Below are 69,892 nucleotides of genomic sequence, written 5' to 3' on the forward strand. Positions count from 1 at the left end.
TGTTGGAACCGCTATCTCCGATGAATCGACCAGTGAGTTTCTTCGATCACAGCCACGGATCTCTCCCCCTTATTCGAATTTCCCCTATATGATCTCAGAATTCGAATGACTCGTTGTATCTCTAGCATCACCTCTGTCAGCATGATCTCGACCCTCATCTTGGAGACTGAAGCTGAGGTACAACCTTAAGCCCATGGTAGGGCTATCTTCCCTTCGCCCGGTCTAGGGTCTTGGCGATCGTCCAAATTCAGCGATGTGAAGGGGAACGTCGTCATTATTCTCGGGCATGATGATCATCCGCTCAATCTTGTTTCGGAACATGGTTTTCGTTGATTTCCGGAACTGAACCCCACCCGGAGCAGCGCGCCACATCCATTACTCCCTGCATCTACTTCTGAAGTAACTTCCCCGGTTAGTGACACCCGGAGACTAAAACGAGCACCTCGTTCAATTCTCTTTACAATTTTGAGAAGGAGAGGTGGTCTTGATGACAATAGATTGGCCCGTAGACGTAAAGCTCACGATGCACGCGCTCGCGAGTTTATGTTATTTCGATCAACGAAGCGGAAAGTTCTAGGGCAGGGATGTTAGACCTGAATTTTTGGCGGGCCACATTCGAGCGCTGCAGGTTGCCCGCGGGCCACATTAAACTTTTACTTTCGTATTAAAGGAGAATATATGCCTATCGTCCATGGAAGAATGCTTTTCCAGCCTCCGGGGATCGAGGGGAAACTTGTCCGGTTGTACGGAGGGATTCATTCCACCAACCACATTCAATTTCCAAGCACTCATTCGAAATGGTCGTCTCCGAGTGTGTGGGGAAAGAGTGGCGGGCAACAGAAAAAGACCTCACAGGCCACATGTGGCCCGAGGGCCACGGATTCGACACGCCTGTCCTAGGGGAAAACTTCCGCAATCCGCTCGAACCGAATCTCCCTCAACCTAGCAGCGACGAGGAGCACACGAGAGTGGCGATGCAGAGCGATGAACCCGCGTGGAAGCTGATTCCTCGATGAGCGGCCGAGGATGCAATGCAAAACTATTCAGATCGACGATCGCCTCGCTATATTTCGGCATGAAGACTACATGAATAGTAGAATACGTAATACACGTGGCATGTAAACATAGGCATCTACATTCGCGATGCGCATAGAAAAGTTCCTTCAGAGGGGAGAAGTCAGGAAAAGCTTGATACTTACGGATTCAAGGCCTCAGCAGACGATCGGCAATTTCCCTGCACCAGGAAGGGGTGATGCGGATCGCCACAATTTTGATGACCATGATTTCAAATTCGGTCGAAATTGGAGCAGACTTCGACGAGGGAAAAGAATCGTCCTCTTCCGCAATCATTCCGGTATCATCGCTCGAAGATAATAAGCTACGGGAGCATAAGATAGTTGGCTGAGAACCTATGAAGGAACAGCTTGATCGATCGCGTCAAGCGGTACCATCCGATCCGTGCGTCATATTATAATGACCCCATCTGTCGTTGGGACTCGAGCTCCAATGATTCCCATTTCACATGAGCAAAATAAGTCGCAGAGAAGAAAAATGATGTCCCGCCCCGGTCGTTGGTGGAAACCCTCCGTGGGAACACAAATGCGCCGCACGAAATGCGAGGCTGTCGCGATGGAGCATGGAACGAGAAAAATATTGGGAGAGTCGCGGATCGTCTCTGATCGAATATTTAGTCCTCGAGTTGGAGCCCAATGGCCAACGTGATTTCTCCAATTTTATCGAGAGCTTGATTTCTTCGCCGCCGTAGTCCTCCGGCTTGAGACGACCTTCACGGTCGGTCTGAATCATACGCAGAAAAACAGGAGCCATGTTTCGTCGAGCCCGAGCTCCGGAGCCAGGAAGCGGCGATCCCCATCCGAGTCTGTCGGAAGCGTCCTGAGCCAAACCCTGAGTGAAGCTTTCGTTGGAGAGTGAGCTCGATTGGGATGTCTGGGAGTATAGATTTGCCTGGGACTCTATGAGTGACTCCCTTTTTAAATCCATTGCCTCCTCGGATGAAGTTGATTTCTCCTTCCCTGAGCGAGCCACGTCCACGTATTTACATCCTCCCCCTCCTTGAGAAGACCCCTTCGGGGTCGAAGCGCGCGATCACTGGAGCCGGCTTCTGGGACTGCTCAGTTGGGCTGGAAATTGAGGAGAGAATTTCCTTCTAAGCGCTGAATCCGAGCGAATCGTCTGTGAGTTGTGGATTCACAACTCGCAGATTTATAGCCCGGACATTTGTCTCTATCCGAGAGGGACGCTCTCATAGTTCGCTGATCCACCACCAGACGGGGCACGTCGACGTTATCTGCCGGGGAGATATTTCAGAGATCTTCTGCAAAAGACGTTGTTTTGCTTGATTCCATTCAAGTGATGTCTGCTCTGCTCCCATCGCCTTGGTGAGTATAAGAAAGCGCTAGCGCGGGCTAGCATTTCTTCGATCAGAGATTCACAGGCTCGGAGCTTCTCTAAGTAGCGACATATCTCGACGTACGCTTAGATCATCCATCAGACTGTTTCCTTTTCAAATTATGCGGGAAGAGAGGAATTTTGGTCAGCGATCAGCAATTTCTTCGGGGACTCCCCAATTGGTTCCCATATCAAGGATTCATCGGGACTGTCTCATCTGGGAGGTGTGGAGAGCTTCCAATGGTCGAGAAAACGGGGGCTTACGGACGATGAAGACGTAAGCGAGGCCGGGTAAGATCGAGGCTGGGTGATCTGATGCTCCAGGACCTGGAGGAGCCGAAGTCGATTTAGAATTCGCCCTGCAAGAATGTCCCGACAAACTTCAGGGTCATGGTCCGAGTGGGCAGTAATCTTCGAACGAATATTCTCTGGAAATTCGAGCTCTCTCTCATTCTGCACAGAACCGCCTGTCGGGAGGGCAAAAGCTCAAACCTGTTCTGGGCATGAGATATTTTTGCTCTCGTATCCTCTCCGATCGATGGCACACGCTTTCCCCAGGGTCGACCTCACTGTCCCGCTCTCCCCTCAAATTGATATGATGTGATGCTGGGTTTCTCATATGGGAATTGATGGAGTGTTGCTATCATTGCAGCGCTTGAGGATCAGGGTGCGATGGCGGCGAGCATGGGGATTCCCCCTGGGAGAGAGGTGCGATGCGATCGAATCGTCAGTGAGTATGCTTGCAGGAGAAAAAATATTCCCCCGATCCCGAGGCAGGTAGCTCCTGAAGTCTTAGGTATCGCCGGAGTAGGCTTAGGGTTTGTTTCCAGGTAAGCTCGAGGAGGCTCTGTCAAAGACCGCGGCTCGAGCTCAACGTGGAACGACGATGTGGTTTCGACAAAATCCGCATGGATCCACCGTCGAGCACCGCGCTTCTGCTGCCAATTCACAGTTTTTCACAAAGCCAAACCCGCGGTGTCCCTGGAGCGCCCCGCACCTAACTACGACCTCACCTTGACGGTGCTCTCCCGGCTCCCCGAAAGATCTCCAAGAGTAGTCTCGATGCTGTCATGCCTGAGCCGGTGGAAACTTCGAAGCAGGGCCGATCTCACCGAGGTCATCAGAATCCGGACGCAGCGCCTGGTCTTCGACTCGTTTTGGGACAAGACCGCGGGCCGTGCCGACACTTCCATGCACGACCGGGTCTCCGTTAGGACGAGCTGCACTTGAAGGACGATACAAAATTTTCGACGGTGCGCCGATCGATGACAGTCAATCGAGTGCTACGCTTACACTTGTTACTCAAATTCGATTTTGTCACAACACGGGTTCTTCTCGAGGGCTAACATCGTGTGCGACAGCTCCTGACAGGTCGTTTGACATGTCGGAAAACTTGCGAGCTCAAAAGCTCTCGGGACGGGAATGACTGCCTCACAAATCGACGGGATGACGTTTATTAGGACATTGCGACATTGCTCGCCACAGGACTCATTTGAACCTACTGTGTGATGAACTCCCCGACGCGAATGTACCTGTAGGTTTTCCTCGATGGACGTGAGCTCCATATTTCGGGCTCTTCCGCATCTCAGCGATAACGTGACCCAATCGCTGGCGAGCTGATATTTAGGTACGCAATTATGCAATGCGTCGGTTCGGGAATCGGTTCCGAGTCCAGAGCTTTCCAGTTGAGCTCTGGGGACATTCATGCATTTCTGCCTGGAAAGATTACCGTCCGCCGAATTTATGTTAAAGTAAGACTATAGATCTGCAGAAACCGTGATTCCCCACATCGTGATCCCGAGTTTCAAGTTTCAGCATATAAAAGTCGTCTGGAAGCGCGTTCGCTCATCAGTGAGTTCAAGACCAGACCGAAATCAGCGCTTTCAAGATGAGAATTTTCTATATTTGCATCCTGATCGCGTTCATGGTAGCTGGTAAGAGGGCTTCAGATTCTTTTGACGTAATGAATGTTTCCCACAAAGAAAAAGATGTTGTTTATTTATCACGAAGAGCATCAAGGAGCTCGACTGTTCCCTCTGCTGCGTGTACTGTCGTGGATACATCAATGGAGTGACGAGCAACTACCTCCAGGGTTTTCCGGAGCAGTTGCTCGGAGCGGGAAATTTTCGAGCTCTTGCACGAACTCATCCACTTTCCAAATGCTTCCAGTGTCTGAGGCTGCCCCCAGAAAACACGATGTTGCCAGCGCGGAGTCTGATGAGAGTGCCTTGGATGAATCTGATTCATCCGCGAGCGAGTCCGACGAGAGTAGGAGTGTAGCCTCTGACGAAAGTGACGAATCGGATGAAAGTCATAGCGAAGAGTCCGATGAGAGCGGCAGCTCCGAATCCGACGAAAGTTTCAGCTCCGAATCCGACGAAAGCGACAGCGACGAGTCCGATGAAAGCCACAGCGAAGAGAGTAGAGAAGATCACAGTGATTCGGATGAGTCAGACGAAAGTGAAAGCGACGAATCCGAAGAAAGTCACAGCAGCGAATCCGAGAGCGATGAAAGTGACAGTGACGAATCTGAGGCTGAGAGTGATGAAGAATCCAATAGTGGCTCAGATGAAAGTGAGTCCGAGAGTGCACCCGAAAGTGACAGTGAATCAGACGAATCTCTTGAAGATAGCACGGAACATCGATCCAGCAGACGTGAAGCTAGAAGCCGAAGCGCACACCATCGTTAAGGAAAGAGATTTTATTAATTAAGAACGTCGATAAAAAGTCACATTTATAAATGGGATTTTTCTTTTGAAGATCCTCCCCTGCGAGACGAGATCAAAACGCGCTATCGAAACCTGTATCGATGCACAAATCAGAAGACTGTCTTTTTTTCAGCAGTTCTCTTACTCACTACTCGTCTCTCCTAACAGTTGGGACTAAGATACGCAGGGACACCTATTGATGATGTTTCACGATCCACATTCGTTGTGGGAGCAAAGTGTTCCGCAAACTTTCCGGCGCTCGTCGATGCTTGCTGTATGTGGGAAGCGTTCTGCTCCTTCTCGAATGTTTGACCGCAGGTCTCTCCTCAAAATTAGTGCGACCGTGAGCGGCCTCACGCGAATACATGACTGAAAAAGTAGCAGGAGAGAAAAAATCGTCCGGAATCACAATGATTGCTCGGATTAGGGGTGCCCGCAGTAATTTCCCACGGCAAAGGGGGGTCTGCCGGGTCATATGGATTCGGTCTTCGTTCACGCATATACCACGCCTAGCCCCCGAAAAATGCACTGACGTACCCCATAAATCATATCTGACCTCAATCGATTCAGGAAGATGCGTGTTCACTTTCTGAGAATAAGGTCGAGCCTATATCATTCCGCTGGACATAACTGAAAATATCATGTATCTACTGGAAATAGAGTATGGAAGATTCGTCTGCCATTTGTATGCAATATCACTATTCGTCGACCACTGGGAAGTTTCTTTCTTTTTATTTTGCGATACCTCCCTCATCATGCGCCGGCATCAGAAGGAGTGCGCAAATAGGCGTAGATATAGATCATACGTCTCCGATGACGTCGGCGTCGAAGGCTTATCTTACGCAAGAAACTATTCACCTCCTACTGCGACTTCGTTTAAAGAATGGGGCCACGGTGGGACTTTCGATACAGGAATTTATTATTGATTAAGAGCGTTCCTACAGATCTATCTCACAGGCGATCAAGACCGTAGTCCTGAATCCGAAACTATGCCGTTCCCCACAAGGCGAAGTTGGTGTGAAACACAGCGTCCTTTCAGTTGAAGGAATGTGCGCCTCGCGTCGGGAGACTTCACTTTGAGGAGGGGCTGGGACTATATCATCGAAGGATTCTTTAGAGATAGCCAACAGCTGGGCCAGACACAGCGGGTCTAAGACGAAGGGCTCCCGGAGATCCGACAGCCGAAAGAAACAATTGTGGATATGTAGAGATATCGAATCGATGAGTATATCCACCGAAATCGGAAAATTCCAGGCACGCGGCGGAGTAATTTGTGGTCACGGTGTGAGTGCGAGCGTCGCGAACACCGCTTCCCTTCGGCATGAAGGGTTGGAATGAGAAAGCTTCATGTCGCGTACGCCCATGATGGAGAATCTTCTGAACGATCTTCGCTAGGAATCGAAGCAGGGCTCTAAAGCGAGTATCTCATTCCTATTCGGCACGGATGCGCTCCCTCGAGGGAGGCTTCGGGCAGAAGCGAGCTAGAATGAGTCAGAACCGCCTTTGCGTCCACGGAAGAAATCCTCGCGCGAAAGAGGAGACGGGGGTATTCCCCTTCTCAAGACCAATCGACTCTCTCTCAATGCATCGCTGCTCCGCTCTAAGCCGAAAGACGTAGAAGACTCTTCGCGGGAGCCGCCTCGTTCCCTCGAATCGAAGAGGTCCATCCGCCTTCTCATTTGCCTTGTTTCCTCAATCAATAGCTTGAGCATTCGGATGAATCCAAACGTGGAGGTCACGGGGGCCACGGAATATTGCCACAGGGATCGAATTGTCCGGAGCCTAGTGCATCTGTCAAGGACAGGCTATCGCGTGGAAGGGGCGTTTGCTCTTTCTCCAGGGAGCGGCGGGAGGTAATCGATTCCGCTGAATTCAATGTCAGGCCATACTTCTTCCGCAGTGAATTTTTTGCCTAGCCAACCAAGATGATGTTGATGATGATGGTTTTCGGATATCAAGAGGGATTTCAGGCTTGGCAGACCCCGAGAACCTTCTCTGAAGATTAACGTCAATTTTGGCCCGGCCGAGGGTCTTACATGATTGATTATCTTGCGGAGGATTGGGGAAGAAATTCCCGAAGGCGGGAATCCTCTACCACCGGCGATCCTCTGGCGGCATCCGCCACTTCCCGTGGCTTGTAGCGTCAGAGAGAAATTTTTCCGTTCAGAACGACCTTTCCGGGCTTATCTCGTGGCGCTTCATTCGCAGTGTGAATTCATCCCAATAAACCTTCCGGATGCTACGTGCCTTACCATATTTTGTTTAGCAGAGAGATCAGCACTCTCCGTGAGAAGTGCTAGATGAACTACTAGCCTCAGTCGGTCGGTACCTGTTTTTCTTTATTGTGGGATCCTGATGAGTTTGGAGATTCGTCAAGCCAGAAACATTCGATTTCCTCAACCATATATCTGCTTCCATTCATAGCCGGACGATTCCCTGTCATTCTTCTGGTTGACCGTCAAACTCGGCGTCTCGTTGTAGAATATGGCTTTGCCCTTCCGCTTGCATTGTTTGCTCGAAATACCACAAGCATTTCGCAGGTTATTATTGGTGCAGAGAATTTCTCGGTTTATGTCTTTGCACCTGATTTTGGTGTCAGGTCGAGCGACGGACGCTGTAAGGGCAGAAAACGATTCCGTAAGATCCTTGATATGTCAGAGCCTCCGTTAGTGTATTGTTGTTTTGGGGTGTGGAAGAGACGAGGAATTGAGGAGCACGAGGGGGCTCAGATTTCCTGATGTTTCCAGGGTAGCCGAGCGGGAAACGTGAAACACCGAGGAAACCGCGGGTTCTAGGAACAGCGTAATCTTCGCGCTCGCTCACCTACGACCAATATTGCGACTAGGACACATAGAAAAATGGTTTTCATGTTGACACTCAAGCACATCGAACTAACCGACTGTGGACTGGGCTTGCCGATTTAGCTTTATATAGTCACATGATTTTATTCTTTAAATCACGAAAAATTCCGGAATCACGATTCGCTGCGAGCTTCGGATATCGTAGCATTGTGCACAAGCCGGCTGACTTCTTCCCAACTGATTCTCGAGTTCTCACAGGTCATGCCCATGCTCCTCCTTGAAGGTAGACAAGGAGCTGATCTTGTCAAAACGTTTTTCTGGCTCCCGCGTTTATCCGATCCACGAGTCAGCCTCGACTATGGGGTCTTGCTCCGAGTTGAGCTAGGTAGGTGGAGTGTCCTCATGAAGATGCTGACTGAGCGCGGAAGACATAAGGATTCGCGCCTCGATGATCGGGGTTCGAGTACATGAGTCCGTGGAGGCCAAAGACGGCTAACCAGCACTGGTCGAGAGTTCGTACTGAGCTTGGACCTGAAATAAGAACCGAGTGGCGGGAATCGATCGCGTGAGGGATCTCCGATCGGAGTCTCCCAACGCCACCCGGCGCAGTGGAAATTCGAAAAGTTTGTCTTAGCAGCACCGCGGGGCGCTCTTCAGCCTTACGCGGGCACGAACTACGCTCACGCGTGACGTCTTAGTTAGACATTCCAATCTTTGAGCTGCCCGCGGAAGCCTGAGCCACTAAGAATGTAGCTGTATTGAAGTAACACTGATGTCGCATCCTCCGAGTTAGGGTATTTCCTAGGCTTTCGCCCGCGGGGAACTCTATCTAATGTTCACCGGAGAACTCGGTGTTCCGCTTGCTGGGTTGACACACGCAAATCTCTAATCGCATGTTGATGATGAAACAGAGCGCTTGAAGGTTCTCACGGGAGCTCGAAGCCACAAAAACGGCAAACTCGCGGAATACTATCACCGGAGTATGTATTGAGTTCCTTTATGAACGGACATTCTTTCCATTCTTCTAGTTCATTGAGTTCCCTTACTCGACTGTTAGAACGCTCAAGCATGCGCGCGGGAAGCCTGCATTCGTGTTTTCCGTTGGGATCGGAATCGTCTCGGACTTCCCTATCGATTGGACATGTCGTTTCGGGGTGCGCTTCATCTATTTCGGCTCTACATAGTGACGAGACGACCAGGACTGACTTTTGCGGCGATCAACGATATTTATTAATATCTCGCGGACTCCATAGCAGCGGAATTACACGAACGCGTGAGTTGATGAATTGATGCGTCGCTCTGTGAGTTGAACATGAACGCTAGAAGCCCGTGTCACTTGAGTTTCAAGAATGTTTCATTAAGGAGATGATTGACCTCTCGATCGACAATCCGTAGCGGGTCGCTCATTGGGAGACCGCTGGACTGAAGGATATCTCGCCCGCTCCGCTCAGAACGCTCCATCGACTTGCGCCTTCATTCCTCAGGAATCGTCCATCGGTGACCAGATAGGCTGAAGAATCGGCTTGGACCATCAACCGTAGATCTGCTCATACTTGTATCCAGAATTTTCTCTATTGGTGTTCTGGTTCACGGTCAGACTGGGCGTTTCACTGTAATACTGAACCTTTGCGCGTTTGCATGCTTTTTTAGGGACTTCACAGTGCTGCCGCAGGTCTTCGTGTGTGCAGATGATTTCCATCTCTATATCCCGGCATTGGATCGTCCTTTCCTTTCCCCGAGATCCCCTGGCCGACTCAGCTGTCAAGAATTGAAGTCAGATATGATTTGATTTTTTAACGAGCTCTCCTTCTGACCAAGATCTCCCAATCCGGGTTCACCAAGCGAGAAGGGGAACGTGATCATGCCGAGCTCCGGTGAGCGGAAAAGAGATCACGTCACGGCCGGAGAAGGTGAGAAAAGACGAGATGCAATATCGAGTCGTTTTGAGCGAACATTACCAGAGACGAACAGCGCGACAAGAACACAAATGAGGGCAGCCTTCATCTTGAGTCCACCGAACTTGCTCCGAGATGAGCTTGAACCCAGAGGATCCTTTTTATATATGATGATTATCGCATCCGTCGTCACGACTAGCAGGAGCACGATTTGAGAAAAGCTCAGCGCTCCACAGATATATGTTCCTCGATAGATATGCGGCAAAGTCATATATTGCGGAGCTTAGGAGGTATCTCTCGGGCTCCCTCGCCTGCAGTCTCCACACCGCGAACGATTCCCCGTCAATGAGTATAGGCTGCTGTGTCCCGCACTGGGGCGTCGCACCGTATCCGGAGCTGTCACTGATAGTTCTCTCCGCCTGCTGAAAATAACTTTCGACCTCATCCCGCCAGGAGTCCTCGGAGGTCATGCGGCAGCTCTACAGATCAGGCTGGGCATTAGTGTGATTCGGGAAGATATAGAGGGCAGTACGCCATTTTTCGCGACGTCCACCGCGAAGGACGCAATATTTCAGATAAGAGTTCCTTGATGAGTAGTATAAACCGAGGAGCGGAGAGAGAGTCGCATTGACCTGACTGCGACAATGGACAGACCTGAATGAATACAAGGAGAATCAATTGCGACTCGTGATTCTTCTCGAGCAGTGTTCGCTCGCTCCAATTCTTTGGGGTTGGGACTCTGAGAGGTCCGTACCGATCCTAATCGGGTCTCGGCTCCCTGCCTCGTTCGAGCTCCCGTTCGGCCTTCACTCCCGTTCTAGGATTGTGACGGAAACTGAGGATATTTGAATGGAGCATTGATATGCTTCGGGTTCATGGGATCATCAGTCCCTTGTCGGAGTTAGAACATGTAGAGCTCGCTGACGGTGACAGGAAAACGGGCCTCTCGGAACGGACTCAGATATGTCAGATTTCCCTTCAAAACGAACCACCGGCACTGGCTCAGCTCATCATACATCACAGGTCTCCAATATCTGTGGTGGTACAGCTGACCGTTTCCTACCTTGTCTCGGAGTTCTTCCGAGAAGGCTCCACGGTTTTGGAGCTGCATCATCAGCCTCATGGGGAGGTATGAGATTAAATGAATGGTTCCGGTTCACTATACACTATGCCTCCCAACTCCCAGAAGACGAGCGAAAGAGTTCATGAGAGAATGGTACCGCGACTTGGGGGGAAGAGGGGAGTGGGCTCCCTCAGCAAAGTACTTCACAAAACATCATCTTGCCTCGGACTATAACGATATAGCTTGGGTCGGAAATTCGGCATCACACGGAGTCCGCCTCGAAATTCTACGGTCAGGGGATATAGAGCTGAAATGCGACAGAAGTGTATGTTCTAACTTCCGTGACGCGAAGGACGAACTATCCTCGGTCTGTAGCTGCGTCAGAAGAGCAGTTGCGCCCTCGGCTCGTTTCTCGTAAGATTCTCCGGGGGAACGATTCGTCCCGTTCTCTCAATTCGTCTCCGTGTGAAGAAGAATAGAAGATTCCACAAGAATACTGGGCACGGAATGTTTCCAAACGAATATCTCTCGATCTCGTAGATTACGGGTCTTCGTGGAACATAGTTATCCTTGACGACGCTCGCCTCGTTCAGATAAAGAAGCTCAGCTCAGAGAGTCGTGATACCGACATTCGTGCCTCCATACTATAGATCCCATAGATTTTACCGAAGCAGACCGGAGTCGTCAGCGACACTGACTTCTCGAGCTGACTTCGACTGGCTCATCGGCGACGTTCATTGAGATTTTCAGGATGAGGATCTTGCTCCTTTGTCTTTCCTTCGCAATCTTGTGCTTTGTCGGTAAGGAGTTGTTCCGCTTGTTCTCACCCGAGTTCTGAATTTGACATCGATGTTACATCCCTCTGACTGAGATATGATCCACTGACGTTCGTCATGTAATGAGTTTTCCTTCCCAAGCTTCTGGAGAGCGTCGACTGCGCAGACGTAAGATACAAATGTGGGGACAAAACGGTCAGTGACATCGATCGAGTGCTAAGGACCATCGTCTCTCCGAAGAATTTCATCCAGCATCTAGCTTGAGGCGCACTCCGAGCCATCAGCGTCGGAATGTACCATGGGTATATTCATGTAGTAAGGCACGGAGTATCTCTTCCGTTATTTGGAGCTGAAGAAAATCCATAAAAGTGGATAAGGTGAATTTTCCCTCCACGAGAAATCGATTTGATAGCATCTTGGTAATCATTCATCTCTTCGGAGAACGGTCCTAGGTGTTCTCTCGCATTCTTTTATACGAAGCGACCCGCGAGACGAAATCGAATCTGCTTTTCAGTCGAGCGATGTTTTTGTACCCGTGAACTCTCGACCTGCGCCGTGGTCTGGATTTTGAGAGATTTTTGTCATCGAGATTCAAATCCCCGAGTTAGACGCTGAGGAGCCTGGAATAGGTGACATCGCTAGAAATTCCACCCATTAAGCCCGGCGGTCTGCATCCCTGTGGATTCCCTGGGGATCATCCATGGTTCCTTCGATTCTCTCTGGAGCTACCGAGGGTCGATCAGATGGCCAACCGCGGTCCTCTCTGTGGCGAATCCCCAACGAGTGCTCTCTCCGGGACCTTTCATGACGCCATGCATAATTGTCCCTCGAGGTAGACTCGGCGACGAGGTCGATTGGCCTTACCTTTTATTTTTGAAGCCGACGGAGGCTTCCTTCACTTAAGTAGTCGGACGGTGAATACATTCCATGTCCGAATACCATGTCTGCGAGGTGAAGAAACAGAGACTCAAGCCAGCTCTCCGCTAGTAACCTAATAATAGCTTCTTAGGTCCTATCGTAAATCTTATATAAGTTTTCCGAAAGGTGTCTTGATCGTGACCGCCGGACATCATTACCCGGAACTCGAATAAATCATCCGTTTCAAAACGATTGAATGTTGCCATTCTTCCGGATCGTTATCGAAGCTTCGGACGAGTGAGGTTGGGGACTGTTCTCAGGTGTCCTATTTGTAAGGCGAATTCGGAGATCGCGGCTCCCAGACTTTGCCTCATGAATTCGTTCACCCTTCAAGTTGTGGCCCTCTTGCTGATATGCGCCTTCAATGGTATGTTCGTCCACTCCGTGAGAATTGACGTCCCGAGGAAGTAGATGGAATTGGTAGATACACCAGAGAATTTCAGGTCTCCCTTTTTCATCTAACCTCCATTGCGCGAAAGGAGTGAATAGTACATGATCGAGGTCATAATGGACGATTATGGTCTTTCTCTCCTGGGGAAGTTCTTCAGTGATTCGTCGCGAAGAGTCGAGAGAAAAATCCGAGATCTGACTTATGTGCATGACAGTCGGAAGTTCCCGTCGCGGGAGTTCGCGCGCCCAGGGCGCTCCGAGATTGCTATGAGTTCTCGTGGGCGCTCAGAGCTTTAGAGAACAATTGGTCACATGAATTTCCATATCAACGAAGAAATGAAGGGTCGCTCGATCGTTATGAATGAAAAGAAATCCGACAGAGAGGGACGTTCGGAGGCGCCGCGAATTTCTTAACCAAGAGCATGAATTCTAATTGCCATCATGATTCAAGCCGTTGCAGGGATCAACGCGAACAAAGTCGTTCGATGTTCGGACTTCGGTCTGCACACTTTGTGCTCTACGGACGAGATGCGGGAGCGCTGCGAAGTTCCTCAAGCGACGTGTGACTATTTACCGTTGAGTAATTGCCCTTGCGACAGCGGTAAAAAATCTGCTGGAACTGAGGGAGCGGAAGGCTCTGAAGCTGGTGAAGAAGCAGCGGAAGGGGAAGACGGTGAAGCCCCGACCGAGGGCGGCGATGAAGAGGGCGCCGAAACCACCGAGGGATAGTCCCAGGAGAAGCTCCCGGGAGGTAAAGTTCTCAATTCTCGAGCTTCATGTTCTATCTGATTGTATCCGGAGCCGGATTTGATAGGTTGAACAGGGCGCTGAACACAGAGATGATTCGAATGATCTCAGCATCGAATACGTGGATCCTGCTTGTCGGATCGTGATTCCCCCGGTCGTGACAATTTTCTGAAAGCCCGTCATATAAAGAGCGAAATGAGACCCAAGGAGCGAAATTCCGGTTGAAGAATGAGATCGAGAATGAAATCAGGCATAATCATTCTGATGGCCTTGTCTGTCGTCGGTGAGCGATGTCAGATGTCCCCGCTCCTAATCTCGGCACACGACTTGTTTCGATGTTTTGTCCAATCATCATTCGCAGCATCGTCCGCACGGCCCTCGTTTTCTTGCAGCCAACCAGGATGCTTTGCGCCTTCAGACGCAGCGCTAATTGTAAGAGAATTCTCCTTTCCACAGCGGCTGATCCAGTTCGGAGGGTGCCCCCGTCGTTCCATAGCAGGAGCGATCTGCTCATAGATGAAGACTACGATCAGGACTACGGCAGACGACGATCGAGGTTCGACTTCTTTGGTCGACCACAGTACGAAATGACGAAACAATTCTACCCGGTTGTAGTCGGCCGATGAGAATGAAACTTTCCCCGAATAAAATATCCGGCAGATCGACTCATTGATCACTTTTCTCAAAATCTAGGCTCCCCAATCTCAATCGGCGAGGCCTTCCCACGGAGGCTGCGGATCGCAGGATTCCGATGAACGAATTGGGCAAGATCGAGCTCTCAGTAGGATGGATTCCCTTTCTACAGCAAACGGTTCCTATTCTCCCACGGGAAAACCGATTCGACCATAGTCATATAGCGCCGTTAGTCATATAGCGAGGGAAGTCGGAGCTGTATCATCAAGTTATCAAGGTAGTTGATCGATGAGTCGACTTGCGGACGAGGGCTCGGTCGTGGTCGGCGGGCTCGGTCGTGGTCGGCGGGCTCGCTGCTCGTGTCCATGCCCTAAAGATCCCCGAGCGGGGAATCTGGAACAGGGTTTGTGGTTAAGAAAACCCCCCTCAACCTTGCGATAGTTTCCCGTCTCCTCCTCTCGGAATCGACGTTCTCTGCGTTCCATCTACCCATCGAAAGGTTGCCTCATACCTGCCGAGCCAGGCGTCAAAGGAAGGGTGGATACCCGCCCGTCGTCGACTTCTTGTCTAGGCATATGGTAACCGTCACACATCCCGCCAACAATATATAACGACGTATCATAGACGCGCTCGTCATATTCCGAGGCGACAACGGATCATCATTCACTTCCTCCGTGGACTAGCGGCTCCATATCAAAGCTGATCAACGATGTTCCACAATACGAGACGACCGACAGAGCTTCAATCCTGTCTCGGCTCAAGAGAAATTCAAATGAGAATACATATCTATGGTCCGAATTTTCTGATCCAGAACAGTGCGTCGAAAACGCGGCCCGAGAGTCGGAGAGAAGAAAGTCATCCGAGCTTCCCAACGAGAAGTGATTGTGGGAAGCCACGGGCCAAGCATCGCGGAAATATAAAGCTCGAGCAACGGTGCCTTGTGGCAGGCTGCATACCGTGTCGCCCCGAACACTCTCAGGATTTCGGCAGCTCCGGGACTTTTATTGTACCCCGGCAAGGGATCGAGGATTCCAATAAGGACGAACCTTCTGTCCTGTGGCTTTTATTTCTGAGCTCTTGGTAGATTAAAGTAAAACTTTGTCAAGTGGTATCACAAATTGAGTATCATCGAGAGTGTCGGTTGACCTCCCATTGTACTCCGGGTTCGATAGAGATCACTTGCGACGGGAAAATCAACAATGTAGGTCACTTCTCGGATCACGATGCTGACACTTCCGACTCCAGCTATCAGAAGGAGCGGAACATTATCACGGAGAGATCAGGATTGAATAGACAATCGGAAATCCGTGCTCAAGGTCCCGGATTCCGACGACCCACAGCTCACAGCGAAAACAAGCATGGAGAATACTTGAGGAAGCCAAGCGTAGGACTCGCCAGGTGGGGTTCAGAGACACCATCAATGATCACATGGAAGGTTCCAGATCCTGGAGCGTCGATGGCTTCCACGATGGAATTGAGCAGCATATCGTAGCTACCCATCTGACAGGGAGAATTTTCACGCAGCTCACATCTGCCTCCATGTTCTGATGCTTCTTATTCCAGTTTCATCGGTGTGATGAACTTCCGATCGTATGGAGCGATTGGCGATGGATCTCTCCGAGCGGATAGCGGAGTCCCCTTCGGAGTCAGCAGCCATGATCATCACCAATCCCTCCTCAACAGTCTCATTTTCGTGATGAATAAATTAAAGCAATGAACAACAAATAATGTACATGCTATCGGAAGAAGGCCGGGGTAAGTCCGCCTATCACGGAGGTCCAATTTGAGCGGTCCTTGGTCTCGTGACATCGAAGATCTGGAATAGGGCGGGATTCGGAATAAGGCTGTCACAGAGCTCTTGTTGCCCAGAACTTGCACATCGGGGAGACACGAAAAAAAGGAATAATCTGAGCCGACCACATAGAACTCACCAATAGCGGGAAGAATGACCCGTTGGTTCCAACATCGACTACGAGCCTCGTTTGATCCGTAAGAATGTTGTGCACTGTATACCCGTCAGGAATTCCAAGTTCGACTTGTTGTCTCGTGATGATAGTTCCAGATATCTTGTATAAACTCAAGGCACCTCTTGCCGTATACGCGATCAACTGATTCGACTGAATCATTATTCCTACATTGAGCGTGTCGAGAGCGAGGATGTGATAGCATCTCATGCTTCTCCTATTCCAGATCTTCACCAGATTCCCTGGGGCAACCCCCACGAGGAACTGATCGCTTAGATGAAGAACTGCATCTTTCTCGAACTTCACCAGCTCGGTCTCATGCTCTTCCCCGACTGACCACAATCGGATGTAATCGCAATTCTTGAAGGAAATGTACAGTTTCACCTGCAAGAGGGACTCTGTGATTAGCATCAACTGGGTCGACCCGATGCAACCCGGGGCTCACACGGCAAACGAGGGAATGGCTTCCTTTCGAACAGCTCTGACGCGATAAACGGCGTCTTCTGTTCCACAGAAAGTTCGCGAATCCTTCGCCCAAGCCGCGAAGATGTGTATGTACATCCTTCAAGCACCGATGGTCACTGGGAAAGCAAAGTCCTCAAAGCCCCGGCACGATCGGTGCTTTGGCTCCTTCGGTGAAGATCATACCTCGTCGAAAACTAGCGACTTGAGCGTTGCCCAATCCTTGCTTGGGAAATATTCTTTCTGGATGCATGCCGAGAAACTCCACAGCTCAATGTTGCCCGTGCTGGAAACGATGATCACGGTCTCGCCATCGAATAAGAGAGCATCGAGCCTGTGATCTTGAACACGGACCGAGGCTGTGCAGCTCTCGCTACTCGCGTTCCAGAAGCACAAACGACCGAACTCTCCCTCGTCGCTCACCGAAACGACTCTGAAAAGGCAAGGTGATTCAGTCGAAGTGCCACCTCGGAGAGCGTCATACGGATCATGAATGAGCCTCGTCCTCACCTTGTTCCATAGACCGCGACCCTCGTGATGACTCCCATGTCCCATTGCTGTAAAGTTCTGCCATTTTCCGGAGCTATGACTGAGCCTCTGCCTTGAGGGGAATCCACATTGAAAATTACCTGGCCCAGCATGACGTCATCGGAATCTATACACCGCTCCCAACAAAAGTCTCCTGCGAACACAGAGCACAGGCTGTGAGGCTCGGAAGCATCGGAGGTCCGCCAGACATCTCGCTCTGGGGCACCAAAATGAATGTGTTCTTGCTAGGTGTCCAGCTACCTGTTACGGCGCTCCAAGCTTTCAGAGTCCTCCGGGCACCGAGGGTAAAAACTTTGTCGCATCCCACCGCTACAACTCGACCCCTGTTTCTGCTTTCCTCTTGACCGGTTGTGACGACGAGCTTTTCCGCAACACTATCCCAATTTCGGTGAATCCGGACTAGTTCCAAAAACGTCTCTCTCCAAGGAGAATCGCTGTCCCTGAGCTGCACAGAAAATACGGAATGATTGATTTGGGAGGGAAGCTTCAACACTAGTAGCTCTGAATACATATATGTATATGGTAGAAACTTCTGAAGACACTTGCGGTTTCGGGGGACGGCTGCCATCTTCTCTGACGGCATTTCCGCTGCCACACGTAGTCATCGACCAGGAAACTCCTCCACGAAGGATATACTTGCGCAATGGCCAACAGGTCAATATCATCGAGTAGAAGCGCAATCTTCATCAGGATTTCTCTCGGAGAAGATGCGAATGGATCATCTCCTACTTCTTAGAGGAATTGCGATTAGAATTGCGTCGTCAGACTCAATATAATGATCAGGGTGAACCGACGATTCCTGATTGCATCCTTCCTCGAAATTGCAATTGGCGGCTCCAGAGAGATATGTACATCTCGCGCAATCGGTAAGACCCCCGGAAACTCTCTCCCTCTCATGAGGAATTCGAGTGTCTCTACGGCAGGGACCTGCCCTGGAGTGAATAACGTACGAGCGCAGCTCTACAGCGAACGCTCCTCCCAATCGAATTCAGGATGAGATAGTATTCCGCTTTTAGAATTATTGAACTCACTATGCTTTGAGCTATGAGCAGTAACTTACGTGCTTGGTTGCCGGCGGCCCCCAGAGCGACTTGCGGATGACTCGTTGCCATTGTGTAATCGTCGAGTTCTTCTCTGAGGAGGCAGTGAAGCTATACGCCGTGCCTCGCGCCTGGGTGTATATGATCGTATATTGCTGGGTGGTTAGAAGTTCTAGAGATGGATTTGAAGATCTCTCCCGTAGCCGTAGTAGAAGAGACACGAACAGGGGGTGAGGAGGAAAGCGTCTGCTATGATTCAAACATGGCGATCAGTAACACTTTCGAAGCAATCGGCATCTTCGGTATCGGCCCCGAACCGAGAAACCAGATAAATGCCCGCGGTCGATGACGGTCATGGCTCATCACAATGGACTTGCTGGCGTGGGGAGTCCTCCAGGGAATCTGCGGCATAATGGAGACCCCATTGGAGCTCTTGAGGGTGGGGTGTTTCTCTCCGGTTCCTCAGAACCTGGCGTTTTTCACTGGACTTTTTGGGCGGCGGAATGGTCGTCCTCTCCAGCAACTGATGCGAACTCCGATTTTTCGGAGTATGCGAAGGCTCTCAGTGCCGGGGTGGCTTCCGCTCCCCATCGACGAGAATCGCCGCCCTCACTAAGATCGGAAGATTGAAAGCTTGGAGGCTGTGTCGACGGGAGTTCTCTCGTGGAACTCTCATCCGAGCGCGACTTAATTTCATTGCGAGACTCACGAAAATTGGATAGTCGAGAGCGAGTCAGCTCATGAGTTCGACTCGGCCTGCGATTCTCCGGCAATCAACGAGGGAGAGATAAATCTCCGGGGATCAGATTTCGATATTACTCGGACTTTTGCAATCTTTGGTCAGCGTTGAACCAGGTTAAGATCGCCTGAATATGGTATGAAAAGCAATGAATTCTCTCCGCGAATACACATCGTGATACTCGGCAAGTGATCACGGCGAAATTCCGTTCGCAGGAGCTGCGAAGAACTTAAAGAGAAAGATGTCCAGAGAGATTAATAGAGCAACTAGATCCTTCGAGGAAGGCGATTCCTCATTTTCCATGCATGTATGAACGGTAATCCTTAATCGCCGTCACGATGGGTACGATATACCACATCTCCCGCCCTCATCAAACCGCCCTCTCTCATCGACCCTTTCCATAACGTCTGTCTCGCTTCCGGACCAAGGACCCCGCGAGCGAACGAGATAGACCCCTGCTTTAAGTTGTGCTCGACCATTCCCATCAGACGGACTTCTCCGAATCGATAATAATAATTGGCGTATCGGATCTCTTAGGTTCATTCATTTCGCGCGAAACCCAACCTCGGAATATATTCAATCATCACAACAGTCATAGCTTCCGTTCAAGAAGCGGACATGTCTCTCGAATAGCGGAAGTATCTCCCACGGGACCGTGAGCAGGAGGGCTGATTTCCGTACTGGTTCACCGAGCTTTCCGAAACTTATTCAACTGGTCTGCAGAGTCTCTCACTGGTCCGCATTGTTTCTCACTGGTCCGCATCGTTTCTCGCTAGCCCGCGATGTTTCTCACTTGCCCGCAGTGTTCCTCGCTGGTCCGGGGTGTCTCCCACTTGTCCGCAGGGTTCTTCGCTGGTCCGCAGGGTTCTTCGCTGGTCCGCAGGGTTCTTCGCTGGTCCGCAGGGTTCTTCGCTGGTCCGCAGTGTTCTTCGCTGGTCCGCGGTGTTCTCACTGGTCCGCAGTGTTTCTCACTGGTCCTCAGTGTTTCTCACTGGTCTGCTCGGTTTCTCACTGGTCTGCAGTGTTTCTCGCTGGTCCGCAGTGTTTCTCACTGGTCCGCAGCGTTCCTCAGTGGTTCGCAGTGTTTCTCACCGAACCGCAGTGCTCCTCACTGGTTCGCAGTGTTTCTCTCTAACTCATCGAGATTCTTGCTGGTTCCCGAAGTTCCTGCCAGATTAGCTGAGCTTCTCGTTGATTTTCTTCTCCCCCCAGTTTCCCGCTACATATCCGGCTTCTTGATCTGTACAGTTCTCCAAGGCGAACTGAGGATCCTCAGATTTTCGCGTTGACTCGCCGGAATTCCCGCTCACCCCTTCCACTGTGTCCCCCTCTTCTACTCAGCCGCTTCCCTCGGATAGCCATCGAGCCCGGCACTGCGCACTATCCCACGCCCACATTTTCGATGTCGGGTGTTTAATCGCTAGGCTCAATTCGGAGTCTTCGTAGCGGCACGGCGCCGGCGCTTAGAACCCGATGTGCCAACAATTCCCAAGAATGGTCTCAATCCTCGAGAACGGAAGATGGAAATCAGGACCCGGCTTAGCTACCAGGGAGACTCAAGCTGAGATTACGCCTCTCTGAGGAAGTGCAACCATCGGGGTGGGATGCCTGCACAGTTGTACCTTCGTGCGCTGAAAATTCTGGGGGATGGAACTTCCGACAGATATTTCCCGACGGGCACCGGAGAGATTGCGAGGATAGCACGGCTCCGCGCTCAGCAGCGGATTTGTCTACGGATCCTCCTCGGGGAAAGAGAGGTCGGAATCGAGGAAGAGGAAGCAACGGCCCGATTTTGAAGCAAGAGCACTTGGGGATTCACGTTCTCCTTTGCTTCGCGGCTCCCACCCTTCCCGAGCTCCCCAACGCGGGCATACCGTCGAAAAACTTCGAAGCCTCAAAGTGATGCATGGATCTCCAAGGAAACTGTCACTCTACGATAGATCTGCGATCGAGGGTCCTGATTCCGTGAAGAAGAGCGAAGAAACGTCTGTCTCTGATCGGATACTTGGAGCGAGCCGAACCTTATGGAGCACAGGGGACGGGGCTCATCACACAGAACGATGGTAGCGAGCTCATAGAAAAGCTTTGCCCGTCATCGCGGGACGACCGTGGTAGAATTGAATCATCGAGAGGAATCTACCGTCCCTCTCCGAGCTTCCCATCCTCAGAAGTCAAATCCGTTCCCGGACTCAGCGAGGAGCGCCGGATGTCAACCGCGAAGGACGATTCCCTTGCGTTAGAAAAGACGCAAAGTTGCGACACCGGTAATCCACCACAGAGCGGAAATCCTGAAAGATGCAGTCTGAAAGCCGAGAACCCCTCCAAAATGGACCAAAAGCCGTATTGGACATCGCCAAGGAGCAGACGCGAGCGATTGGTAGGAAGAAAGCTCTCGCCTGAATTTCTTGCGCCGGAGAACTATAGGCCTGAAATCCACGATGTCCCGGAATATAGATTCCGATTCTGTCCCAAGAAATAGATGCATAGGTAATCAAAGATCCAGGCTCGCTGTATTTCAACCCGATCTGTGTTAATGCACAAGAACAAGAATTCATAAAAGTCCATTGCACCGTGACGAAGGAGAAAAAAGATCCGAGTCTGAGTTTCCGGGCACCGATTTCTGTGATCGAAGCGTTGCAGCCAAGCATGCAGTTTCGAAGCGTCGAAAGTTACCCTCCGCTCGAGGGACCGTGCTCATTCGAGTCTGGAGCCGCGTTTCGATCAGGTGAACTCCGTCGAGCCTATCGTTTATCGAATTTATGCGCAAACCACCATTGGAGTCCGAATAACATCGAGGGTGTCCTCATCACAGACTCGTCGAAGATGACGTTCCTTGCTTCGTCGGTTGACAGTTCAATGACCTGGAAGAAAATGTTTGAAGATACCTCGGAATCAGATCTCCGATCCCTCCTCCCTGAGTAACTTTCAAATTGATCAACGTACCTGAATCATCTCACCCTCAGATTCATTCCCTCCACCGGTGGAAACTTTATCCTCATCTTTCACGTCCGCATAGTACAGGGTTTGACACGCGCCCTGCGTTCCGACTCCTGAACGATAGGAAGTTATCTGCCAAAGAGCATCCCTCCATCAAGTTTCGGACTCAATTAATCGCCCAATCGTCCAATCGTCCAAACGAAGCATCTACCTATTCGGGGCCTAGATTGCGCTGCAACGAATGGAAGATGGGTTCAGTACAGAGATATCTAATCACTCCGACCATGTGTCAATAGTCACCTTGCTTATTCTGTCCAGGGGAACCTTGTAGCCGATTTCCTCCTCTAGCTCTTCCTGCATAGTCTGCTCCAGACTCTTATCCTTGTCCGTGATCCCAGCGCAGAGTTCTAATGTCAGACCGAGACTCCCAGGGTATTTCGTGGTGTCTATCGGAAAAGTTTTCTCGAGAATACGGTTCATGTAAATCGCGGGACGGAACTGACTGACGAGCAATAGTTTCTCGCGCGAACTATTGTAAACGACGCATGCGACACTGTCGTGGGTCTTGCATAGGTCCCAAGCGCGTTTCCTGCCGTTCTGGAAGGTATACAAAGGTCCTCGGGGTAATCGAGCGGTAGCGAGCGCCCTCGCAGGGGTCAAATATTCGTGCGGATACAATTGAGACTTGTCCACAAGTAAGATGAATGAGCGAATCAGAAATTCTCCAATGCTTATTCGAGGGAAGGGGAACTTATATTCCTGCTTCATCGGATTGCCTGACAAAACTCGATATACTTCTGGAACCATTACGTCGGGGAGGATCTAACCTGAGTGAACTCGAGGCGGTAGGGCTTCACGTACACGGACTCCTTGCACTCAACAATTCGAACATCTCTAATTTGATCCATTATACGTTTTCTAAGGAGCCACCTGGCGTTAGCGAACATCCAACGAACAACTAGACCGGATCCGCAAGTCTTCGCAAAAATGAGCACACTGGTTCCTTGTGCAAGCGATTACAATGTCGCCGTGTATCAGCTGATTGCCGACTCGTTTCGAGACTCTGTGACAACAACTCCCAACAACAGCACGTGTGGCGCGGTCACCGCCAGGTGGTGCTGCAGTCAAGGTTCGGCATTGGAGTCGAAAAGGGTTTCTTCGCGAGTTCTTATGAAACTAAGCAGTGTCAATTTTTCGCGGCGACCGCGGGATTAGCGGGAGCTGCGGTTCCTGACGATTCTCTGCGAAGATCGGCCGGATCAAGACTCGCCAAGAGGGTCGAACTTACAACGCTTATAATTTCTTCACGGGAGCCGCTCTCGCCGCGAATTCGGAGCTGCTACGATTTCCCGCGAACTCGACGGAGCTCCGGGATTTTCGCGGATATCGAGCTTCCTCCCCGCGACTCGCCGCGATCCTAGCGATATTTGGCCGCGGAAAGTTTACATCCCTGAATGAGAAAACTTGCCAACCTTTTGCAGTATGTCTTTGTCAACGTACAGAGAAAGGAGTACCACCGCATTGTTGACTCGCGGATCCGAGCCGGTCCACCTCGATCGTGCTCCACGCCTAAGGCCAAAGCAAATCGATGTCTATCGATAAAAGTATGGTACTCATGCGTCCTATACATATATACTCGGTCCGCGAGCGGCACGATTCGCTTCCCTCAGGCCTAGAATCATAGAATCGGAATGGATGACTATGTTTTCTTCACTCGGAGGCCCGATTTCAGCCTAAGAAGTCGATCTCAAGCGTAACCGCTTCAGCCGCGGAACAACCCCTTCGGCCGGGTAGCAAGTCGGCTGGGTAACCGGCTTCCACTGAAGGGTGGGCATTCCAAGGCGAAAATCGCATCGCCGAGATTTTCTCTTTCGGGATCAAAGCTGCAGAATGAAACGACTCACAAAAACAGACAATTCTTACGAGATTCGATCCATTCGTTCAACGATGTAGTTGAGGTCGATCTGATAACAGGCAAGATTATTTCAAAGCCTTCACCTGCCGCGTTTTATTCGATCGGCTGAAAAGGTCTCAGGTATTTCCAATTCGACCCAGATGGATTAGACAAGAAAGTCAGGAGTACACATATGGTCGACGATCCCGGCGATTGGGAGATTCTGGCGTTTATTCACTGGCCCTCCCACAGAAAAGGACTCGGGCATCATCGCCAGACATTAGTGTATGGGTGAAGCATATCAGCCACAATGTGCGAGACCGAGGAATCCAGACTGGATGCCTCTCTGAATTCTCGCTTCTTCTTTAATCGACAACAGATCCCAATAAGCCATATATTCATTTTACGGGAACGATGATAGCCATCAAATAACGCATGCGATTTCCCGCCGGCCGGCTTCGAGTCGCGTGGGGAATTTGTACTTTTTTTCGGAGTAAGTCGACGATAGTCGTCAGTGAATGGCGTTGCTGAACACGAGCTCGAGAAACTCCTCGTAACCAATCTGAATCGTTCCGGTTTGATTGACGTCTTTCACGCGGAACGAGTCTGTGAGACACTTGAGCATTACGCAGGCCTGGATGAAGGCATCGAATTCCACGGAAGATCTTCCCACACGATCGAATTTCTGGACCAGCATTTGAGAGAATTGCGGCGAGAGCCGGTAGCCAAAAGATTGCAGAGCTTGGTGGAGCTCATCGGCACTAATTTTCCCAGAGTTATCCTGATCGAAACCCTGGAAGCATTTCCTCCACTGGTCGATGTAATTGTAAACTTGCTCAAACTCCTGTACATTGATAGTTCCGCTGTTGTCCTGATCGAACATCGAGATCATGAGACGGCAAGTTTCTTCATTGAACTGGGACCAGTTAGAGTTGATGAGTGCCGCCTGCAGTTCCTTCGCGGTGATTTGACCCGAACGATCTTTGTCGACAGCAGCGAACATTGCTTGAATTTGTGGGTTCGCTTGTCCGTAAGGATTTTGGAAATGAGCCATTTCGGTAGAAGTCGTTCCGGGGCTGGCTCCGCGAAAACGATCGTTCCTTCTCGGATTGGAAGAGCAGTGGCAGTAAGGTGAGTTATGCCGCCTGCAAACAAACAAACGAACAGACAATCAATGGATACGTCACTGGGCGTGATTCACGGATGTAGGCCTCAGAAAACTATGAACACGAAGTAGAACGCCATCATCGGGTTTTCATCAAGATCTTCTCACCGAGTGTCTTTTTCACTCTCAGGTGACAGGTGACAGACTATGTGCTCACTGTGCTCACTCTTCTCGCTCGTTCGATTCGAATTCGAATCTCTGAGGTCCGTCGATTATGTTTTAATGGGCGGAAGTCTTCCACATTTGGAGTGTTTCGGGGTTTCTCAATGCTCCGAAGGAAAAATGCCTCATTAAGGGGCGCCTCGAATTGCGCTGAAAGAATCGCTGGTAATATCCGAGAGTTCAGCACAAAAACTAAGGGGCTCAATGATGCTGTACCCCCTCTTGGCCTGTCATCCCCCTATAGAATAAAGCAGTAATGTCGGTCCGTCATTGTACCAAATATCGGGGTTATTTGTCTGTCAAAAGACTTCAAGTTACTTTGACTCGATGCCGAATCATTCCCGCTAGCGTAAGAAGTACTTTTCCACTCGATCAATCGCATCGTTCTCGAGTTATTCCGGAAAATTATCAAGTTTTTCTCCAGTGTTCGCTGGAAACGAAATCCTCTCCACCACTTCTCTCCACATGATGCCACGACCGTTCCGGCAAGGCGCGCGATTCGAGAGACGTCGCAGCAGCCTACTAATTTCAGCATGATCTAATTTGATAATGATAATTTCTCCCCCTATAGAATAAAGCAGTAATATCGTCCGGCATTGAACCAAATATCGGGTTCTCCACTCGATCATCAGAGGAGAATCGAGAGCTACGAGATCGAACGTAATGCTTTCCAAAATTTCTTCTATAATTCTTTAGCGTATCTGATAAGCGATGCCCATATATTTCACCTGTTTCATTACTGTGCAATCATTTCTCCTGCTCCATGGGAGCGATGGGAGAGTCCGACTCTGCATCCATATATCTTTTTGAACTCCAATCAGAGTTTTCTGTCGTGAACATCTTCGACAAAAAGAACTTTGGGACTCACGCGCGGTTTGCCTACATTCTTCGAGAGATTCAGCGACAAGTACGAGAGACCTAAGCAGTGGTTTTTTGTGATCTGTGGAGTTTCGTCACGAGGCTCAGAGGTCTCCTCATTGAATTCGCCATGCCCAAGATAAGTCGGAGGCGTTGCTTCAATTCGCCCGCGAATCGACCCGTGAATAGAGATTCCAAACTGTAAGCACAGTTGTGAATGCTCATGCGTCGTGCTATCATTCAGATATCAGATAGGCATACATCGGACAAAGGGAATCTCCATATCATATATTCCTCAGAACAATAACTGCCGATTACTCACGACAAATTCGTTCAGGCCTGCGAAAGCATCGCATCATTTTTCTCATGCTAATTCATGTGTTCATGCTCTTTGGTGTCGTACTCATTCATTGCGAATCGGTATCACGCTTTCCGTCGTAATCACTCGACAAACTCGCTCGGGCCTTGGATAGAATCGCATCCGGCGTGCGGGCAATTGAGCCGCGAGGGCGCGGAGCGCCCTCCCGGCTCGTGTACAAATAATGATGCAGGATGCAGGTCTACCGTATGCTGTCGATGATCTTTGATGAGCGGGAGTGAGTCAGTTCGGCTCCGGGATAACCGCTGCTGTCGCCTTCTAACATAGTCTGAGAGAAATCGAATGTCTGAGTGGTACTTAATCGAGTAACTCGAGAGGGGCTAAGTATTTATTTCGATTGAATCATCGCTTCCCCAGATACGATTCCATGAACAGATCATTATCAGGGGGTTGAATGTTCCCTGCTTTATTCTCGGTACCAGATATCCGTCACATTCTGATTCGGATCATGAGAAAAATATTTCCCAACTTTATCGGGTCTATAATATTTACAACACTGCTCGGTGAGCATCAGATAGTCTCAAGCTTATCCACAAGGTCAGAGAAGTTAGAACTATGTGCGCTTTGGAATGAAGTGCGTTCCCGGAGTCCGAGGATGATGACTGTCCCCCGGGGAGACGGGCAAGTATTTTCGGTTTCTTCTTCGGAGGGCTGTATTCTGTGGAAATAGGGTTATCGTTCACGCGTGCCTTCATATTGATTTCTATACAGCCGGTCTCGATGTGAGAGCGGGGAGATCGTGCTCACCTGGAGTGTAAGCCTGTCTCTGGAACCTTTGGTATTTGACCTCCTTGAAAGCCATTACGCATTCGAAGGTGAGTTGCTGCCTTTCAAATAGCGTTGTGTTTGTTGACTGCATGATCAGAGACACCTGGGAAAACGTCGATATGCGACTCAATTCTACAAGGTGTCTTTTGCCGGTTCTCATAAGATGACTTGAAATGATCGAGGATCAAGGATGAGCCCTCTCGAGCGGAACCCTACTCGATGAACACGTCCTTCAAGTTCCTCGGTTTCGATATTAGCGTCCTCGAAGGGGTGACGTTCTTCCTTGTCCGTTTTGTGTATCAGGAGAATTTTCATTTCCGGTATCGGATATACGGGGGACACCGTGCAGTTCGCCTGCACGAATGATATCGAGAATGAGCATCCTATACGAATTCAGCCACGCAGCGGATCCTAGTCGCAATGCGAGTCGATACTTACCGCGAGAGTTCCCGGAGATGGCTCATTGATCACAAGACTGAAATTTCGCGGTGGCGCTGAAAAGATGAGTCCGTCTCATCGAGCGACAATCTTCTCCACGAGGGGGCTCGTATCAATTCTCGCTTGAATCAGTTGCCACCCGAGTTTACTCACAGAATACCACCATGTTGGCTTCAGCGCTATCCTGAGAATCGAATGTTTGGACTTCGCATCTGTAGAGTCCGCTCATCGCCACCTGCGGCTCGGTGAGGATGAGTCGATAAGACACCTGGGGAGCGAATCGCGCTCCTTGAGTATAAGGCTCAAGCTTCCCATCGAGTCGACAAAGAAGACACATGCCATCTCGTCGCCCCTGCATCGGGATCGACTGACAACATAGTTCAAGTTTCTCGCTCTCCTTATCATCAGACCGTCCGCAATCTCTATAATTCGATGTGATGAGTTGATGACCTCACTGGAGCGTGCTCTTCAACAGGAACTCGCCTTATTATTGCAGGTGTCGGCGTGCTTGTCTTCCTCAAAAGAGAACTTGTGATGATACGCTCCCGAGATGATTGGCTCTGCAAATAATGATCGCTTCAGGATCTGGCTCGCTCCTGCTACATACGGCCTCTCGAGGAAGAGCATTCTATAGTGGGAAAGCGAGCTCTAATGGATTGTCATGAGACTGACGTATCGATCGTGATGGACTCGCTGGAGGTCGAGTCGAGAGTGCCTGAAGTGTGTGTGAGATCGGAAGGTTCGAGTCAGAGATCCCTACTTCCTCGTGGACGCGCTCGGTCATCCACGACATTGTGGGGAGGAAGTACTCGACGGATATTCTATGAGATGCTGAAGGCCGAAGATTAAGTCCAGATGTGGACGAATTCCGAGCTCGAATCCACGAAATATTTCTGATAGATTTCGCGGAATGAGGGTACATTTTCATCATTTCGATCGCTCATATCTGCTCAGAGAAAATTTCCACGAGCTCAGAGGATAAAACGACGCCCATCGAATGTGGTATACAGTATCCATGATAATAATTTCGATCAGATGAATTTCAGTCACGGGGATTGTTCGAATGTTCTCGATCATGTCGTTTAGGCTGGCTGAGTCGCTTCTGTTTATCAGTCAGTCGAAAATGTGGAAGCTCGCAACAGTCTTCTTTGTAAACAATCATCAAGAACACAGAAAGAGCACATCATTCTCTCCCACTTACCTCCGACGCCGGCTATCCATTGATAGAAAGGTGTTGTTTCGTTGTTGAAGAACCATTTCACGACAAGCTGCTCATCGCCTTCACCGCAGCGATAGTTGCATTCCAGATCGAAAGGGCCTTTCTTGCCATCCTCAACCAGTTTGGGCACGAGAAGACGCACGATGTCGATGCTCGCAACTAGGGGGTGGGGGTAGAATTAGGTGCATGAGTCCCTCACGCCATCGGAAATTTCCCGTTGAATAATTATTATTGTCTCGATCCAGACTTGCGCGGCATTATCTGGATCGCATCGGCAGTCGACCAGATCCAGTGTCTTACAAATTCGAGCGCGTCACCGACGTGCGGTGCTCAGTCTGCGGTGATCAATTTCTCGTTCAGTGACACGACCATCGGCTCGGGTATCATCGAGTCGTTAAAATGTGATCCACTCATCCGGAGACTTTCGAGATGCGCCTCACCGTGGGGAAAGCTTTGTGCACTAACTCATAGAAAAGCGTCGAATGAGGGAGTAGAAGCAAAATCGACAAATGAATCCAGAGTGTAAGCTGCGACATCCTTATGCGGTAACGCATTCATAGGCCGGGCCTCACAACTCAGAACATTGTCCAATTCTCGATCGGTTGGATGAAGCATGAAGCGAAAGTGCGTTTCTCGAGAGCTCTCAACCAACGACGATCGCTGATGTGAACAAATTTAAGCGGATGACACTCAGGTTCAGCGGGTGGTTCGTATGTCGCTCCAAGTCCCTTGATGAGATTAGATACGAATATTCCGGAGAAGGTGACTGGAGCCATGTCAAAACCAAGTCCGAACAGGGCCACTACCTCTCCGGCCCTGGATCTTAATTACAGCGTGGAATAGAACACCCCTCGGAGAAGGGCAGTTTTTACATCAATTTCGCAGGCTGCCCAAAACTTCTTCCTCTTCCGGAAAGTCGGAGAACAGAGATTGTTCGCTAGACACTCCAATTAAAGCGCTTCTTTGAGGGACTGTCCGGAAAATGGTCTGTGTTGCCAGCTCGTCCGTGATATATGAACACGACGGGCCAGTCGAGCAACTGGCTCTTGTCAGGGACAAAAACAAGAAAAACCGAAACCAGACAAAGAGGCGGATCTTCTCAAACTGTGGAAAACACTTGTGGTGGAAGTGATGTCTGTGTCGTGTTGTCGCGTGACTCAGGGTGACAGTGAAAAATATTGGCGTTCTCTTTGAGGGCACGGACCGTTGAACGTCACAACTCCCCGGAATCATTGGAGAGAAAGAGAGGCAATCAATGAACGGAAATTATTCCCCTTCCGCGGTAGGTACATCGATGCGAATATTCCGCAAGATCGTATTGTATATAATGATGCTCGGAAGAATATTAGTCTCCGCTAGATCCAATCCTCGGGGAGCTTCCGCGGAGGATACCTCAGTTTCTGAGCTTGCGGACTGTCTTGAAAGATTCCCGATTTCCTCTTTTTCTCTCCCGCGGACTTCCGATTACTGAGGTTCACCTGAAGTGCTGCTGTGCGTTCTGGTGAGAATCTCACCCGCTCGAAGTTGCGGGGGAAGGCGGATCGGGAATGGCAAAATACAAGAGCACTGCCGAGAAAGGTACATTTCGGTTCACTGGAGCCCGAGAGCAGGCAGTCACACCGGCAGGGAAGCGCCGAAGTTCGTGTGATCCCGCGCGAAAAAATCACGACGCGACGGGTCATTCGGTGCTCGCATAGCTCAGAGCGTATATCGTCATCTTCGGAGGAACATTTAATATTATTATAAGTAGCCAAGGCTATTCCCTGAAGGGAGCTTGTCCGTTTAGACGTCCGAACACGGACTGGGTTATACAGTGCTAGCCGCGTCGGTTTCTCTTGATTGTGACCCGGGATGCTATTGGCCGAAACGAAAACAGTGGTTCTCACAAAAATATTCGAAACCCGTCTAGTTTTGCTCTTTGCTGTGAAGTCCGTTCGGATACTCCAATCAGTGATGCGGCGTTGGGTTCATCATCGCGTGTGGCGATCAGCGAAGGAAGGCCCAACGAAATATTGACCCTCTGTTGATCCCAGTCTGTCAGCTCTTTCATGCACTTATATTTATGTGTTGATTGAACAGTGATGGACTCTTGCCTCCCACGAAGGCGGGGGAATCACCGAGGATCATGAAGATGGAGAACACTTCATATTGGTATCGAGGAAAATGTCCTCATGGTGCGGGGCGAGCGAAGGGCCTGGATCCCGATTGAATGATCATCGTTCTCGGTAGTCGGAATCTAGAAGGTGAGGTCGGCCAGATGGGCCTCTAATCGAAACTGCGAGCTGCGGTCTCCGTGTCGCTGAAGCTCGCTCCGAATGGGCGCAATAGGATGATTCCCGGACAAAATCCAGACCGTCCGGAACACCTGATGAGCGTTCGCTCTGAGCTCTCCGGAATGAGAGGCGCAGTCTACAGAGTGTTCTTCAGGAGATCGTGAACACGAACTCGACTTACCCTTCTGGAGGCAGCTGAACACGAAGATAGCTTGAAAAATCGCCTGGAGAGCCGTCATTGTACCCGACACATTGGCAAAACGTGCAGTAAGGCGACACTAGGCCTGCGGCTAGACCGAGAAAAGCTCGACCCAAAGCTGGGCGACACCACTACCAGCAGCTCGCCGTAGAGGGAGGCGATGCGATGATGTCGAACGCGAGGCGACTGTCTCCGAGTCGCTCGACTACTGGCAGGCTGAAACTTTTTCGAGAGTCAGGAGAGGGTTCGTCGTCGCAGAGTTGTCTCCAGCGCATGCATATGAGAGGATTTACAAGGTGGCATCTCAGACGATGCGGCGACTGCGCTAAGGAAAATCGACGACACACGAGAGGTCTGCCCCCGTCAGATCTGAGGTAGCCTCTGAGTCTTACCAAGGCGCGGCGCCAACGAAAGGCTTTCCATCGGAGACGCTCCCCCACTCCGTCGAATCACTCTGATCTTGAGAATAATGAGCTAACGATCTTCTTCGCACGGTAGAAGAGCGATCCGATGTTCGTTCTTTCTTCCCGAATCCTTCCTGACAACAATAGCTCATTGGACCAATTTTCACCATTCAAGGTCGGGAGTGCCAGCAACGGAATGTTTCTCTGATCATAGCGGAATAGTGCGTGTCAAGGATACCGCTCTTCGACTCGTATCATGACCGAAATTCGAGAAGCTCTGTCGAACCATAATTGATTCTTGTCGAGTACTTTACGGCCACAGTTCATCGCCTGACAGTCCCTTCGAAAAAACTCTCTCGATCGCGCGGGAAACTTCTGTCGAGGGACAGCATGGGTTTGTGCAGTATCTCGAGAGAGATTCCCTTCCCGCTTCGAGAGTCCGTTGTCCGGATCCACTAACCATCGCTCGTTGCGAAACCTGAGCTTTAGTGAAGTGCAATAACGGTTGCCTGCTTCAGCGAGTTGTTGACGTCGCGTCGTCTGAGCTCCCGTCTGCGCATTATTTCTCGCTCAAATGTCGATAAACTCATTCAATTAGAACGGAAATCTTTGTCACGTCAGTGTGACGCAACGCTGGGGCGCGAGGAGAGGCGCACTCCTGAATGTCGCAAGGCAACCATGTTTCGCCAGAAAATCGGCGATGATGAAGCTCGGAACGTATGTCAGGAACCCGCGACAGAGCCCTCGAGAGCGGAAGGTTCGATTCAGCCATCGCATCGGCGCAGTGAAATTTGCCGACATCGAACTCGGCATCGGTGTAGAAGCCTCCAATACGCGTAGCAGCGAATCGGCTCAAATCGGACATCAGCTGCGAGAGTCGGCGGTCGGGACAGACACAACCTATTGAAGCGACACAGATTTTCGCGGTTCACATGCAGATCTAGGGAAAGGTACCAGATCGAGGCGATCGGTGAATTCGAGATGGACTCACCGAAACTTCGGCACGAGCAGAACACGACGAGCTAACCCTGTAGGATGAGATCTCCGCACTGGCTTGACGTTCACCTTCCTCTTCTGGTAGCAACGGTAACCGAACGCTGTAAGTGACGCCTCTTTCACGGAACCCGGTGCGCTCATGTAAAATTCATGATGACGACTGTTACATGAGCGGAGGCTCCCGCCCCGCTTCTGGCGCGGAAGCAAGATAGGTAGTTTGGGGAGTTTGGTCGATTCTGCGCTCGGGATCCACTTCCATCCGTTTTCATTACGCGTCGTCTGACTTTGAAAAAAAAACACATCGAAACTCCATTCAAGGTGTCACTCGTCCACGAAACTCGAGATGAGGCTCCTCTATCCGATACTATTCCCGCCTTTCTCCTGACAGATCCGCTGACCATTCTCTGAAGAAGTACTTACCTACTCGAGCAAAACTTGGTTCGGAATGGTTCATGGATCGGAGAATGAATCCCCGGATCATATCGAGTTGAGATTTTTTTTTCTGTCACGAGAACCAGGCCTTCATGTCGAAGATCTTCGCTGCTTCCTCCGCGTCGCCTTTTTTCCGCATGATATGTCTCCATATTCTAGCGAACCGTCTTCGTGGAGGACTCCGGCACCGATATCTGTCTCCATGATCGACTAGTGCCCATGGTCGATTGTGCTCGATGACGGATCGTCCCTTCAGGGTGCATTAGGAGATTCCGAGTTAGGCAAGTCGTGATGGTTACCTAATTCGGATCAAATGTTAACGCCCGACAGAGATTTGGGGAGCGGGATATCAGTCGAGGGAGACTCCTGCTTGATTGACAAAAGTTGTCCGCGTCGATAAAGACTGACTCGGCGGAATCTCGACGAGTCCGCTGGAGCGATCTCTCGGAGGCAGAGCTCTGTTCTGAGGCTGCTCACAGATGAATCAGTGTCCTCGAGGCATAAATGGGATACTCGGTCAGTCATCGATACTCGGCAGTGGCCGTAGGTGTGGAAGACTTCACGGGGGAAGAGAGTGGAGCAAGGATCCTCGGCGTAAGGTCGAGAAGATTCGCCTCATTTCGAGGAGCCCATGAATATTCGAAACACTCACGGGAGAACCTACGATTTGCATTGTATAATCCTGGGGTACCGCGGCGGGTTTTAGCAGGGAACCTGGGGGTACCGCGAAGATACTCCTAACTCCGAACTGGAGTCCCTTTCGGCAGATCTGGTTCCAATTCCGAAGCCCCACGCAGCTCCAACCGCCTCGGGAGCACGAGCAGACGTCCTGGATAGAATGTGTGGTCTATATCCTCACCTGGACAGCAGAGAGAACAGTGAAAAACAGTGATAAACCGCTCCTCCACTCAACGCTTCCGATCAGTGATTACCGACCCTATCGACTTGCAGAGTCCGCATCCACGCCACCGAGGTACGGTATGGCGTTGAGGTGGCGAATTATACGCCAACTACATGCGACAAGCCGAGCGTCCTGTCGAAACACGGGTGCAGCTCCCGATATCGCCCGGCAACGGAACGTCCGCACGGTTTCGGCTGTGAGCCCTTGCGCAACTCGCATCGGTGGTCGAGGATGGACGCTGAGCAACAGGCAGGACATCCTGAAATCAATCAAATGACTTTCTCTCTCTCACCGATGTCTGCATGTTTGCTGATGCCCTTGGAGTCGATGGAGAAAAGATCTTCCACATTATCTTCCGATCTCGGTGGAGCGTTTCCTTGATGGACTATGTCGGCATCGGCTGCGCGAAGAAAATTTTCCGACGGACAACTACTCCCTATGCCCGGTCCCGGAGGGCTTTTTCTCTCTGCTGACAACTTGACACTCGGCTAGGAGACACTAGCTTATAGGTCCGAAGAAGAGAGCGATAACGACAGCTCGTATCTCGTATCCGATATTTTCGAATTCGTGAGCCGAGAGCTTGAATGATGATTTTCAAGCATCACCCGCCGCTTGAAGTCCTTCACGAACTGCTTGCCCATTTTTGTTTCCCGATTTCGAAGTACGAGCCGCTGGAGCAAGACGAAACCAGAATGAAAAGGAGCGGCACTGCTTACTCGGGCAGTCCCTAATTCGATTTGCGAGTGGGGGAAACCTTGTTACTCAGAACGCTCTTTGCGAGTAGGATTTGCGACATAACCTCACCGACACGACCCTCCTTCAAACTCCGAATAGTTCACAAGAAACGCAGAAGCGCCGGATTTTCTCCGTCGGAACGTATGCCCCATGGAGTACCGGAATTCGGGATGAGGCAACTCGTTAGTCCTTCCATGTTTAGCCCGAGCTTCCATGCCGCTTACGCTCATCTGATCAAAGCCCTCATATTTTCCAGAACCCCAAACCGTCTTCGGATGCCTACGCGAGCGAGTATCCTTTGACCGTGTGAGAAAAAGCTGAATCCGCTTTGAGCGATTTTAATTGACGGGAGCAAAAGTCTCTGCCACGGTAATTAAGCGTGGTGATGATGAGCCTAAATACACGGAGGATTTTGAGCGCTCGCCCCGCCGTCGGCATGAGGCACTAACCTGGACAACTTCGCTCCGCGACGAGCGCAGCAGAAATGGATAAGAACAATATTGATTGGAGGAAAAAGGGGTGAGTTCGCTTGAGAGCAGACTGCAAGCTCAATACACTCGACTGAATGCCCGCATGAGATGTCGCCTCAGGTGACCCATCGTGCGGGCTTGGGGATTCTGAATTTTCCGATCCGTGCGAGCTCTCAATCGTCGAATATATCGACCACCTCGAGCAGGACTCGCGCATTCTCGACTCTTCATTTCGATCCGCGAGAAGCACAGACAACCATAACATCAAGCACCCTGGACTTGCTTCACCGCGGAATTCGTCCCAGAGCACGGTCCCAGTGCGGGTCTCTGTTTGAAGGCTGCGAGGAAATTTCATTCCACTTGGGTAGAAGGACGGGTCAATCGACTTCGACGCGTGCTCGACAATACTTCCTTCAGTCGGTGCGTGGGAAATTGGAGGAAATATGTCGTACTCGTTCTATCTTCTACGAACTTATTCAATGCTCAGCTGAGCAACCAAGTTGTATGGGACCGCGAAACCGACCCGGAGAATGATCTCGGGCAAGAAGGGCCCTCTCAGCCGGAGCTCGGTAGGCCCAGGAGGGCATTCGGCGAGAGCAGTGCAAGCAGAGGTTTGCACACGCTGCGATTCCCGACGAAAGCATCTCTCTAATATCTATGGTCCCGTTGAGAGGAATCGGTGAAGAATTCCCAGAGGGAGTATTCTGGCAGGATGATTCCCCGTTGTCCACGATTGTGCCATTCACTCCCTTCCGACTCCTATCAGGAGCCTCCAGAGGTGATGAAGCATGGAATGGTCAGAATCATGGCTCCCTCGGCCTTCCCCCGATAAGAGCGATGAAAAAGCATTCTGGTTATGGCTCCAACCCACCTTCCGCAGATAAGCAAGGAATGTCACATTGGGCTTCGCATCCTCAAGGATCGATCCCGGCGCTTCATCGAGCCTAGCTCTCGGTTGTTCGCTCCTGACACAGACTGCTTTCGACAAAGCGCTTTGATTAGTCCTTGTGCCTACGGAATCGAGGCGGGAGCAGGAGAATGCTCTTGCAGGGACAGTATCTTGCGATGAGGATGACTCTAGCGATTCTTATATCGCTAGTTTTCATCACAGGGTCACAACCATCATCCAGAATCGAGCACACTCCTTGGATGGAGCACCGAGAATCATTACCTCTCCCCAGGGACTCGATGAGCTCTTCCTGGATGCTCTTTGGCGCAGTGAGGGTCATCCGACTGTCGTCCCGCGTATAGGGCCTCGCCGCAGGATCTGCGACCTCTGCGTACCACTACCCCTATATCATTGTTTTAATTTCCTCAATTCGTTATAATGGAGCTTTCGACGGATTCCGACGAGCATTGATCCTCCTCTTCCCTCTCAATTTGGACGTCCCTCTGAGGCTTCTGCGAACCCTCCGAATGAAGCTGCACCCGTCATGGCTCGTGGGTCTCGAAGCAGAGATCGGGGTCGATAGGATCTCCCCCTCAACATGGGCTTCCGTCCAAGAGAAAAACCCCTCGCCAATCTCGTCGAGAGGCTGGAGAAATTCTCCGCGCAGGAGTTCTTTTTAAGTAGCGCGGAAAGCTGTCGGTCTATGTCGCAAGCTGGCTCCCAGCGCGGCTGTTCCTGCATAACTCATCACGAAGTACCGAGTTGCTTCCATTTCTCTACGTCAAGGTTAATCTCGGCAAGTGTTGCAAGCTCCTGTTCCCCGACGGTCGAGAAGAGAAGCGTTAATTGCTTCTGCCACCTATCGCAACGTTTGAAGGGTGACCTTCCGGCTTTCCTCGAGATTTCGCGGATCTCGAGAGCACCGCGCTCCTCTGTTACGCCGAGCTTTCCTCGATCGTTTCCAATCGTTTTTCTAAACATGGACATCGGGGACATCACGGACGCGCCCATACTCGCCTCCCGATGCGTTCTTTCCCACATTACCGAATCCATGGAAAGCGGAGTTGCAGAGACGGTAGACCTCTTGAGGACTGTGATAGAATCAACGGTAGATGAGATGTCGGTCTTCCCCTAGCTGAGTACCGTGGCTGAAGATTCAACCGTCACGTTGGCCGCCTCGTCTTCTGACCCCGACGGTACAGCTGTTGATGTGAGCGAGGTATCACGCTGCAGGCTTCACGCTGCAGCTGGCCGTTCCCGTCCGACCGTAACCGATATTGGCTTCCTTTATCGCGCTTCGTCTAATTCGCTGTGACGTTCGGAAGGGATCCGATCGAGCAGACAGGAGTGGATCCTACGGCACTTGATCATCGTCCCTTGACGACAGGTTCTCTGTCACCTAGCGTCCGCGCGCAGTGTCGCACCCGACTATTACCAGAAGTTCTGATCGCGATTGACGTCGAGAAGGCTCTCCGCATTTCCGCGGGAGATCGCGACTCGAGCTCTTTTGAGACTGTTGGGCTGAGACTCTTTCGAGGAAGATATTCGCGTCCCTTTCCCGCACGATTTTCGAAATTTCCCTAAGAATAGTCTCGTCTTCAGAAGAATGGAGGAGCAGTCATGCTCGCAGCTCATGCTCTCGGGGCAGCCACGATATTCCTTTCCTTTGGACTCCTCCCCCCGCGGAACGGCATAGGTATTGAATTCGTAGAAACGAAGTCGGGCCGGACATATCCATGAATCTGGATCTAGTGCTCCTACGGCTGGCACACTTCAAGGTATCGTGATCAAGTAATAATTTTAAGTGATGGAGATGGGGACAGCGAGGAATTCCTTCCCGATTGAGAGAAGCGATTGTATAAGTCGATCTCCTCGAGACTCCCACGACATTCGAAGCCGGCTAGACTCTTGTTCCGACTCCGCTAATGAGACTCCGATATCGGAAATCGTTTCCTTCGACGATTCTCCGAATATAATCAGATTCCGTTCGCCGTCTCCCGTTTCTCGCTCTCGTCGGCACTCCCTCGAGCGAAACGACGATTTGCGCAACAGCTCCGCTAGATTGAGTAGAACTGGCGAGCTCCTTGTGAGAAGAGAGACTTCCATCCCTTGGTACCGCGGATTGTTCTGAAAATCTGGATAATGCTTGATGATACCGGGCGAATTCCTGCCAGAGGAAGCTCTGATGACCCGCGATGCGAGGACGCTCGTCGAGCAGGCATCGCTCTAAAAATGATTCGGTAAGCCGAGGCAATCGATGAACTCCGAATTGATAATCTTGTTCGGGAGTCTGGTTCATCGAGTCTGGACGAGCAGGCGCTGGAGAAAACTCCGCAACCTTACACAAACCTCGAATTGCCCAAGCATCGAGAGTTTGGGGAGGATGGGCGACGCGGCGCCCTCTAGAAGTCCGGCTCATTGCTGGTACCGGGAGCCCGCGGCGACTACGGAATCGGAGCGACTACGGAGCCCTCACAAGTCCAATCGGCTGTAGTGATCCCGAGAGAATTCGAGGGAGATGGTGACTTCTCCATACCATCCCCTTCAAAAATGAGCCGATTCCCAGGACGGGTCAAGTGATCGCTAATGACGGTGGCTCTCGAAAAGTAAGGTCAGTGCTCAAGTCCTCTGAACTCTAGGTGTGTCTTATTTCTTGAAGCTCCTCCCAGACTCAAGTGGGGTCGTCGCCGCTATACATATGATGAGATTCGACGAGACGAGGTCCGAGTTGTCCGGCGAAGCATATCGCGGGAAAATTATGCCCAACGGTGTCTGGAAAAAGCTCCCCAAGAATAACAGGGATCTTATACGAGCGTCGCTCTCCGTCCGAAGCGATAGAGTTTCGCGACCAGCGAGGCGAGTGCAAATAGATTGAGATAGCTACGTTTATGGTCGTATTGTTTACATTCGTCGCGCGACTCTGCGTTGAGAGACGAGCTCACAGTGGCAGCGTTGTCGTCCGGCGTTCTTGTACTCCTCCCGCCTAATAGGAACAGGACCCCTCTTCTGTACGGACTCCGCGTCATATCCAATTAGGATCACAATGCAGAGAAAGCTGCGGACCTGCGCAAAGGTTGCGGACGAGCTCGGGACGTTTATTGTGACAACCAAGATCGTTCACGAAGATGTAATTATACCAAGCTGGGGTCCCGCAATGAACCTTACCGAAGAGCCTGAAAAGGGCTTAAGCTCGGACCCTCGAGGTCGCTTTACAATGAAACTTCGATGATTCTATCCGACGACAATAGGAATCATGGCCGGTATCTGCTTCCCGCGAGCGATGGCGTATCCCCGAGGGGCTATCGAAGCTTTAGCCCCGGTCTGCTTCATTCGCGATGAAGATGTTGGTGATGGTCGCCAGATTCGGCTCCCAGTACCTTAGAGTCAATCTAGCCCTCTCTCATTAACAGAAAAAAACTGTGAGACCTGCCAGCCCTTGAGGACGCCAACTTAGCTACGCGAATTCACTTTCATGACGGATGATCTGGCTTTCATGACTCTTGTCACGAATGCGTAGTACTCCCTCCCTCAAACGAGCCGTATGCTCTGGCCATTACGACGATCAACCAGTGGTCCCGATGGTGCTACGCCGACCTTGACGTGGTCGCAAACCCGATATGTCAGATTCTTTGTAGAAACTTCTAAATACTAAAATATCATCTGTATGTTCCAGAGTAAGTCGTTGGAAGGTGTGGCCGCGACGAATTCTTAACTAGGGGTAACGATGATAATCAGCGGCAAAGCTCCGAAATGATGGCTTGCCCTCTCAAAGCCTATGCTGGGGGTACACATATGAATAGATATACGCCGGTGTCTGCGGTATTTAAATTGATGTCAGGAGGAGGATAAAACTAGCCATTCTCTGTATGGTCACCGCAGCCGCCAGGAGGCTTATTCTCTACCTAGGGCGTATTTTCGGGAGCCTGCTCATCCTTGGACTTTCACACAAGAAGAAGAACGTCACGCTCGGAGAAACTCATTTATTGTCGACCACAATCCTCCGCGAAGATTCTCGTCTTCTCGAAGTAGGTATCCGAACCAGGATTGTCGGCATGGATCCGAATCGGCACTCATAAAGGGAAAAAAAGGGCAGTCGAGTCGAATACGACGAGAAGGTCCCCCCACCCACGCTGGTGGGGAGGAGCCCCGTACTGATTCGGAATCCTGCGACCTAGCTGACCTTATCGGGATTTATTTCGTTGCTCTGATCGTTCTAAACGTTTCCCAGTATGTCACGAATACGCTCGCGCTCTCGAAGAGGAGTTCTGCTGAACCGCTTGCGATTACCGACGTACAATATTATGAAGAGGATGGTGCATGGTTAACTCGATCTCCGGAGGATCGGGCTCGACCTCACTGCTTCGTGCTGTAGTCCCGACTTCCGAAAATGGTGCTCCCGACCCGAACGTTCGTTGAACCTCGGGAGATGGCTTGTTCGAAGTCGGCGCTCATGCCCATGGAGAGCTCGATGGTCGATGGGTCCATTTCCAAACTCTTCGCGACGTCTTCCCGAAGCGAGACCAATTTCGTGAAGTCTGAATTCTCCTGGGGAGACCGAGATCACCATTCATAGATATATAATGGCCGCAGACTACAATTCTTGATCATTGATTATTCTCGATTCGATGCAGGAGAAGGCTGTGTGAGTACATACCCCGCTCCCGTTCTGGACTTCAGCGAAGCCTATCGTCATGAGACCGAGGAACGACAATGACGGACATTCTTCCATGATATGTCTGACAAGATTCGCGGCCTCGCTTGGTTCAACTCCACCTTTCTGTTCTTCACCGGAAGTGTTCACCTGGATGAGAAAATACATCATTTCCCTGTTGCCTCGAGTCGGAATCTGTTCCAAAACGATCCTCTCTAACGGATTCTCGTTCGGCTGGAATCTAGAAGTATATATGCCCTATACTGCCGACGAATTCGCTCGGGTCTTGAACGGAGAATGGAGGGATGCCTTGGAAGGAATCACCTACCTGTACCATAACACTCAGTTTCGAAGTTGGTTGTGGCTGCATAGAGTTCCAGGCTGTGTGAAGCATGTCAGCTAGCTTGGACGAGGTTACGGTCTCGACGGCCCAAAGCCTCGGAGCTTTGAGCAGAGCCTTCACTTTGTTGCTCTGGAGCCGACCTGGGAGCGGTGAGCGTTAAGAAGAAGAGCGGGGCTCTGTCTAATTCCGTGTCTTCCCTTGAGGGAGCAGATCACTATCCATCATTAGCTCGGGTCAATGTTTGAACCGCGAGATCCGCGTTGAGAGGCTCACCGATGAAATGCCACTTGATCTCAGGACAGGTTTCCAGGACTTTCTCATCGGAGGCTTTCTGAACGAGCTCTTGGATATAATTTTCACCAAAATGACGGGCCCCAGCTGCATAGGCAGCGAAGATGGCCTCCTGGAAATTTGGTTGAAAGTAGGTTAAAGGTTTCGCTGGCCGAATTATCCATCGTCTCGGAGCTTTTTTCCTCTCCTTTCCGCGTCCGCCGCGCTGCGCGATATGCAGCCTGAAGCCAATCCTGATTATCCATTCGGAATTGAAATTTTCCAGACAGAGAACGTCGCCGGGACACGCTCTCAGAATATGTAAGCGAAATTACATCTCTGATAATGATTAGCTCGGGCTGTATGTTCAAGGCTCGGACACAAGGGAGGATCCGGGTAAACCCCGCATCGGTCTGCGATACAAAAATCCCTGACCCTGTATAGAATATTAATGGAGCCTCTCGCGTTCGAGCGAGAACGCGCAAGCTCAGTTATCTTTATGGAACACACAGAGCTTCCTCAATGATCCGAAGGCGCACTGCCCCAATCTCGTAAGTCGGAAGAGAGACAGTACGAATACGTTCCCGAAGGGAATGGTCGTGAATTTTGAACGGGCTTCCGCTCAGAGTTTCGGGGCCGACTCGAGTAGCCCCCCTGAGTCTGAGACCCCGACGATGAGGCTGTACGACTCACGGTTGTGACTCAAGGGATACTGCAGCCGGCGCGGGGACATATTCATACGTAGATGTTACAGAGCCAAGAACTGATTCTGAGAGGAATACAAACCGTGTACCACGTAGGTAGAAGGTACCGGGTAGTAGGTCACCGCCATCTCGGAGGGTCCGAGTGATAACGAAAGAGTAAACTCACCCTAGCCGTCCAATACCTACATCCGTGGGGTATTTTGCAAGAGACCCCCTCAGTCGTCGTCATTCCGCACAGCCTCCTCCTTGCAGGAGAAAGGGGGACGACGCGACGTACGAGAAATGGAACTCGGTGTCTGTGCGCTCGCCAGCGAGCGCCCGAGCGACCGAGGGAGCCTCGAATGAGTTACGAGACAAAGCGAAAGGACTGGCTGGGAGAACTTCCATCAACGTTGTATGTCCATTTCGTTGCTCAGTGTAGCTTCTTATGGTCTAGATGTCTCGCTAGGAAGCCTCTCCTGGGAGGTGGCATCCTCTTCTGGTAATGGTCCGCCCCAGACTTAGCCACGTCCCACTTCCCGGACTCCTATTCCCCTGGCATATTTCTCCCTCGTAGTCCCTGTCTCTTTCGTATCGCTTCCGTACGGATATGTCGTTCTACTATGAATCCAGTACAAGGGTATCGTCATCATGAACGAAGTTCATAGTACAGAATATCCTTCGTAAAGACGCACATTCACCGCCTTCACTCCGATCCTCGCGCCGCAATCTCTCGCCCATGAGTTGGCTGTGACGGCATTGGATGTCGAAACTGCTCGGCTCCCCACGGAGCTCGTGCGCTGAACTCCGATCCCAGCGTCAGAAGGCGTTTTCTAAGCATGGAACGCCCGGATGAAAAAGAAGTCAATCACGACCCGGAGTCTGGAGCGCCGCTTTCCTCTCTTCGAAGGCCATCATACGACGCGATCGACTGAATCCAGGAACTTGCTCTGACCCACAAGCCAATGTTTAGTTCCGGACCGATACACAGCCGTTCTCCTCGGCCGCGCTCGAGCGTGAAAGTCTCCCAGCGACGTTTGGAAAGTCGACGAGCTCCATCGGGAACGAATTTGCATGAAGAGAGCAGACGGATTCGAGCCACACGGGGACTTGGACGGAAGCGTAGTCATGAGCCTGGGAGGGAAAATGCGGAAAAGAGCCCCGATATCGAGCGTTCCTCAGCTGCGCGTTCAGTGCTGGCCGCCGCGCGACGCTTCGGGACGGATACATCCGATTCTCAGGACATGGCGTCCGACATCCGATATCTTTTCTTATAACTGACGTGTGTTCATCAGCAGTCTCATACGGCCATCTATGCAAGATTTCCACGGAAACTACTGTCTCCGACCTTCTTTCCAACGGATGACGTGCTCCTGAGCCGCGTCCATACCTTCCGGGAACGAACGTTCTTATTCAGGTCCGCAGATATGCGTCTGGCGGGAAAGATGAGCTCAAGAGACTGGGACCAGAGTTTGAGGATAGCTTTCGCTGACTTATGATGAGACAATGGAAGGCTAATGGCGGCCGCCTCTCCCAATTTTCAACGCTAGTGGGGGCGCCTGACAGGGATGAAATCGACTGTGGTCAGAGACAGGTTGAGAGCGAGCTGGTAAGTTTTTCCTCCCTCTCCGCAAGGCCGCGGAGGAGGCTTCCGCTGAAGCCAAAAAACTTTGTCGCTGCCTAAGCCAGACGATCACGGTGAAACCTTACGCATGAATATACCTCTGCGTGTTGCGACATATAAGCAACACCGGAGCTTTGACAAAAAGTCAGTGAACAACTGTCTGCTTGACTGACCTCGACGAACGAGCGCGGTAAACAAGGCGTTGTCAACGACAGAGCACTCTCTCCTCGGCACTCTAGAGTCTAGACGATCGACCTCCTGCATTCACCCGGAGCACGACATGGAGCATTCTGCATGAACACTCCGCTTCGGCGCTTTCCAGAATTCATTGAGAACCATTCGCCCTCTGGGGGGAGCCTCGAGGAGCAGTCGAAACCGACTGCCTCGCCTAGCACGGGAGCCTACCCGGAGGCTCCTCCCCTGGTGGACAGTCGAGGTTCCGGTGGTTGATTGATAATTGATATTCCGAGGGAGTTTTGAAACTCATCGTCCCTGTCAAGTGGTCGATAGGACTAGCGTGTCGCGGGATGAGCTGACGAGTTGGTGGTGTGCGTCAACGGAACCACGCGCTCTTCCTTTGAAGCTAGCCGCTTCCGTATCGATTCTCTTGCTGTAGCATTCGACCATGGCAACGATCTGAGACTGCGAATCGAGTTTCCTACCCTTGCCGCGAGCATGAGCCCTGAACAACGATCTCAGAAGGTCGAAGGTCGGACGACTCTGATTAGTTCCATGCGGCGTGGGCCGACTTCCGTCGAATCCTCTAGGGGATGAGTCGCGAGAAGCGGCATGAGCGAACATCACCAACTCTTGGGCGGACGATTGCCTCTCTGGGCCATTGGTAAGTTCCCCTCCAAACATGATAAAGTTCCCTTAAATCAAGTTCGGTTTCGAACCGAACACTTACAGCGAGGATATCCGCTCACTACGACTGAGCTCCGAATCTCCACCATCTTGAGTGTCCTTGAAGGGGATATGTGTGCAGCCAACTCGGACGTTGACTTGCTGAGAAGTCAAGTTGTTCGAATGACGGGGAGCAGATACCCCGGAGATCGCGCAGTCATAGCTGGGAAAATTGGCACTCCCCGCACGTCTCGGATTCGGTAAAACGGGAGCGGGTCCTCCTGTCTGCCCGACCGACCGCCCGCTCACTCACCCGCTCAGATGCTCTTCCGAACCGTGGGCGGACAAGACCACGGTTGTGATTTCGCAAGGATTCTAATTAGCCGTCGACTTGCGAACAACCTCTCCTGATTGCATGCTGAGTTTTCTCAGAATCTAATCTGAGACCTGCGTTTTGTTGGAATGACGACATCTAATTCACTCGTGCCGACCAATCGCTTGGGAGATAAAACCATTTCGGAATACCGCTCCGAATCTTCCAGGTTGCTCTCGCAGAACGAGAGGGCGTGACCTGGGACCGTTGCCTCTAGGGATCTTCTCCTCCCCTCCTCTTGCGGTGAGGCGAGATCCAGTGAGGGAGATGAGGTTCGTCGGATATAAGCCCCGAGGAGCCATCTGGGGTGAGATGAGCGAGAAAGGATGTCCCCGACATGAATCTGGAGATGTTCGGCCTGTCATAAGAATCTACGCCCTGCTGGCTCCGATCTAGCCAGGTGTACATACATATCTCCATCGACAATCGAATATATCGTCGCGAAACGGGAACGTGTATGATCCGATCGAATCCCGATCCTCCGAGGATGTACGAGAATATTCCAGGAGATATTTTGACGCTCAGAGCCGCAGAATCAGCCATACTTGGCCGAGACGGCTGAGCGAGCAGACTTCGACGCGCCCTCAAATCGGGTGGAATCCTCTGTATCGAGCGAGGCGCAACATCCTCGGAGACTGTTCAGATTCGAGACGAGGATCCTATTCATGGATTGAACTCATGCGTAATAGCTCGTGGCTCGTGGGTGGCTCAAGCAATCGACGCAATCGTGGAGTCCGCGGAGCAGGACACCGGCCGTTTTTCTAGGAGTCTGCTTCCTCGAGGTCAGAGGGAACTGCGAACCTGAGCGGTCCTGAGAACAACAATGATAAATGAAGAGAGTAAGAAGGAGAGAGGGAGACAGCGGCGGAGATCATCGAACTCGACCCTCAGCTTCCAGACTCAGGGTCGTCGAGTGCTCCCAAAGTCTCCGTCGTTTCCCTTCCCACGCGCCATTCGACCCCATTACACTTCTCTTATTTTGCTCAATTCCTATTGCTCAAGCTCTGAAGGGCTTTAGGGATTCATGGAACCCGCGAGAGGTGACGAAATTATGGGGAAACTCGAGGCACGGGAACGGCAGGACGGCTCTAATGCTACGTGCAGCTCAAACAACATCGAGGGCTCTGCAACATGCCAGGCTCCTGCGCGATATCCGTAGAATGACTTCGTACCACAAGTGACTCTCGGATCTTTCGAAGGCGTCATAATCTATATCCGGAGAGAAGAAAAGTGGATTATCACTCACACCTTATCCAGAATGAGACCGAATCGGACTATCCCGCTTGGAAACGGTAACAAGGTTTCCGGGTCTGACCATCGAAGCCAAAGGGGTGCCCCCTCCAAAGAGAGCTTGTTCCTCTCTCGGGGATATATGTAGGGATAGAGTGTAGTTCTTCTGACCTGCTTCGTATGGAAGGTCCCTCCGTCGAAGTAGGAGCGTCAACTCCCTTCCCTCACACCCGACCCAGGGATGCCGAAATCGTCGATGAACTCGCTAGGATGAATGTTACGTCGTGGCTGGAACAGAAACATCGAGAAGTGACAGCTACTGTCGATGTGCTTCCCGAAAAAGAACGCCTTGCTCACTGTAACCAAGACCTCTTCAAATGCACTTTTGGTTCCACATCTTTCCCAGTAACGAATGCTAGTCCAAAAATAATTGTGTAGTCTTGTACGGCATCCGACCAACATCGTTCCTGGGGAACTAACGAAGGAGACGAAGATATCTTCCAGAGGTCGTCGCATTTTCCGCGGCTCGCAACGCTCTCCCGCTCACCGTCACTATGCGTGATTCGTTGAGGTGTACGAGCGTCGATCCGTCCTGAACAGGTTGGACGGCGACATCAGCTACCTAGAGTCAGGCAGAATATCAGAAGACACATTCTCGACGGCAATATTCCATGCGAGGTTGGCTATCCACCCTCGATAACGACGGAAATAGAAGCCTCATCATCCCCCAGCGTTATTACCCTCACGGAAAATGCGTCTGGTTGATGTTCGACAAGCGCATCGAGTAAACATCAGCTTGCGGCTGTGACCAGCGATTGCGAGATCGCAATCGGATCCGGGGTCCAGAGTCGAGATCTCAGAGATGGAGAAGCACATATGGGGAGCGCACGATGATTTTCAGCGGAATTCGCGTGCTGCCCACGCCTGATCGAGTGCTAAAGGAATCATCGGCTCATGGGCTCGGAACTCCCTCCCGGGCCCGCCCTCCTTCATTTTACTCCGGCTACTCTCGATCTCGTCCGGGTCGAGCGTCGAATAAGATCGTGATCGTATCCTCTCGATTTTCGACGTGAGACGCGCTTAACGGCTGGAGACGACTGAAGTCCAGGTCGAGTAATGTAATATAATCACGTCAGCACCCTGACTCACGGGAACTCCGCGACCTCATCGGAATTCCCACAGGAGCGGATCTCTCGGAGATTTCGAAAGTTCCTGTTCGAATATTCATCATTCCTCCGCTGGAGCAGAGCAGGCCAACGACGAATTCAGGTCATTCGTCCTAGGAGAGGGCGCTTGGAGGATTGTATCGGATTTACTCTCGAGAGAGTGCTAACTTATTCACTACTCGAGAATGCGGCCGCTAGTCCACGAAAGGGCTGAACTTCGTCATTGGAATTGAGCACGGCCGCTGGTATTTCACGTAGATTGCTCGGAGCTCTGCTGGCAGAGGGTGCAGCCCGTTGTTAGCGAATCTTTGGCGAATTTCTTGGAGCGATGCTCAATATCATGACGGAATTCGGTCGAAACAAGGTTTCAGACAGTCTTGGTGATATTCGGATCCCAAATCTCATCTCAATCTGCCAGGGTGATTCCGAGAACAAATTGCTGGTGGAATACCCGAGTAAGCTCTTTGTAGCGCGAGACCTCGAAAGCGCTCTTCATTCCTCGAAGATTCTCTGTTCGGCTTTCAATCTTTCCCCTATTGGTGACTGGCGGATCAAACGGCCCGACGGAGAGAAAAATCTGATCCGCTAGTGCGCTAGTCTTGATTTGCTGCGCACAGCAGCTCTACGTTACCGCTACAGTTTTGGAGTTTTTTGTCTCGCGAAGTCTTCCGACATCAAGCCCATGACTATTCTGGCAAATCGTTCCAGAACTCAGTAATTCGAATGTTCTCCTAGTCGACCAGAATTTAGACGGACGGGCTTCGCGAGAACAACTAGGCTGGAAATTGCTTTCGAAAGGCACCCCGGAGTCGCTAATGCTTTTCCTGATAACGTCGAAGGCTTCAAAGGGAGAGGAGGGAGTACTTCTGATTGCACTGCTGCTTGAAAATTTCAAGGGTTACGAGCTGACTACTATGGGTTGTTGTGGTCACGACAAGAGCTTTTCGTCTCCATGACGCAATATCAGATCACGGGTTATGGTCATACCGGCTGCAGTGTTGAACTTCAGGCTATCCCCCGCAGACACGCATTCGAATCATTGTCACGCCAATGCCGTTCGAAACTCCCATCATTTCCCCGAAATTTCGTGTAGTATTTCTTCCGAAGGAGAGCGATTCTTCCCGGAGTCTCACTGGAAATTAAACTGTCGCCAACTCCGCGAGGCGCGAGCGAATGTTTCATTCGCAACATTGTTGCTAGGCGTTCCGCCAAATGATTATTCACCTTTGGACAAGGTGCCGGCGCCGGATCGATCCGGCATATATGTTCTGCGAACGATCCGACAGAGAATTTTTGAGTATTCGGCTCGAACTTGCCCCATCCAAGAATCTGTATTCGAATCTGGCTCTGCTTCATTGTGTCTTTCTTTCCACTCGGAGGGCATCTGGTCCGGGAAAAGCGGAGCCTGAGGGCCTCCGGATTCCGAGACTGAATACCCAACGATGAGAAACTCACGAGATCTTCCCTCGAACGTTTCAGGCGAATTTCTCCCCTGAATCGCCGTACCGCTCAATAACTCATGGTCGCGGCAGCCCGGAGGGATGTCACTTTCCTAGATTCATCGCTGTGAGTCATCTTCCCATAGAGGAGTCGCCGAGCTGTTTCGACGTGGCCTCTGTAGGACGGAGCGGCAGAAAAATTTCCTGTCCTCGGAGAGCTGTCCACGAACTTCGCTGCAATCTGTCTTCCTCGCCTTCCACGAGGGCTGAGGAACAAAGCGCGCTCTTACAAAAAACTCGAAAGCCGTCGGCAACAGCTCTTTTGTGGGTCCGATTGAAGCTTTGCCCCATACCTTCGCCGGTTCGACCGCTCAGATAGACCTCTGGGTAGGCAAGCTGACGGTCGAACGCTGCGCATCATTCTGTGCGAAGTTCGCAACAAACTGAAGTGAGCGGATGGCCTCCGTCCGAAGAAGGTCGAAGCACCGATGAAATTGTTTCACTTGGGAGCTATTCTCGAATATCTGAGCAAACAGCGCACATGTTGGAGCTTGGGGTGTTGGACAGAATAAATGTCGGGAACTTGGGGATAAATGCAGAATCAGGACGTTGTTTTCCGATCTCGATGTGGATCTCCCGATCGGAGAAGCTCGATGCATAATTTCTCGATCTTCAAGATGATACGCATTAAATCGAGGAGCTCGAATCCGGCTATCCGTCTAGCTGGGCGTTGAGATCACCTCGATTTTCCCGTTCTGCCCGTTCGTGTTCTCGACCAGAAGTCGTCGAGGGGTTATTTTGAAAACGAGTAATCATAGAATCACGAGGTTCCGAAATATCGTGCCCAGGCCAGGTACTGGGATTCCCCGGCTAATACTCGAGGCCAAAATCTTTACGCATTCTGATTGGACGTTTGTCTAGTGCAGTCCGTCTGGAGCATGGTGGGAGCTCTGACCGTATGTCCCAATTGGCAAGCATCGAACGTTAGGTTTTGTCCGAAGCGTGTTTCACCTTTCGCTCCTAATTAAGCCCCGGAGAATACCGATGAAAAAAAACTTATATCGGCAACTTACCGGATACCACCTATGTACATAGTTCCGCCAAGCCGGGCCGACCCAGCCCGATTCTGAGGCTAGCTATTATTGCTCCAGCCGTGATACGCCGAGTGAGTGAGACTGATCACTCATAAAGTTTCTATCCGATTTATCACTCATACATCTGTGGTCGGGGCAATCTCGGAGGAATGGAGGATGCAGCTCTAGGTAAGATGGAGTTCACGAGGCTTTTGACTATCTTCTTATTCATCGCTCCACCGGAGTCGAGAGTTAAACACCATGAACCAGCACCCAGTAAAGTTTTCGCGGAAGACTCCGGATCCGCGCGAGTCTTGACTTGAGAGGACAACAAGGCCGTAGCTATCTCTGAGTTTTCGGGACACGGGGTGCATGACATGTTAAGAACGAATTTTCCGCGGAACCGACCGAAATATCATAACGCGCCGCCTAATTCATTTGGGAGCGATCCCCGGCTCATTTGTTGCTACTCCTAGCCGTATCGCACCAAGATGGATGTCGCGCCAACAGGGGGGGATCCGAAACGAATAAAGACGGAGGATTGATGACGGAGCTGGAAAAGTTTATTCTGAGGTAATATCGATAAGGCAACTCCATTTCAATTTAGATATCGGGTCATAGTACTTCGGGCCTTCTCCAGAAACAGACCAACCGTTCAATCCCATACTTCGATGCAACGTGACCGTCCGTTCTTCGACGGTCGTTCGTGGTAATTTCGCCAATGAAATGTGGCACCAGTCGTGAGCGAGGGGGCGTAGGGCGTTTTGAGGCGCAAGTGAGAAAGCAAGTCTGCGGGCGGGCGGGCGGTCTAGCCGACTGTCTGCTTGGAGGGCGAACGCACGGACACATGACGTCTGTGGCGTGTTTGCAATTTCTGTGGCAATCCAGCAAAGCGAGCGGGGCAACAAGATTCCAACGCCGGAGTCCTTGCTGAAGGTTGCGACCCCAAACCAGAAACCCTGAATGGATGCTGCTTTTGCAATCGATGAACAACAGACTTCGCCGTCGAGCTGTCCTTAAGCATGAGCTGAGCAAGGACATGCGCTCGGCTTTGGGGATAGGCGTTGTATGGTTCCCTTGGAAAAAAAAGAGAGAACGCTCAAATCATCGGCCGAGTTACCCGGACCAGAGAATCTTTCTGCCGCCGGAGCCACTACGTCAAAGACTCAGCGCACCGGAAACCACTTGAGGTCCCATTGGAAAAATTCAGATTTCCTCGGAGTCCCGATCGCGGCGAGCCCCGTCTCGCCGGGCGGCTCGCGATCAGGAACCTGAACTCGAAAAGCAACGATTCCTCCCCCGGAGAGCCTGCTCACTTCAATTGAGGCCATCACGGCGGCAGCCGCTGCTTCTGTTGCCAGCACCGCCGCTCTAGTTTGTTATACAAAGTTGCTTCAGAGAAAGGGCCTTGTGACGTCAGCCTACATCAGGTCGCCTGCTGAGTGCTTACACTCGTCCGCGGTCCGGCAAGCGAGTGGGATAGTATCGTAGAGAGCAGATTTTCCGCCACCAGCTCCCCGACCGCTTCGATCGGAGACCTCACGTATCGACTTGCCGCCCTGTCCGAGTACTCCATTGCCCGCTTACGCGGGTTTCCCCCGTATAGATCACGGCCAGCCGAAACTGACTAAGTGGCCAGCCGGGGCCGCTCAGCATTGAGCCGGCTGCTAGAGGATTCGCAGACTCGCAGGCCGCTGTGCTGGCCGACGACTGTTTCAAAGACGACGTTCGTCATTGGCTGTCGAGTGGAGAGAGTCGAGCACCGCTAGCGCCACCATGCCTGCCACCGAGTCAGCCACCAAATCCGCCATCCGACAAACTAACCACTGAATAGGCAGGACAGACAGCGGATCTGTCTGTAAACTGTATAGTACGACAGTCCGGTGAACAGCCGGACAGGATAACTTTCGTTTTTGACGTCGCACCGTCGGATCGGAAAGTGATCGGAAGTACCCGAGATCTAGTTCGACTCGATCTTCGAAACCCTCTCATACGAACTGTTTAGTGAACAACTGCGTGCGAGTGAGCAGAGGAACACAGCACGGGAGAGTTTCCACATCTCGGAGCAGCGAGACGAAGATTCAGAGGACGACCGACGTCGTGACAACCTAGTGCCGTGCTCCGTGTGAATGCCCGACGAATACAGAGCGAGCAAGAAGTCTATACATTGTTAGTGTCTCGGTGACAGTGCGTCGTCTGCTCGAAAGATTTTCTCGAGCGCGAATCGTCCACGAAAGCCGCGGCTGACCGATTCGACAACGATTGCTGTGACACGCAGGACACGCTCTTCTACTGAGTGGGAAAGCAACCATCTCTCATCAACGTTCTCGCGCGGCAAAAGGATAACGCTGCGAGCCGTCAGCCGAAACAGTTTCCTATCGCGTCGACCTTACGAGGGGGAAATCTGCGCAGCTCGCCGCTGTCTTCTAGGGTCTTCTCACAGAGGAAACGCTCTCGCTTTATATGACTCTGAATTCGTCAAATTCGTCCGACAGTTCCGACAATCACCACGATATGTCTTCTGGAAACGGCTCCCGCAAGCGCCAGAACTCGGTGGACAAGGAGTCGGACGAATACCGAAAACTCCGCGAGCGGAATAACCAAGCGGTAAAAAAGTCACGGAGCAAGTCGCGCATGAAGGCGAAGCAAACTCAGGAACGAGTGGCACGACTGCGCCAGGAGAGACAAGATCTCTTGAAGATCGTCGACAACCTCAAGAGTCAGCTGACTGTCTACAAGGAGATCTTTATTCGCCAGGTGGGTGCAAGCGCTGAAGAAGAACTCAGCAAAATGGACCTATCGTTCCTGCACGATGACGACACCTCTGAAAACCATTGTTATTAACTAGACCTCATAAGTTAGCAGTAATGCTTCTAGAGTATCTCTGAATTACCGACATCATCTCGAATTAGAAAGCAGATCACACGGAGCAAACGGTGTTACCTGAACGTTGAGAAGCACTGTCCATGATTTTGTGAAAGTTTTCTATTGCCGCTAAACTTCATGTTGTTCTCAAGAAACTCTCTTTGTTTTCTTTTCGTGGTATCCGACCCTTGGATTCCGAACAGAGCGAGCAACTGTTCCTCATGACTGAACTTAAATGAAGCCTCAACGACAAAACTCGGGGCATTCCTGAAATTTTCCGGCAGCATAAATTGGTGTGCTTTGGCTTAGCTTACGGGTGTCGGAGATCAAATATCCACTCGACCAATTATGGAGATGAGAGCTTGAAGAAATCTTCGGAGAGTATCGGAGCTCCCCGCGGACGAGGTTCCGCCCGGTCCACAGAGCGTCTCGGAACCGTTTTCTGAACGGTTCTACATTAACAGTGCGAGCGCAGTGTCCAAGCTCTCTCATCTCCAGAATTTTCAATAGGAATAGAAATTTGTTCACATCTAACTAGAGATTCCCATCTAAGAAACTGAACATAATAGAGAATTCGCGTGTTTGCATCCAACAGCTGACGCGAGCTGATATTTCATCCGTGAAATGAATCCCAATCGATAGATAGAGAGCCTTCGAGCCTCCTCCGAGACCTTGCATGGGCTGCCGGAGTCCTCGTCCACCGAGAGGAGAGAATCGGGAACGTATGCTTTCCGTCGGCATGCCGTCCCCCAGGCTAACCGTGGGCCAAAAGTATTTCTGTTCGCGAACAGAACTAGCATTCTTGATTAGATTTTGATCATCGCCAAGAACTATTCTTCTCCTCCCTGTTTTCCTTCTTGACCACCGAGCCATCGGCGCAACGTATGCGTGAAACAGCGAGAAAGCCCAGGCAGCCAGCCAAGCAAGATGAAATATTGCATCATCTTCTCCCGCTGCTACAGCCCTAGCGACACCAGCAGCTCGACGAGAGACGACTCTCCCGAGAAGTCTTAATGCGAACAGCGAACGAGCGGTGCGCGGGCGGTGCGGGCTGTGCGTCCTCCGGCCGATGGTGCTCGATTCGAACGTAAATTTCGCTTGTATTTATGCCTGCCATCAGTCGATCAGTCGGAAGCCATTCTACAACCACCATGGGCAGCAACAATCCCAGCATAGGTGCCGCTCTTAGAGCTCGCTACTGAGGCGATATGCGCCAGGAAGAGGCCCAGAAAGAACCCATTCCCTGTTGATGCATATCCCCTGCCCGTAGATACATGGACCCTATCGTAAGCGTCTCAAGTTCCTGATTCGGTCCCGAATCCCCGTCGCTGTCAACGTTTTTCGACAGACGTGTGATTGCAGCCGACTTGACCAGGGACTCCTCGATCTAATCAGGGTTTGATCTGTTATTGGCGCGATACTATGCCATCGGCACTGATCGGAGGCCCGTCACCCGTCTCTTGAAGCGATTCGGTTCGGAAATGGTGGACTTGACTTCTCGGGTCGACCAGAACAGTCGAAGCCTACTCCGTCGACGGAGATCCCACGTCGTTCCAGAGAGCTCTGGCTAGCAGGAGAAGAGTACCGCTCTTGAAGTTTCTTGAATAGAACGCTGCGGAGCTCAGCGGTATGGAAACTCGTTCCATTGATCTCAATCACTCGCCGATTGATGAATCGAACGCTTGTCCCATGACCCCTCTTCGCACCTCTGATTTCGCTCTTATGCAATTCCGAACCGACGTCAGTCTTGTGAAGTTCTGTTCAAAAATTTATCCGATATCACTTTCACGAATCACTTGGTCCGAGATGGAGATCAGCAGACAGAAAATCAAGATCGGATACTATGACGTGATGCCGTTCCCTGACGTCAATGGTGGCTGACCCAGAATTCAACGACTCGCGAATCGCTGGTCGAATGATCGACGACGAAAGTAGAAATCCTGTATACGCGCAGCGTGTCTTTCCGCTCGAAGCGTAGGGAGCTCAATCACTTCTGACTGAGATAATTTCTCCCGCGGGAATCCATAAGAACATGCGTTGCAACCTCTCTAAAAAGATGCCCGACGAGCGCGACCGGTGATCGGAATTTCTCGCGGCGAACTGCCGATTCCACGTAATCGTTAATGTTGGTTCTGACGTTCGATGAGAAATTGAACGTTCCGACATCCTTCCAGCCGGATAATTCATCCGAAGATCTTCCTTGAGCATCTTTCTACAGATTCTCTGGTCTGAGATTGGCAAATCAGACGCTAGGTCGTTCCGTCGAGTTTCGTCATCCCCAGCAGTATTTGTGAAAGCGGCCGAAGTTGTAATTAAACTGAGAGGAAAGACAGCGGGAACTGTTGCGCTGAGATTTGAACGGTCTCGGAAGAGATCCGATTTCTCGTGTAGCCTGAGCCGCATGGAGGCTTGTGCCCGGGTTGTCGATTCAGACCGCCGTCTTCCGAAATGAAAGAATCCTCCGCTACGATGAATACTGACGAATCGCGAATCCCGGAATCCAGTGCGCTTCTTGAAGACATACCACCTTCGATCATGGAGAGTTTCCCGCGAGAGCGATTCATGCCTCGATCGGATCTATCGAGGAAGTTTATCAGAATGGATTCTCTCAAGTTTCTGGCAGCCTAGATTTTGTTCCAGAGAGCTGTGTCGAGACAGGGTGGAACTCGGTATCCGGAGACGTCAAGAAGAAAGCTCGAGAGCATCCGTGAACGCCGGCTGTATTGCTAGCGGCTCAGCCCGATCAAGCTGTGACGATGTCGTTCGAACAAAAAAATCGATCACGGCGGTGTCGAGTATGGTCGAAAATTCCGAGCGCACCGAATATCGTATAGGTTGAGGCGGAGAAAAAAAGCCACTCGTGCTCCCAGAACTACTGCATGACTCCGTGCAGAGCAGTGCAATCAAGGGCTGGGTAGACGAGAAGGAAAAAGTTTTGTGCAAGATACCAGATAGTGGGACGCATCTCGAGGGTAAGCGATCGGTGGCATCGAGGTTCTTGAGTGAAGACTCTTTCAAATCCGCTCTCATTACTTCGAAACCTCGCCCGATCATGCTTTGGAAAGTTGAACAGTTACCGAACGGAGGGACGGGACGTTTTCTCTGGAGGAGAGACGACCCTTGTATGCGCATCCGCTTCAACCGTCAGGGAAGAAGAACACCAAAGGGTGACGGAAATTAGACCCGTTCTCGAGCCGATCTCAAATTCTCAGGAGTCTGTGGGATCTCGAAGTCGATATGGGAAAAGGCTGACGGCTGGCGAAGACCAGATTCCGAGAGCAGATCTGTCGGTCGGCGAACTGGTGAAAAGCGAGGCGATGTGGGGAAGGAAATCAGTGCTGAGAGAACGACGTCTGGGCCCCTAGTTCAATGGCGTAAAGGCAAAGGCTCCCGAGGGGATATACTGGCCACGGAAGCTTCCGGAATCGCAACTCCGAAGCGGACGAATTATTTTTGTTACAAATCCAATTATTATCCGTTATCGGCTCGAATAGGGAGTTTCGATGTCGAAGCAACTTAACCCACAATACGGTGCATGGATCTAGAGCATGAACAAGATAGTTTGAGGGTGATATGATGGATTGTATCGGGAGCGATCGCTACGGGATCGACCCTATTTGAAGAAAGCGACTCTGTAAACGAATGAGGAGCACCGATTCGAGAGTCAAATCACGGGACACTGGATTGATATTGTTAACCAAGTTGGCTCTAACTTCTGTTTGCGCTTCGCAGAATGCATCTGTTTGGAAATTTAGTACTCGAAATAATTAGCAGAAACCATTAGGCTGTATGTACCTACATCCATATCGTGGAGACACTGTATCCACGTGCGCGATACCGTCGTCTTGAGCAAATCAAGTCCGAACCCAGGTAGCCCCTGATCAGACGGGCAGCAACAAATTATCATTCTCGGCATCATCGTTGGGAAAGCTCCGATAGATGCAAAGACTGCAGCCTGCTGACCGACTGGACCCGTTGACGAGAAATCTCATCCACGGATTCCGCCAATATCTCCTACGGACTGTCTACAGCGAGAATAATCATTCAAATATCAGATTGTGCTACACAAGAAATACGAAGATTGTCTGACGAAACAATACATATGTATCCACAACGATTCAACCCGAAGACAGTGAAGGCCTCCATGATCTCAATCGATATGTCTAGAAGCCCGTCTGTCCATACATGTTCATTGCCCCATCCTGTTGTCGGCTCCGAATCAACTCTCGATAAGGTCGCGAGTTATGTGGCCGAGAGAGTTGTCGATGGATTCGAACAGCCTAAATGTTTTCAATTCCACACGGATCTTTGTGAGAGATAAACCAGACAGCCATTTAGCTATAGATTGTCCGCCGTCCGACCATTCGAGGAGAATCCGAAAGATTCGATGGCTTCAAGCGGACGAACGCTTCATGATGACATGCTGCTTAGAGGAAAGAGTTCTGCTCTCTCACAGGAGCAGAACTCGGATACCGCATCGAACTCCGAGATTTTCGAGCATGGTCGCACTCTCTGATAGATATCAACCCGTCAGGAACTAGAATATGTAGATAGGTTCTCTCATGCGGGTGACAGTGCGAGCACCTTGTTTCACGTCTGGTCGGACCGGACAAGATATGCATCTCGACCAATGGTCTGCGGTCTAATCGTTGCGAGCGAGCATCAAGATGAATGTTGATGACAACGCATCCTGCGGCGTCGAAAGTCGAAAGGAAGTATTGCATGGACAATGCTCCGAGAGAAGGTGGGATGTCTTTGATCTTAGTTTCATGTAAATCGCTCCCAGAAAGGAGAGTCGACTTGAGCACAAACATTTCGATCAATCGGAGCACTCCTTTCGACTTCAGAACCTGATGGAACCACTGTCTCAGGCTCCTGTTCATAATCGCAACCTGGCGCCCGGGCCCCTCTCACGCCACTTGACCAAATCCGCGATTCCTGCACAATAAATTATATCATCCTTATCCCAATACAGACTTCATGTGTTTTCATTATCAGGAAAATCCCCGTTACGACTTAGGTTTCTTCGCAGGTTCGCGATACGCTTCTCTGCAGCATCTCGAATTCGCTTCCAGCTCACCTATACATGCATTGGTCCTTAGAGCCAGATCAAAAATCCATTTTTCAATCCGAAAGTCGCTCATGCATTTGGTTGAAATCGAAATTTTGACATTATCGACGCCGAATGGCTTTTGTTATTGCAGCGCGCGTTTGACTGTGTGTTGAACAAAACGCCTGAATGCCAAATCTGCGATGCAATCCGACGCTTTATAACATTTGCGTAACAGTCAGCACACGTTACACGGTCGCCAAAAGAGCCCGATGTATTGCAGTTGTGAAACAAGGCCTCAAACAGAAAGCGACAGTGAAGTGGCGTTTCAGAACTTCAGCCTTCACCGCGCGCTCCCACTGCAATCCACGCCGAGGCAAGGTCGACGCACGCTCATAGCGGTCTAGTCATCCAGGCGGACTAGCAAAGGACGCCTAGAGAGCAGCTGGAGGTGAGGACAGAGAGGAGCGTCGCTATTTTTTCTCGCTCGAAAGTAGAGAGATTTTTCAGGGCAAATTATACATACATAGGTCTTTCCTCGGGCCTCGAAGTCTCTGCCCGCGAGCCCAGGTTCTCGGCCCTCCTGACGGCGCAGCGGCTCATCCGGGGGACGAGTCCTACGCAAAGCGGGCTCTGCTACGCCGCGTGTACTCATACGGGGGTATCCTCTGGAGCACGTGGCATTATGGTCACGTGATTGCGCGAGCCTTGCCTACGCAATAGTTGGCCACCCCGTTCTATATGAACCCAACCGTGGGATTACTCATGATCCACGAGCTACTGTATCGAGACAAGTTGATATCGTTCAAGAGATGAGATTCCAGCGGATGCCAACAGATATCTTGCGTAAAAAAATGGGCGCTCCGATAACAGAGCGCTGCGTGCGGCTTGGCTGCCAGTCTTCTGGATGTTCATGACCACATGTTTCGGAGAAAAGTTGCGTATGTTCGAGCGATTTCCAAACTCTACCTACGGCCTTGTCACGCTTTTTTGAACTATTTTGCAAATTTCACGTTCGTCCGCATTGACGTCGATGCCGGATTACATTTTTCAGTGAAACATCGAATTATCGGCGTTCCCGTCATTTGGAAATACCTTTTTATCATGGGAACTTTCTTCTGTAACACTGTTGCGGAAGAATACGAACGCTTGGGTCAATCGACGGAGGCTAAATCCCCGTAGCTCTTTTTCTGAGCGGCTCCACGCCGTCTCAAACGATTCTAGTCTACAATCCACCGTAGAGACCTGCTGCCAGAATCTAATCATATGGAATACCTTGGGTTTCGTTTTCGATACAGCAACGAGTCGAACTTGACGTCCTTTGGCGGCGCTGACAACCTTTTCTGAAACATGACGGAAATTCGAAGCAATTTGACCTTCCATTGTGTTCCACTTCAAAGTTTCAATCACTCCACAGTCAGAGGTCCTTGTGAGCTATCGACTTGAATGACTGAATCCGCACCGGAGAACCTGTCAGATGCAGAGGAACTTCTGCCCTCGCCTCTGCGGAGAACAACATTCGAATCCGCTACGAGGACACAGCAGGGGCGTTCTGAGTCATGTCTGGGACACGCCTTGAGTGCAGGCCGCCCCGCGAGGTGATTCCCGGGGAAGAAGTGCTCAGAAGACAATCTCCATCCGAGGCCGCTCTAGTCGCCATCGTTTCCCGGATATTCGGTATAGTTTCCGAATGGCTTGTCAAAGAGGAGAGAAAAGTCCACAGAATCGAGTCTCTAGCTCAGTCAGTCGCTCAAAACTCTCGGACAATAGTCGCTATCCGCAATCTTTCCGGATCAGACTCTTTGTGTTGAAATATCGAGAGTTATGTCGCCTCGCGTCTGATTAATGTGTATCTTCACAACCGAGCGACACAACCGCAGAAGGATGGACAGACTGTTGATGACAAGAGAACTTCGGCACCAAGGTCATCATCCATCGTGTTTGTCTGCGTGCGTGTGAGTGTTGCACATAACACGACGCATTCATTGTTCATACGAGCCAGCGAACGGGCCAACAAGCAAGCGATTCGATTACTTCATATACTTTGAGCGAAATCCAAAAGCTTTCAACAGCGCCGGATACTCCTCCCGAAAGAAGTGAAATACAACCAGCAAAGAGGGAAGTGTCGCCGTCGGGGATCATGATCACGCTCCAAATCGAGGCGACGCACGGCGCTCGATTGCCCTCATTAGGCTACGGATTATTATTATCGACTCCGCGATTTGTCGAAATAGTTCCTCTACTTGATGCTCAAAGTAATTTTCGGATCCAGACGAAGCCTGATAGCTGTGCCTATCGGTGCGCCCAAATTTCAGCGCAAGTCAATTTCAGCGCAGCTCCGACAGCGCGGATCCGATTTGAGCGCGGATCCAATTCGAGCGCGAATCCGATTCGAGCGCGGATCCAACTTGGGCGCGGATCCAATTCGAGCTCGCATCCAATGCAAGCGCAACCGATCCGAGCGCAGTCAATTCGACTTGCGCTCAAATGTGGCGTCACCATGCCCATCTCTCGAGCCGATCCGTTCATCTCGCCCCCTTGCTTCGTACCCCCTCCCCGTCTTCGACAGGAGAGGCACATGCCGAGGGAGGAAACCGACAGGAGTTCTCGGAGCTGCTGCGCTCACCTATGCCGATCGCTCGTGAAATCCATGATTGTTCAAATGAATCACAAAACAGAGAGAAAGGCTTCCGAGGAGAGAGGGTGGATAGGTTGGAGAATCTGGAATGCGGATTGTGAGTCATCCGACTTTTACGGTTCAAGAACTTTCTCTGGCTCGTCTCGATGAAGTCGTCGGCTGCTCCGTCGGCCGTGTTGCCTAATTCAGCCCCCGCGAGTCAGACCTCGATTTTCGTAAGTGGCCGAAGCCGTCGTACGCTTGTGTAAGTGCCAACTTTTCTCAACCCGTTCCAATCCGTACGGTGAAAACCGAGTAGATAACGCTCCACAGACCGGTGATGGGCTGATTTCGTTGAGTTCCACCCTTTCGTCAAAGTGGTATCATCATAACAATAATTCATGTGGTGTCGATTTCTGTTCGGATTGCACAGAAAGCGCACTTTTCTGGCAGGATTGGGAGAAATCTGAGGAAACCCCACCGGCTGTGCGCAAGCAGCTGAACGTCTGCCCGTCGAGTTGTGAAATAGTAACGAAGTAACCGCCTTCGTCTTGCTGCTCCGCTTCGTTTGACGATCATCTGAGCAAACTTCCAGAAACAACAACGACCGTCCGTTTCGGGTCTTTGCGTAAGCTCGACGACGAGGACGACGACTTCACGTGATTGGTCAAAGTCATATTTCTCACTCTCCAGGGTTACGAAAGGCTCCCTATCGGCTGGGAAAGTTCTGAAAGCCGAAAATTCGGCTTGGTCTGCTCTCATCCTGGCTCGAGTTATTAGCGAGATTCGATGAGGGCCTGAGAGCGCGATCGACGAATGGCATGCATTAATTCCGGGGATCGCATGTCGATGAAGCAGTCCGACAGACCCGAGGGACGACAGATATCGCTCAGCCGGTAGCCAAGTTCAGAGTTTCCGAGGATAGTATATCCCCGTAGCGCTCCTGAGCTGACAGAGCGAGATTCCGGAGCAAGCGGGATCCTGTATCCCGTACGAATAGAGATTAGAGGTTCTTCGACGAAATTACTTTGATGGAAGAGGAGATTGAGGCAATCGTAATACCAGTGAGTCAACGAGGGGTCGGGAAACCCCGCGTGTCTCAGATGCTCCCATCACGGATCTGCTTGCCCTGCCCGAGACGCATTGGGCATTCCTTGGATTTAGAAAATTCAGACGCCCCACTGCACGCCGTTCCATTGTGACATGTGTGAGGATGATCTGAAGGAACGCTACGGTGACGAACCCCTTCATTAAATTCTGTTCCCTCCCGACGTCCAAATGATGAGCAGAAGTCGAGACATGTCGAATTCCGCGACCCAGTCCAGAGAGAGAGGATTCTAATCCACGCGGACGGCAAATATAACAGGGGAGGAGCCGACGGGCGTCATGAATCGTCTACGCGGGAGGAGAGTCGACTAATCAGGTTGAGGCATGATTTCCATTGATGAGGATCGACAACCATGAATCTGGAACGGCGGGTTCGATGTATTCATTAAAAAAGTATCGAAGGGCTCCCTCGCAGAGTCGCCCGATCCTACGGAGAACGCTGTGATGGCTCTATTGCCTAGGCCAGTGGTTCTCAAACAGGTCCACAGGGACCCCTGGGGGTCCATGGCGATTTTCGGCTCTTTATAGAATCCTACAAATCCATAGGTGGGTCCACGTGGGTCTACGGCCCGTGAAACTTTGAGTACCACTGGTCTAGGCCGACGAATCTCGCCCCGGAACCGATCTCGTTCAAGGGATTGAGAAAGGACTCATAATTTCCGATCCATCCGCTTCCGTGATCTGTGACGACCCTAGATCGTGGAAAGTGATCGTGAAGAATGTTCAACGAGGGAGATCGCATATCAGGACGCCCTTAATCTAATGCAGGATTTTTCCCCCTTGAAGACTTGAAGTTCCATCACCAGTTGTGTTCCTCCCTCAAAGACTCGGACTTCCGACATCAGCTTCAGCCCGTAACCACCCCCCAGCTTTCATTCGGAAGCAACCTCTCGATCTCGTGAGCAGCATTCTACGTCCCTTGGGTTTCGTTGACGAGTCCTCCACGGCTATCGAGCTCCTGTCTGGAGCCCTTCTAGGGCGCGATTCGGTGACGACACAATGTCGCAAAGCATGAAAAGAGGACACGAATCCCAGAATTTGCTCACAGCGAGGAAAATCCCATATCGGAGAAGACCGCTTCCCCTTCTCTGTCGGTCGCACTCCTGAGATTTTCCTCATCGATCATCGCTCGCGAGATTTCCCTCGACAGAGAATCCAGATCCCGCACTCTAGAGCTCTGAGGTAAGTCATTACTAGATTGGGAGACCCAAAACAGTAAAGGAGGAATACCTTAGCGACAATGCTTGGATGACTTAGGAGAACTTAGACGCCTTGTGGAGTTTCCTCCGTTTCGCTCGCATGCTTTCTTTTTCAAGGCGCAACTCGAAGTCTCTATTTCGCTAGGTCACAGAACTCTTCTCGTCAGACTCTGGGCTCTACTTAGTCAGCTCCGTCACTCACGGCGCGTCGACAAACTCGCATCAGTGCGACGAGTTTCCAAGCCCTCCCAACGGAGATGAACTATACAAGTGGATGTGCTCCACGACAGGAGTTTTACAAGAGCCAGGCCATCGCATCCGCACGAATATGTCATGTAGCGCCCTATTTGGCCGTGTAGATCATCTGAGAGTCCATGGGCGTTATGGCACACATCGACATAGCATTACGTCATCGGCGAAAGTGTGCGCTAGGGCATGAGGACTCGAAATCAGGACTGACCCCAGGAAACGCTTCTTTCTCGGGAATATTTGGGAGAACTCAGAATGCCTTCCAAAGTAGCCATGTCAAATGACATATCACATGAGCCCGCCCGGATCCGATGAAAGTCCCACAATTCCACGAAAATGATGGATGCATCGAACTCCTAGAAGACAATCAAACCTGCCGCCTTATGCATCCGAAATTCAGATGAGGTAATCTACTCTCGACTGCGATTGCGCGACGGCCTGCATGGCGTGTAAGGCGGGCATTCTGGAGTTCCGGCTCTTCGACAGGGCCCATTCTTGGATGCTGATCCTGTTTTTCTCCTCCGCATGTAAGCTGCCGCCTCGGGTCCGTCTGCGACTCGCGTGACCGCTCCAGCATGCAATGCTTGCTTCCGCCGATATCCGTCTCATTTCCCACCGCTTCCTGAACTCCGATAAGGTGCAGTTCTCAGCTTCATGCTACCCCGATAAACTTCGAATCCATTACAGAAAAAGAATTAGGGTTCCCCAATCTTCTTCCAAGGTCAGAAAGCGTTTCACCTAAACATCGATCCCATTACCCAACGCTCTTAGCACAGAGATTGCAGGCAAGTATAAGGAAAGAGAGTCGCTGTGTGGTTTTTATTCCGCGTACTCTGCCTCCCCCTTCGCTTACAAAAGTTTGCGGCGCTCCAACGTCGTCGATAGCTCGAGTCCGGCATGGAAGCTGCTGGACGAAGAAAATTCGATGCAGAGCAGCAAGCCGAAACGGATATTCGAAATTTTTCCTATCGAGTCTGTTGCAACTTTCTTGCTCCGGCAATTGTGCAAGCGATTGCATTAAAGTGGAATCTCGTCACAACGAACACCGACACAACGAAATCTCAGCAGAACGTACACTTCATTCACCCCTGCTTGTTGGAAAGCTCCTGAACTTTCTTTGCAGCGAACACACTGAACGAACAACATCTTTTTTGTCCCATGAGGTTCGCTGCGACGAGATTCCACTGTATCAAGTCGAGCCTTCGAACAGAATCCGCGCAGCTGAGTGAGCCCGACATTGATTTAGGGGATGTGAAGCTTCACACTCGAACTGTCGGCGTCAGTCGGGAGCTTGTATCGAGTAGCTCACGATTCTGTTGTGCATTATCATTCGCCTCTGACTCATCCTGACCAGGCCACTACTCCCCGTCGGGATGAGGGAACAACATACTGCCGAGTATTGATGAACTTCTGATCTCTTCCGATCATTTTGTTTCAAAATGAGTTCCGGAGCTCTGCGACGACTTGGTCGCTGCAGAGGCCTCATCTCAAAGAGAGCGAACGCCCTGGCGGCGAATCACCTAATTGTGCCCCGTGTCTGTCGAGCAGAAGGGCCGTCAAAGCTCCTCAGTCGATCCGAGCTGCTTGAGACGGCAGAGCTGTCGCAACACGTCCCTCCGTCGACAGTCGACGAGCGCAGCGGAAGTGTGCACGGAAGATTTATGGATACGCTCCCGTGAGATAGTATGGGCGCCAGCTCGCTGAGATAATAATCATCTGAAACCATCCTGTCGGTCGACATCCTGACAGCCCGCTCCCCGAGTTTTGTGCTTTCTCTATATATATATGACTTACTTATACTATCGAGGTTTGTCCTGTGAGTTCAGCGAGGCGGAGTTCCCTCGATTCTCCTTTCAGCTGCAACTCTGCCCCTCCTCTGCATCAGGGGTCTTTCCGAAATTCTTGAAATTCTGAAATTGGTACTTGATGCTACTACGGACAATGACCCGTCCAAGATTCCGCGGGGCGAGCCATCGGGACTCACTGGTGTCAATGAGAGATCATCAATGCCAGTACACGACACACCCATAAGTCCTGCGACGGGTTCATATCGGCAGGCATCGATTCTACTCGGCAGAGGCTCTTCTTCCGTCAGTTTTTTTACTCGGCTTGGGTAATCGGTAAGGCTGGGAATCATTCACGGCGTTCTTCTAAAAAATTCACGGCAATTTCCACCCCCATTGACTTCTTTTGGAGGATCGCCTGGAAATACCGTGAGAATTCACGGCTTTTGGAGCGATCGCGCCAACTTCCCAGCCCTAGTAATCGGTAATCTAAATCAAACTCGTGACCATACCGGTGCTCGGGAAAGAGCAGGCACCTTATGCGGGCAGAGCAACTCGGGCGTGTCGGCTCATCTGGAAAACGTCCTCCGAGAGCAGGCAATTTACAATGTCTTCCCGTTAATACCTGCCGCTCAGGGGCGATGGATACATGGTTGAACGGAGCGTCCCCCACACTGTGTATAATATTCAGCTTCCTCGGGTTAAACCGCTGCTCCTGAGCCCATGGCTCCTTACTGTGCCTTTTCGGGTTGCATTCCAGAACAGTTTATGAGCTGTTCCGACCTCCGAGCGCTCGCTAGTGGTCTTGCGACATCATTGTCGTATAAACAACGTCTCGAGCTCGATTTCGAAACCCAGCGGAGGCATTCCGCGACTCCGAGCATTCCCGTTCCGTATCGTCTGAGACTTCGCTGGAATGGATTCGAACAACAAATTCAATCAAGCAAGCCGGGGATTCGATGAGAGGTCTGGAGATAATCTGATAATTTCCTGAATCAGGTTTTCACGCTTTAGCTCGAGATTGGATGTTTCCGAGCGATTCGTGTTGAGAAGGGGTCAGGTTGAGCGGGAACCGCAAGCGATCTTAATGATCAATGAATACTCACCGGACCGTTCGGCTCCCTAGCCTCTCCGCGCAACCTGAAATCAATCCAACTGCTTTCTTTTGAATGGAGAGAGGATTATCCCGAAACCGACGACCTCTGCACTCATGATCATTGATCCAGGTCTTCGAGGTATCGAGACACACGATCATCAAACCCCAGTGAAGGCGAGTTCTTGTAGCGTTAGGATGAAGTAATTTATTCTCGAAAAATCCTGGCAAGATAGCTCAAGGGGAATGGATGATTTTAGCCGCGACACAGGATCGATTCCCGCACATCTTCGCGGAGGTCACATCCTGCGTAGAATGAAGAAAATTCCTGTCTGGAATCCCGGAGCGAGGCCACCGATCCCCATCAATGTAGCGTCTCGAGTGAACAGATCATCATGTTCTCCATGTCTCTTGCACGCATTACAGTGTCCTCGACTGTGGCCCACTCGATGAGACGAACGTTCTGGACTTCTCTTCGCTCTCCTTTCCGAACATATACGAAGTCCCGGGTCCCTCTCTTGGCCTTCACGCGCATATCAAGCAGAACACCACCGTCATTATCGTGCAATCGGAATACCAAAGAATCATCTCTCAGTTCCTCGTTCCCGCGACTTCTGAGCGTGAGCGCTAACCACTCAACTCCGTTTCTCATTTCCACGCTCAATGTCATTGCATGGATGCAGGGGAAGGAATCTTCCGGGAAGCATTGAACCTCAGAATTCCTCATGAGTTCTTGATAATTGAATCGGAACAATCGGATGCCCGTGAAAAGCATCCAGTCTTCGACTTCGAGGCATGACTCCCTCGCGTCGCTCTCCACCTTGTGCAGTTGATATTCCAAGTCGTGGAATCTCTGATCGTACTTGGACAACTTTTTACGCAGGGATTTTACGGCGTTATCGACGGTCTTGGAGGGCGGGGGTTGCCTGGTCGCTCCGCATCGACTCGAGGGATCATTTAGCGAGCCAATATGTTCCCGAATGTGGCTCAGAAGTCCGTCGATACCGCAGCCACAACGGAACATGGTTCGACGAATTTCCTCCTCGACCTGAGTCTTCTGCGCTGGATCAGCTCCAGTCCACGCCTTGCACCCATGGCACCAAATCGTAAGAGGAGGAGAGCATTCGCTGTCAACGAAAGCGCACGTGGAACAGGTGACGTGCTTCCGTGAACATATGAAGTATTCCAGGTCGTAATATTCGCACAAATCACAGGGTCGCAGCTTTTGCTCCCAGCGCAAGGATCTTTCTCTTGGCAAGATTTGATCCAGTCTGCCCACTTTCAGATCGGAGGGTAGGTTTCGGAAGAGCATCTCCGTAATGAGTCTCGACGAGTTTTGTGGAAGTGAGCAACCCTTCGAATATCCTAGCGAGATTGACAGCAGATTCCTCCTCCCCGATTCGAGACGCGAGGGAGAATCCGCCTCCCTCTTGATAAGACGCTCTCGGATATCCAGCCGAATTGAGTATGCCATCGGGGAACGATATTTCTTCGAAGACTTTCGAGTTTGCTCGGAGCTCATCGACAACATGATCGGCAATCATGCCACGACATGCTCATTGTACAAGCGTTTCGGATGGTATCACCCAATGTTACTGCGATGAACGAGACATTCTACTCACGAGATCGTTTCCCCCCGCCAGTGATTTTGATCTTGGTCCACATAGCGAACTCTCTAGAAATCTTGAAATCAGATACGCTAGGTTTCTATGACTCCCGTCAGTCATGAGGCTCGGTTCTGCGCTTCTCGAATAGGTTCGACCTAATTTTCGACCCTCAGGCCAAAATCGCAGATCCCTCCTCCATTCCCAGCGCGTGTTCTTCCGCGTACTGATTGTCCCATGAATTCTCCATAGTCCATGCGAGCTATCCCTTTGATGAATTGGAGGGATCTTCTCCGGACGCGGATGCCGTTTGAGTCGATATCGTGGGAAAAACGCTATCCCCAAACATCCCCTAAACCCTTAGGGAGACCCTTTGTAGAGCGCAGTAGAATACCGTCCTATCGTAGCGTATGACTGGATCTGTTGGCTCACATAAGATTCTTCCCAGGTCCTGGCATTGCAATCCAGATTCTCGCCGACTCGAACGCTTCCTCCCTTCTACCCATCTATTTCCGGAAGTCGCTGCACGAGAAAACGGTTCCGACTCCTGTACCCACGTTGTTCGAAAAGAGTTTCGCGAGAACTCCGAAAGCGACCTTCGGATGCTCCATCTCTGAGGAATACAGCTTGAAATCGCGGGCTAGGCCTTTAGAAGGTGCTCCCGGGATTAGAGGTGCAAGACGTGAGTCCGACGAAGCCTACTCGAGTCCTCCGACGTATTCTGACACTGCGACTCGGGTCTTAGCTGGCCACGACAAATCTCGAGGAGCGGGGAATCGCAGACTCGCGGTCCAATCGACGTTCCCGACGATTCGAGGTCTCGTCGCTAATCGCTGGTGTGAGGCCATAAGAGGAGGGGGTATCATGAGGCATGGCCGGAAAATAAAAAACCGGGGTTTTCTTAGGTCACGGATTTTGGACCCCGTACACAGAGCTCAGACCAATTAGATATCTCTCTACCCGCAGAAGGAGAAAGTCCTTCGACATATGCATATTCGAGGGCTGCACAGCTGAACTTCCGAATTTCGGAGATTACCCATCCATCGACCAACCTTCGTGGACGAATAGAGACTCGGAAAATGACAAGTCACAGCATCATCGGAATTTCGGAACTCTTGCTTGGACATTCTTGCCGGAGAGCGCGTGAATTAGTCACGAAGGCTCTCTGCGTAGGGCTTCATTCCTATCCGTTGTCCCCGCTGAGAGAGATCTCTCAATTTCGACGGGAGAAGCCACAGAGGTGTCGTAGAACGGAATCGAGGACGGCCCCGAGCGCTGTTTGATCGGAACGATACGAACGATTGATTGCCAGGCAGAAAAAAATGGCGAAGACATGGAGTTTGCATTGAGCTCTCCCGAAAGTCCAAACTTTATGACCCCTGATCGATACCGATCTCTATGATCACGTCGGATATGCCCTGACGCTATCAAATCCCACGGAGGGGGTCAAATATAATGATGAAAAAGTGACTCAAGTTTAAAGTTGCCGCTCTTCGACTAAATAGCGCAGTTTGGAATGCTGCCGCTCGCTTACGAGTCGCGATAGACCGGTGTGCGCGCGGCAGGATCAGTTATTCGACGCGTGTGTGGTTCAAAGGCGGACACACGGGATACGGAGCGGAGAGCTGTCCTCTCTCAGTTATTGTTTGTGGCGGCAGGCGGTACTAACACGCAGACACTCGGAGCGAGGACGAAAACCGACTCCCGGATCGGATATACCTCAGGGCACATTGACCATCCAAGGTGAGCTTCGTCGATTCGAAGATTGTCTCTAGCTTCTGTTCAGTTTCGAGGCTCATCGAGAACGATCAAAATCGGCTCGATGCGCTGCGATGAAGTTCCGGAGATCACGGAAGCCGAAACAGTCGTCCTAGCACTGAATACTGAATGATCCAACGGACGCTCAGGACTATGCACAGAATAGAGTGACGAGTGCGTATTCCAGCTCCGATATCTCCTTTGAGACTGGGATCATAATGGATATTTGAATTGGAATGTATTAATAAGAGGCTCCGGCTTCATTCGGAGGAATCGCGGTCCCGGCATTGGGTAGATCTAGCTGATAGAGAGCTGAGACTATAGTTTTGAGCGAGATGCCGTTCGCAGATCCCTCGTGGCCGGCGGTATCGGTTATCGCGGATGAAGCGAACACTTTATTCTTGCACGATATTGATTGCACGTTTGGGCTCCGTTCTAATGAGTCTTCTCAATTCCTTATCGCAGATGTCGAACCGTGACTGGGAGCTGACCTGCAAGGTCTATATCGGGAACCTGGCCAACCATACTTCACGACACGACATCGAATCGGCATTCGGCAAATACGGTAATCTCCGTAATGTTTGGGTCGCGAGGAACCCTCCCGGTTTCGCTTTCGTGGAGTTCGAAGACTCCCGGGACGCTGAAGACGCCGTAAGAG

General features: G+C 51.1%; 5 protein-coding genes and 1 long non-coding RNA gene across 6 annotated transcripts in view; 2 read left to right on the forward strand and 4 right to left on the reverse strand.

The window, feature by feature from the left end:
• Positions 1-4,256: 4,256 nt before the first annotated feature.
• On the forward strand, positions 4,257-5,222 carry LOC100907699 (dentin sialophosphoprotein). Its single transcript, XM_029110543.1, has 2 exons — positions 4,257-4,343; positions 4,579-5,222. The coding sequence occupies exons 1-2, from the start codon at positions 4,298-4,300 to the stop codon at positions 5,097-5,099; spliced, it is 567 nt and encodes a 188-aa protein (XP_028966376.1). The 5' UTR covers positions 4,257-4,297; the 3' UTR covers positions 5,100-5,222.
• A 3,902-nt stretch (positions 5,223-9,124) lies between these two features.
• On the reverse strand, positions 9,125-9,950 carry LOC100902679 (uncharacterized). Its single transcript, XR_145309.2, has 2 exons — positions 9,877-9,950; positions 9,125-9,676 (listed from the first exon to the last, which is right to left on the reverse strand). It is a non-coding gene; the product is annotated as an uncharacterized LOC100902679 (long non-coding RNA).
• An 11,637-nt stretch (positions 9,951-21,587) lies between these two features.
• On the reverse strand, positions 21,588-23,098 carry LOC100902824 (uridine diphosphate glucose pyrophosphatase). Its single transcript, XM_003740059.1, has 4 exons — positions 22,859-23,098; positions 22,332-22,628; positions 22,038-22,163; positions 21,588-21,955 (listed from the first exon to the last, which is right to left on the reverse strand). The coding sequence occupies exons 1-4, from the start codon at positions 22,976-22,978 to the stop codon at positions 21,836-21,838; spliced, it is 663 nt and encodes a 220-aa protein (XP_003740107.1). The 5' UTR covers positions 22,979-23,098; the 3' UTR covers positions 21,588-21,835.
• A 920-nt stretch (positions 23,099-24,018) lies between these two features.
• On the reverse strand, positions 24,019-25,270 carry LOC100902973 (programmed cell death protein 6). The gene is made up of 2 exons (XM_003740060.2): positions 25,199-25,270; positions 24,019-25,070 (listed from the first exon to the last, which is right to left on the reverse strand). Exon 2 carries the CDS (start codon positions 24,977-24,979, stop codon positions 24,437-24,439), a length of 543 nt encoding a protein of 180 aa, XP_003740108.1. The 5' UTR covers positions 24,980-25,070; positions 25,199-25,270; the 3' UTR covers positions 24,019-24,436.
• A 1,595-nt stretch (positions 25,271-26,865) lies between these two features.
• LOC100903210 (uncharacterized) lies at positions 26,866-59,337 on the reverse strand. The gene is made up of 12 exons (XM_029110546.1): positions 59,099-59,337; positions 41,481-41,610; positions 41,193-41,347; positions 40,868-41,014; positions 40,668-40,755; positions 28,897-29,073; positions 28,179-28,255; positions 27,849-27,963; positions 27,696-27,751; positions 27,474-27,611; positions 27,237-27,360; positions 26,866-27,147 (listed from the first exon to the last, which is right to left on the reverse strand). Exons 1-12 carry the CDS (start codon positions 59,204-59,206, stop codon positions 26,978-26,980), a joined length of 1,485 nt encoding a protein of 494 aa, XP_028966379.1. The 5' UTR covers positions 59,207-59,337; the 3' UTR covers positions 26,866-26,977.
• A 9,732-nt stretch (positions 59,338-69,069) lies between these two features.
• LOC100903643 (RNA-binding protein 1) overlaps positions 69,070-69,892 on the forward strand; it is a 2,050-nt gene continuing 1,227 nt past the window's right edge. The window contains exons 1-2 of the mRNA XM_003740064.1: positions 69,070-69,219; positions 69,700-69,892. The exon at positions 69,700-69,892 is cut by the window's right edge and continues 16 nt beyond it. Coding sequence (XP_003740112.1) covers positions 69,700-69,892 — 193 coding nt within the window. The 5' untranslated portion in view covers positions 69,070-69,219. The remainder of the gene's footprint in view (positions 69,220-69,699) is intronic.

This window comes from Galendromus occidentalis, unplaced genomic scaffold, assembly GCF_000255335.2.
Source record: "Galendromus occidentalis unplaced genomic scaffold, Mocc_1.1 scf7180000076729, whole genome shotgun sequence".
NCBI lineage: Eukaryota > Metazoa > Arthropoda > Arachnida > Mesostigmata > Phytoseiidae > Galendromus > Galendromus occidentalis.

Bases quoted from the DNA above. Each gene is read 5' to 3' on its own strand.
- LOC100907699 (XM_029110543.1), top strand. From the start codon at position 4,298: ATGAGAATTTTCTATATTTGCATCCTGATCGCGTTCATGGTAGCTG. The intron at 4,344-4,578 runs GTAAGAGGGCTT...AAATGCTTCCAG, and splicing joins GATCGCGTTCATGGTAGCTG to TGTCTGAGGCTGCCCCCAGA.
- LOC100902824 (XM_003740059.1), bottom strand. From the start codon at position 22,978: ATGTTCGCTAACGCCAGGTGGCTCCTTAGAAAACGTATAATGGATCAA. The intron at 22,164-22,331 runs GTGACTATTGAC...GCTCTTTGGCAG, and splicing joins CCCTGGACAGAATAAGCAAG to ATAACTTCCTATCGTTCAGG. The intron at 21,956-22,037 runs GTACGTTGATCA...ATTTTCTTCCAG, and splicing joins CTGAGGGTGAGATGATTCAG to GTCATTGAACTGTCAACCGA.
- LOC100902973 (XM_003740060.2), bottom strand. From the start codon at position 24,979: ATGGCTCATTTCCAAAATCCTTACGGACAAGCGAACCCACAAATTCAA.
- LOC100903210 (XM_029110546.1), bottom strand. From the start codon at position 59,206: ATGGAAGGTCAAATTGCTTCGAATTTCCGTCATGTTTCAGAAAAGGTT. The intron at 41,015-41,192 runs GTAGGTGATTCC...TTTCTCATCCAG, and splicing joins AACTGAGTGTTATGGTACAG to GTGAACACTTCCGGTGAAGA. The intron at 27,964-28,178 runs GCGAGTTCCTGT...TTCGCTCCCCAG, and splicing joins CCGACACCTGCAATAATAAG to GTGTCTTATCGACTCATCCT.